Raw genomic sequence first — 72,089 nt, 5'->3', positions numbered from 1 at the left:
CACCTGCTTATCTTGGGAAGCCTCCTGGAGAGGTAGGAGGTAACTGGAGCTCACCCTGGTGACATAGACATTGGTAGCAGCCATTTTTGGGAACTTGTTCTACTACCTGGGCACTGGTGCTGGCAAACACCATTTTGTAATCCTCTGTCTAGCTTATTAGCACTGGAACCTGCCCCACCCACAAATACAGTGATGCCTCAGGCCACACAACTATTTGGTGGGGACACAGTCTCACCCACCAGTAGGCAGGCTGCCTTAAGACTCCCTGAGCTGACACCTTCCTTGTGACATGGCCTGTCCACCAGAGGGTCCAGGAACCTGCCCCCCACACCAGGGCATAGGCAGTAACCCTAGGACCCCCAGAGCCCTGCAGCCAGAAATTCCACGATCTGGCTCTGCCTGCCAGTGGGTTGGTAGGCCAAACGACCAGTAAGACAGAGATACAGCCCCACCCATTAAAAAAAAAAAAAAAGGAACAACAAAAAAATATGTTACAACGAAGGAGCAAGGTAAAAACCTACAAGACCATATAAATGAAGACGAAATAGGCAGCCTACCTGAAAAAGAATTCAGAGTAATGATAGTAAAGATGATCCAAAATCTCAGAAACAGAATGGAGAAAATACAAGAAAGGTTTAACAAGGATCTAGAAGAACTAAGGAGCAAACAAACAGTGATGAACAACACAATAACAGAAATTAAAAATACTCTAGAAGGAATCAATAGCAGAACAACTGAGGCAGAAGAAAGGATAAGTGACCTGGAAGGTAAAATGATGGAAATAACTGCTGTGGAGAAGAATAAAGAAAAAAGAATGAAAGAATTGAGGTCTCAAAGACCTCTGGGACAACATTAAATGCACCAACATTCGAATTATAGGGGGCCAGGAGAAGAACAGGAAGAAAAGGGTCTGAGAAAATATTGGAGGAGATTAGAGTTGAAAAATTCCCTAACATGGGAAAGGAAATAGTCAATCAAGTCCAGGAAACACAGAGTCCCATACAGTATAAACCCAAAGAGAAACACACCGAGACACATATTAATCAAACTTTCAAATATTAAATACAAAGGAAAAAATATTAAAAGCAGCAAGGGAAAGCAACAAATAACATACAAGGGAATCCCCATAAGGTTAACAACTGATCTTTCAGCAGAAACTCTGCGAGCCAGAAAGGAGGGGCAGGACATATTTAAAGTGATGAAAGGGAAAAACCTACAACCAAGATTACTCTACCCAGAAAATATCTCATTAAGATTTGATGAAGAAGTCAAAAGATTTACAGACAAGTGAAAGCTATGAGAATTCAGCACCAACAAACCACCTTTACAACAAATGCTGAAGGAACTTCCCTAACTGGGAAACACAAGAGAAGAAAAAGACTCACAAAAACAAACCCAAATCAATTGAGAAAATAGTAATAGGAACATACATATCGATTATCACGTTGAATGTAAAACGATTAAGTGCTCCTACCAAAAGACACAGGCTAGCTGAATGGATACAAAAACAAGATTCTTATATATGCTGTCTACAAGAGACCCACTTCTGACTTAGAGACATGTACAGACAGAAAGTGAGGGGACAGAAAAGTGGAAATCACAAGAAAGCTGGAGCAGCAATACTCATATCAGATAAAATAGACTTTAAAATAAAGACTGTTACAAGAGATAAGGAAGGACACTACATAATGATCAAGAGATCAATCCAAGAAGAAAACATAACAATTATAAATATTTTTGCACCCAACATAGGAGCACCTCAATACATAAGGCAAATGCTAACAGCCATAAAAGGAGAAATCAGCAGTGACACAATAATAGTGGGGGACTTTAACACCCCACATACACCAATAGACAGATCATCCAGAGAGAAAATAAATAAGGAAACACAGGCTTTAAATAACACAATAGACCAGATAGACTTAATTGGTATTTTTAGGACATTCCGCCCAAAAGCAGAAGAATATACTTTCTTCTCAAGTGCTCACGGAATGTTCTCCAGAATAGATCACATCTTGGGTCACAAATCAAGCCTTGGAAAATTTAAGAAAACTGAAATCATATCAAGTAACTTTTCTGACCACAAAGCTATGAAATTAGAAATCAATTACAGGAAAAAAACAGTAAAAAACACAAATACATGGAGGCTAAACAGTGCACTGCTAAATGACCAAGAGATCACTGAAGAAATCAAAGAAGAAATAAAAAAATACCTAGAAACAAATGACAATGAAAACACGATGATCCAAAACCTATGGGGTGCAGCAAAAGCAGCTCTAAGAGGGAAGTTCATAGCAATTCAAGCTCACCTCAAGAAACAAGAAAAATCTCCAAAAAACAATCTAACTTTACACCTAAAGCAACTAGAAAATGAAGAACAAAGAAAATCCAAAGTTAGTAGAAGGAAAGAAATCATAAAGATCAGAGCAGAGATAAATGAAATAGAAACAAAGAAAACAATAGCAAAGATCAATAAAACTAAAAGTTCATTCTTTGAGAAGATAAACAAAATCGATAAACCTTTAGCCAGACTCATCAAGAAAAAAAGGGAGAGGACTCAACTCAATAAAATTAGAAGTGAAAAAGGAGAGGTTACAATTGACCCTGCAGAAATACAAAAGATCATAAGAGACTACTATAAGCAACTTTATGCCAATAAATTGGACAGCCTGGAAGAAATGGACAAATTCTTGGAAAAGTACAACTTTCCAAGATTGAACCAGGAAGAATTAGAAAATATAAACAGACCAAGCACAAGTAATGAAGTTGAAACTGTAATTAAAAACCTTCCAACAAACAAACGTCCAGTTCCAGATGGTTTCACAGGTGAATTCTACCAAACATTTAGAGAAGAGTTAACACCTATCCTTCTCAAACTCTTCCAAAGAACTGTGGAGGGAGGAACACTCCCAAACTCATTCTACGAGGCTACCATCACGCTGATAGCAAAACCAGACAAAGATATCACAAAAAAAGAAAATTATAGACCAATATCCCTGATGAACATAGACGCAAAAATCCTCAACAAAATATTAGCAAACAGAATCCAACAATGCATTAAAAGGATCATATGCTATGATCAAGTGGGATTTATCCCAGGGATGCAAGGATTTTTCAGTATATGCAAAACAATCAATGTGATACACCATATTAACAATTTGAAGAATAAAACCATATGAGCATCTTAAAAGATGCAGAAAAACTCTTGACAAAATTCAACACCCATTTATGATAAATACTCTCCAGAAAGTGGGCATAGAGGGAACTGACCTCAACAAAATAATAGCCATATATGACAAACCCACAGCAAACATCATTCTTAATGGTGAAAAACTGAAAGCATTTCCTCTAAGATCACAACAAGACAAGGATGTCCACTCTCACCACTGTTATTCAACATAGTATTGGAAGTCTTAGCCACAGCAATCAGAGAATAAAAAGAAAAAAAGGAATACAAATTGGAAAAGAAGAAGTAAAACTGTCACCATTTGCCGATGACATAATACTATACATAGAAAATCCTAAAGATGCTAGGATTCTAGAAACAAATGAAACCAGAAAACTACTAGAACTAATCAATGAATTTGGTAAGGTCGCAGGATACAAAATTAATGCACAGAAATCTCTTGCATTTCTATACACTAACAATGAAAGATCAGAAAGAGAAATTAAGGAAACAATCCCATTTGCCATTCCCAACAAAAAGAATAAAATACCTAGGAATAAATCTACCTAAGGAGGCAAAAGACCTCTACTCAGAAAACTATAAAACACTGATGAAGGAAATCAAAGATAACATAAAAAGATGGAGATATATACCATGCTCCTGGATTGGAAGAATCAATATTGTGAAAATGACTATACTACCCAAAGCAATCTACAGATTCAATTCACTCCGTATCAAATTACCAACGGCATTTTTTCACAGAACTAGAACAAGAAATTTCACAATTTGTATGGAAACACAAAAGACCCCGAATAGCCAAAGCAATCTTATGAAAGAAAAATGGAGCTGGAGGAATAAGGCTCCCTGACTTCAGACTATACTACAAATCTACAGTAATCAAGACAATTTATGGTACTGGCACAAAAACAGGAATATAGATCAATGGAACAGGATAGAAAGCCCAGAGATAAACCTATGCACCTACGGTCAACTAATCTATCACAAAGGAGGCAAGGATATACAATGGAGAAAAGACAGTCTCTTCAATAAGTGGTGCTGGGAAAACTGGACAGCTACATGTAAAAGAATGAAATTAGAACACTCCCTAACACCATACACAAAAATAAACTCAAAATGGATTAAAGACCTAAATGTAAGAATGGACACTATAAACTCTTAGAGGAAAACATAGGAAGAACACTCTATGACATAAATCACAGCAAGATCTCTTTTTTTAAAATTAATTTATTAATTTATTTTATTTTTTGGCTGTGTTTGGTCTTCGTTTCTGTGCAAGGGCTTTCTCTAGTTGTGGCAAGCGGGGGCCACTCTTCTTCACGGTGCACGGGCCTCTCACTATCACGGCCTCTCTTGTTGCAGAGCACAGGCTCCAGACACGCAGGCTCAGTAGTTGTGGCTCATGGGCCTAGTTGCTCCGTGGCTTGAACCCGTGTCCCCTGCATTAGCAGGCAGGTTCTCAACCACTGCACCACCAGGGAAACCCCCAGCAAGATATTTTTTGACCCGCCTCCTAGAGTAATGGAAATAAAACCAAAAATAAACAAATGGGACCTAATGAAACTTAAAAGCATTTGCACAGCAAAGGAAACCATGAACAAGATGAAAAGGCAACCCTCAGAAAATATTTGCAAATGAAGCAACTGTCAAAGGATTAATCTCCAAAACATACAAGCAGCTCTTGCAGCTGAATATCACACTCACACACACACACACACACACAAACCCAGCCCAATCCAAAAATGGGCAGAGGACCTAAATAGACATTTCTCCAAAGAAGACAAACAGATGACCAACAAATACATGAAAAGATCCTCAACATCACTAATCATTAGGGAAATGCAAATCAAAACCACAATGAGGTATCACCTCACGCCAGTCAGAATGGCCATCATCAAAAAGTCTACAAACAAGAAGTGCTGGAGAGGGTGTGGAGAAGAGGGAACCCTCCTGCACTGTTGGTGGGAATGTAAATTGATACAGCCACTATGGAGAACAGTATGGAGGTTCCTTAAAAAAACTAAAAATAGAACTACCATATGACCCAGCAATCCCACTCCTGGGTATATACCCTGAGAAAACCATAATTCAAAAAGATACATGTGCCATAAGGTTCATTGCAGCACTATTTACAATAGCCAGGACATGGAAGCAACCTAGATGTCCATCAACAGATGAATAGATAAAGAAGATGTGGCACATATATACAAGGGAATATTACTTAGCCATAAAAAGGAACGAAACTGAGTTATTTATAATCAGGTGGATGGACTTAGAATCTGTCATACAGAGTGAAGTAAGTCAGAAAGAGAAAAACAAATAGCATATGCTAACGCATATAAGTGGAATTAAAAAAGTGGTACTGATGAACCTAGTGGCAGGGCAAGAATAAAGACGCAGACATAGAGAACGGATTTGAGGGCACGGAGGGGGAAGGGGTGGTTGGGATGAAGTGAGAGAGTAGCACTGACATATATACACTACCAAATATAAAACGGATGGCTACTGGGAAGATTCTGCATAGAACAAGGAGATCAACTCGACGCTTTGTGACGACCTAGAGGGGTGGGATAGGGAGGGTGGGAGGGAGGCTCAAGAGGGAGGGCATATGGGGATATATATATATATATATATATACATATAGCTGATCACTTTGTTGTACAGCAGAAGCTAACACAACATTGTAAAGCAATCATACTCCAATAAAGATGTTAAAAAAAAAGAACAACAACAACAAAAATAACAAAGAGCCTAGAAAAGAGCATAAAAAGGAATAGCCAATGGACTGAAAATGTGCCTGAGAAATCTTTTGGGGGTGATGAAAACGTTCTAAAACCAGTTTGTGGTAATGAAACTGCAAAACTCCATAAATTTACTATAAGCCATTAAATTGTGCACATAAAATGGGTGAATGTAAATTATACCTCAATAAAGTTGGGATGGTTTTTATTTTTATTTTTTTTTAAACAAAACAAAACAAAAGAACAAAAAGAACAGGGCAGGAGGAATCAATGCGTTTAGAAAATAAAAAGGGGCTGGTTGTGAAAGATAAAATGCTATTTTTCAGACTTGAGGAAGTGAATAGGAATAAAATTTCTGGGGTCCAAGACCCAAAAGTTATCCTTTGATACAGACTGAGAAGAATTACTAGAATTAAAACACAAGGCAACAAGAGTCTCTGCCAAGGACTTATAAATCTGAAATGATGCTTTAAAAACCTCTGTTGGAATGAGGCTGATGTACCTTTTGACATTTAATGGTGTGTCTAACACTTGTGCTTGTGCTGGATTGCCCTGGCTGGGATGGAGGACAGAAAAGCAGTATCAGATAAGAGAGTGGAGCAAGGGGAGGTCAAAGTATGTGATCCCCAAGTCTCTTTCCTCACAAGAAGAAAGCACACAGATGTGCTAAGGAACACCAGCAGAGGCAATTAGAACAGTCTGCCAGAAAGACTGAGAGAACTTCACATGAAAGTTATATAAGGAGGTTGGATGGGGGGAGAAAAAGGGGAACTCTTGGTGGATGGGAAATCCGATCTAGGCTCTTCATTTTTTGTGGTTTAATATGTGGGTATGTGGGCATGTGTAACCTGTGTAGTAGATGTAACTGCACATGGAAGCAGGAAACCTGTCAGCACTGATATGGATTATACACGACAGGCAAAGAACAATGTGGAGAAAAGAAAATCCTCCAGAATAGAGCTTGCCATGTCAAGAGAATTTCATTTACAGTTTATTGCAAATGTTCATATCATTATAAAAACAAGATAATTTGGTTTTAAGTTCCTAATTGCAGTATGAAACTTTGATCACATGTGCTTGTTTTCAGAGGTGCCAGTGTACCACAACTTAAAAAATTAAAGGGAACATTGGTTTGCACAAATTGCCTTATCATTCAAACCTCAATTTTGATCTTCTAAATTTATAATTCACAAAGTAGATGTAATTTACAAACTAGGTGGCAGGGCACCTAGAGTCATTATGTTTTCTTTTCCATTTTTGCAAAACACTCTGATATATTAATATGTCAAATGTAACAGTTTGGGGCTTCCCTGGTGGCGCAGTGGTTGAGAATCTGCCTGCCAATGCAGGGGACAGGGGTTCGAGCCGTGGTCTGGGAAGATCCCACATGCCGCGGAGCAACTAGCCCCGTGAGCCACAAATACTGAGCCTGCGCGTCTGGAGCCTGTGCTCCGCAACAAGAGGCTGCGATAGTGAGAGGCCCATGCACCGCGATGAGGAGTGGCCCCCACTTGCTGCAACTAGAGAAAGCCCTCACACAGAAACGAAGAGCCAACACAGCCATAAATAAATGAATAAATAAATAAATAAATAAAAATTAAAAAAAAATGTAACAGTTTAAGTATAAAATTTGATGCTAAATCAGATTCTGATTTATACTATACAGTTGACCCTTGAAAAATGAACAACGTGGAGGTTAGGGGTGCTGAACCCGCCCCTACCAAAGTCTAAAATGTGAGTATAACTTTATAGGTGGCCCTCCATACAGGCGGTTCTGCATCCGTGGCTTCTACCAGTCACAGGTCATGTAGTACAGCAGAACCTATTTAGTGACCAAAAAAAAAAAAAGGTTTACTCTCCCTCAAGTAAGAGAAAATTCTCCTGCCTCATGAACTTCAAACTGAGACATTGGCTCTGCAGATTTTGGATTTGCCAGCCTCCATAATTTCATGAGTCAGTTCTCTATAATAAATCTCTTTATCTCCATCTCCATTTCCATCTCTATCTCTCTATCTATGTCTTTGTATCTCCTATTGGTTCTGTTTCTCTGGAAAGCACTAATACATTGATCTTATGTAGTTGAAAACCTGGGAACTTGGAGAACTGATATTTTAAATCATCGCACATGTAATATAGTTATTGTAAAAGGTTCTGGACAGGAAGTATATGTGGAATAAAAAGTAAAAGTCACTCACTCACCTCTACTCAAAATTCTATTTCTTTATCTAAAAGTTGCCATCATGAATATATATATATATATATTTATTATTATTATTATTTTTTGGCTGTGCTGGGTCTTTGTTGCTGTGCGCAGGCTTTCTTTAGTTGTAGCGAGCGGGGGTTACTCTTTGTTGCTGTGCACGGGCTTCTCATTGCGGTGCCTTCTCTTGTTGTGGAGCACGGGCTCTCTAGGTGTGCAGGCTTCAGTAGTTGTGGCACCCAGGCTCAGTAGTTGTGGCTCATGGGCTTAGTTGCTCCGCGGCATGTGGGATCTTCCTGGACCAGAGCTTGAACCCGTGTCCCCTGTGTTTGGGGATCTTCCTGGACCAGGGCTTGAACCCGTGTCCCCTGTGTTTGCAGGCGGATTCCCAACCACTGCACCACCAGGGAAGTCCCCATCATGAATATTTTTCCCCAGGCATGTTTCTTTGCATTTACAACCATTCAGAGAACATAAATACACACACATTAGTTTGTCCACCTAAACAGAACTATATTATGCAGATGGTTTTGTGAATGTCTTAAGGTTCTTTTCATGTGAGTATGTAGACATTTATTTTACTCTTTTAAAAGCCTTCTTAATATACTGTAGTATAGAATGAATACACCATATTTTTAAAACTGTTCCCCACTGATTAACTTTAGGTTATTTCCGATTTTTTACTTAACAATGCTATAAGGAAGAATCTTGCTTATCTTTGGGCATTTGTGAAAGTATTAGTGAGAGTATTTCTGTGGGTAAATTCAAAGAGGGGTATTGCTAGGTGAAAGGGCATATGTATTTAACATGTTAATGATTACTATTAAATTGCCTTCTAGTAAATTATCAAAATTGAAAGTGGTCTTAGGGACCCCAAATTTAAAATTAGTCTCAGAAGTGGGTGGATTGTTTCAGACATTACATGAAATTTCTAAAAATTTTATATGTTCTGGTATAATGTTTTAAATCATAATTCTAGTTACTACTTTAAAATGTATATCTCAGAAATAACTAAATTTCCTTGTCAATTGCATTATTATGAACTTTCATCAAATCTTTATCATGATCATTTTTAAGTCTTTTGTCATTTACAGACAGTTCTGGATGTACTCTGATGCTTTTGCAAAAATGTTCCTATAAAAGAGTTTCATCTTCAAGGAATCCATGGAAAAGACTCTGACAAGTACAGGTTTCTGGTAACTGACTATACTGCTGAACTGAATGAATAAGCATTTTCAGAACTCTAATGGAAAACTGATGAATTCATAAAAGTGTTTACAAAAGATCAAGATAAAAAAATTAATTACATGGGACTGAGTGAACTGATGAGGATGATTATAATTTTTGTGATTTTCTGTTTGAATAAAAAAAAAATCCCACAAGGACTCAGAGGCAAAAAATATACAAATCAATTTTCACTGCAAAGTAAAGGAGCTGTTACAGTGGAGGATTACTGGACTGAATGTCAATATTATGACGCAGTATGAGTGTGTTTCCTGTTTGGTAATTGCAAACATTGTTGCTTTTGCTGTGGTCATCCAAAAACAACAAAAAAAAGAGGAAGTGGGTGGATTTGGGGACTCATCAGTGTTGTAGCTGGGATATACTAGAATGACCTTGACTCCTTGAAACATGGTGAAAGTGTGATTTGAGAAAAAGAAGGATGAGAGGGTGGGAGTTGATGAAAATTTCATTCTTGGATGGTCACTGACCGTTAAATGTCCAAGACTTACAAAGACCTGGGGAATATGCATGGGAAATGGGAATACAGGAGTTTCTGAGTTTATGTGGACTTTGTAGCATCTTGGGTCTTCATACTAAAGTGGCTGGATTACACAGAAGGTCTCTTTGTACAAGGATCCTGCAGGGGCAAGAAATAAACTCCATGAAGGTAGGGACCATGGTGACTTAGTTTACCAGTGTATCTCAGAGGGGAGGGAAATGCTCTCTCTAGGGAACTCATTCATTCCTTCAGCACTCACAATCTATAACCAACTATTAAGAGCCAGGCACTGGGCCAGGCTCTGGAAACACTAAACTAAGGAGAGAAAAGACTTCATGTAGAAGACCTTAAGGTCAGGCAGGGCAGTGTGTAGAACAAGTAGCAGTTATCATGGGGTAGAGTATGGTAAGGATCACAAGACACAGAGTGGTACATCTGCTTCCAGTTCAGTTTCCAGGGGATGGTAGGTCATCCATGTGACTGGTGGGAAGAGGATGGAGCTGGTGCTGGGGTCAGGAGCGGTGAACCAGATTCCTAATTCATGTTGTCCATCAGTTGCTTGGAACAGATGGACCTTGTCCTCCATCTTTAGCGGGAGGAAATTTACTCTTCCTTATTTTATCATGCCTTGAGCATCACTTCTTAAGGTCAAGGGCATGGCCAGATCAACTCTGAGGAAATTTCCCAAGGCTGGGGGCTGCCCCTTGGGAGGAGAAAAATGAGAGAAGAGCTGATAACCATTAGATTAGCTGGAAAAATCTGTGTCGGTCTATGTTTAAGGAAACAAACAAAACCTTACCGTTGTCCAGAGTTTTTTACACTCATCCTCTCAGGTACAGTTTTTTTTTGCGGTACGCGGGCCTCTCACTGTTGTGGCCTCTCCTGTTGCGGAGCACAGGCTCCGGACATGCAGGCTCAGTGGCCATGGCTCACGGGCCCAGCCGCTCCGCGGCATGTTGGATCTTCCCGGACCGGGGCATGAACCCGCATCCCCTGCATAGGCAGGCAGACTCTCAACCACTGCGCCACAAGGGAAGCCCTCAGGTACAGTTTTTAATTTGATTCTGAAGCTACTTTGTGAGGGATGGAAGCCAAGTATTGTTGAGCCCACAGGTTCAGAAAGTAATTTGGTCAGGATCACACAGGTTGTGTGTTGCTGAACTGGAATTCAAGTCTACATCTTTGACTCCAAATCCAGTGCTCCATCCAGAATATCACTGCTGCCTTTTTTGGCAGGCAAGGCTTTCAGTCTGCCTCCCCTCAGCCCAGCTTCAGACAGGGTGACTGGAAATGGATCAAAAGATGGTAAAGGAGAAGAAAGACTGACCTGAAGTGAACTGAAAGTATTTTCTGCTAAGCGGAAAGCAGAAGAAAGAGAAAGGCATAGAACTCTGGGGTGTGGTCTCAAAGCAATTGCAATCTGGGGAAGGTGGGATGCCTCCACCTCTCCCTGGCAGGGTGAAGAGGATCAGATGCTACCTGGCCTTTCTGGAGGGTGGAGTCAAAGTGCGTGCTGGGGGAAGCAAATATGGGTCTACATCCTGTCTGGGTGAGAGAAGCTGAGAGAAGGACTAAAGAACTATTACGGGAAAGTAGATAAAGAGGAAGGGAGGGAATTTAGAAGTACAGATAGGAAACTAGGGCAAAAGCACATTCTTAAGAAAAAAATTTAATTTGCATATGCTTAAATTTTGGTATCAACTTGCAGAGATTCCCCAGACCTGTTAGATTTTTCTAGTGCCCCCTACTTGTCTTCTTCAACATTTCACCCACTTATCTAGGGTTCCACTTCTCAGTGCACATCCTTCCCAAACCCTCTCCCCTCCACCTTCGCAATGTCTGTTGGGATGGGACAGGCTCTGATGATGGCTGTTTGGTCCCCATGTAGGTTTCTCCATATTGCTAGTAGGATGCAGAGAATTGGAAAATTTCTTGGGCATCTGTCCTTTAAACAAAGCAGCTGGGCTGGGGCAGAGCTTGGGACAAGATTTTGAAGGTGGTTTTGTGAGTAACTGTGAACTCTGAGCACCCGCCCACTTGAGGCAGACTTTGCAAGTTTAGCTTGTAGGAACTATCAGACCAGGTCCAGGGACTGGGGCTTCCTCAACGGCCTTGTTAGCGTTCAGCTAATGAGAACAGCCTCAAGTTGAGTAAACTGTGGCTGGAGCGAGGCCGTTCTGCTCTCCATCAGCCTCCTGTTGATGGGTGGCTGCTGAGCCTGTGCAGGGCAGAGCATCTGGTGGGAGAGGACCTGGCCTGACCCCTCTGTCTTGTGGGGATGTTGGGGCAAGTGCTTACCCTCACACTCTTCCTGCTCATCAAGGGGCATTGGGGCCAAGGTAAGGAGGCTCAGCCTGGCAGGGGTGGGGCTGGCATGGACTAGGGGCCGTGGCCTTCAGGGAGATCAGTGTCCAGAGCCTCTGGGTTGTGCTGCCTACTTGGTGACCTGGAACTCTGACTCTGAACAGTTCCCTGCAGCTCTGGACAGGCTGGGTCAGAGAGCAAAGGCTGGCAGTAGGTTGGGAGGTCCTTGAGAAGTGCCTCTGGCCAAGCAATCCAGGCCACCTCAGTCAAGGTGAGTCTTTTCCACTGGCTTCAGTTTTTCTTTCTGTCTAGTGGGGAGAAAGTATCCTCCCTGCTGGCTGTAAGAAGGACAAAGGAAATATCCTCTAATTTGGTGCGATTACCAGCAGAGAGGAGAAGTGGCCATGAGCTTGGGTTTCTCCAAAGAAGTAGGGGTACTGGAGCTCAGAGACTGACAGATTATTCTCTGAGGCAGGAGAGCTGAGCCCTGGCAAGGGGAAGGGGAGAGGGGAAGGGTGAGGCCAAGGCCAGAACAGAGGCTTTACCCGCATGGCCTGGTCCCTCATCCCTCAGCTCTTCCAGCAGCCCAGAGGCCATGGGAGCCTGAGAATTATTAGGGAAATGTTGTCTGGGGGCAGGGTGCAGGGAAGGGAAGAGAAGGAGACAGTATAAGGAAGCTCCATAGCAAACTGATAACTGTCAGCAGGGCCCCGAGCCAACTAATGATTGTGTGTGTGGGAAGCAGGCTTCCCCTCTTTTTCCAACCCTAAGTCTAGGATGCTCTGAGACTTGGAGGCTGCATTTTAGATCAGCGACTCTTTGAGGGGCATCATGAGCGGGGGTTGCAGTGAGAGGAGGGCACACTTTTGTGCAAAGGGAAGAAAGAGAGGCACAAGGAAGTATTTGTGCAGGGCCTGTTGGAAGCTATTCCTGGGTACTCAGCTCAATCACTGAGCCCCTGAGCACTCTGGTATCCTTCAAGAAGACACATTCTAGGCTCCGGCTTTTGTAACGAGTACAGGCGGAGTAGGGCAGGGTGTAATAATGAACAGGGAACAGAGAGAGAAGTCTGGAGACTGGGGCTCATGCGTGGGCTGGAGGGACCCAAAGATGCAGGATCCTAGGTAAGAGAGCTAGGTTGGAACCTGGGCTAAGCAGCCTTGAAAGCTGAGGTAGGACCGACATGCTTTGATGCCTGGCTTTGGGGGTGGGAGGGACAGAAGGTTGAGGCTGACTCAGATCATGAGCCCAAGTGGCACGAGTGCTCCCTCCATCCCCATTCCCAGGGCTGTGGTGCTCTCTTTGGGTGTGGCTATGACAAGACCCATTGGTGGGAGGTAGGGGGGAGCCTGGCGAGTGATTCTTTGAGCACAGGGAGGGATGGACTTTGGTCTTAGGGAACTTCTCTCTCTTCTTGCTATGCCCTGCGTCTGTGGGGCCGGCCTGATGAAAGCTGACTGAAACTGCTCTGTTTATTTAGTTCAATTTTTAAACTTCTTAATTGAAAATAATTTTGAAGTTTCAGGGAAGTTGCAAGAATAGCACAAAGAATTTTTGTATTTCCTTCACCTAGATTCACAAGTTGTTAACATTTTATCACATTTGCCTTATTTCTCTTTCTCTCCAAATATAGGTATGTGTGTATAACTGTATAATAATAATTATTTTTGTGGAATATTCAAGAGTAAGTTGCAGACATCATGCCCCTTTGCTCTTAACTATTTTAGCACACAACTTCTAAGGACAAGGATGTTCCCATATCATATCATATCATATCAGCACAGTTATCAAATTTAGTAGGTTTAACATAGATACAATCAAACATACAGTCCATATTTAAATATTACCAACTGTCCCCCAAATGTGCTATACGACATCTTTTTCCCCAACCAGAATCCAATCAGGATCATGTATTGCATTCAGCTGTTATGTATTTTTTGTCATCTTCAATCTACAATTATTCCTTTCTTTGTCTTTTATGACTTTGACATTTGTGGAATACAAGTCAGTTGTTTTCTAGAGGGTTCCACAATCTGGGTTTGTCCAATGTTTTGTCATAAGACTCAGGTCATGCACTTTTGGCAGGAATACCACGAAAGGACAAGCATATCTTTTTCAGTGCATCCCATCAGGTGGTACAATGACAGTGAAACATTTTTTCTAAGACTTGGTTTACTGAAGAATGTAATATGCATCACATATGTGTAAGAGGCTCATAGCACTCTTGAGCATTGCAAAAGTCTTCCAAAGGCTTCTCACTTCACGTAGAGTAAAAGCCATACATTTTACAATGGCCCATGTGATCTGGCCTCCCTGACCACTGCCCCTTTCTCTCTGGTCTTCTCACTGCATTTCAGCCATGCTGGCCTGCTGATCCTCACGCATGTTCCCCTTGGGGGCTTTGCACTGTTTTCTCCACTTAGAATGCTGCTTTCCCCTCATTTGCCATGAGGCTTGCTTCCTCATTCTGCTCAAATACCACTTCTGCGATGATATCTTTCCCACTAAAAATGTCAACCCCTTCATCCTGTAACTTCTTATCTCCCTCTTCGTTTTTTTTCTCTGTAGTGCTTGTCTCCATTTTTCGTACTATATGTTTACTTATTTATCTTATTTTCTATCTCCTAGGCTCTTCTTTACCTCATTAGAATGTAAGATCCTTGAGGCCAGGGCTTTCGTTTGTTTTGTTCACTGCTGTATCTTCAGCATCTAGAACAGTATCTGGCACAAGTAGACCCTCAATATGTACTTATTGAATGAATGAGTACTTTAAATAATCCATGGAATAAAGCGAGTTTATCTGCCTACCAGAAAGCTTCATTGGGAAAACTGTTTTAGATTTTAAAACATGTAAATACTAACTACCTCTGTGGCCTTGAGGAAGTTAACTAACTTCTTGTTTCTCAATTTTTCATTCATAACATGAAGTAAACAGTGGTGCCTGCTTCCTGGGAGATGTGTGAGGGTTAGATGAGATATAGTGTATAAAGTATTTAGAGAAATGTTGAGTTATAACAAGTCCTCCAAAATGAATGCTCATGTTATTCAGCTCTTTGGAGGCAGGGCATATATTTCACTTAGTTTTGTAGTCAGAGTAAAGAGGAGAGACTATTCAGTAATCTTTTGTTGACTTTAATTAATTGAATAGAGAGTGAGTTAGAGAATCTTGAGATAAGATGATAAAGTTTTAATGTGTGACCCTTTTCTGAGGGTTTCTCATTATCATAACCAGGATCTTAGGGAGATTTCAACATTTTTAACTTAAAGAAACATGTATTCAAGACATTTAATCACATGATTACATCGTAATGTAAAGTAGTCTGTTTTCACAATAGCATCTCCCTCTCTATTCCCATTCCTTCCCTGGATATGTTTTGAGTAGCTCTACGCCAGGTGCTGGACAAGATATTTAGGATTCAGTAGTGATTAAGTACACGGCCCCTTTGTTCACAGAGCCGACACCATTTATATCCATCAGTACATAATTACAGCTGTGATTAATGCCCAGCGAAGTGCCCAACACAGTAAGTGCTCAAGACATGTTAGTTGAGTGAATAAATGAATTGTTTTCAGGCATCTTTGAGGAAGATTGGGATAATTTTTGGGTCAGATGGCTTGGGGACCAGGGACCTTTAAATCACTGCCCATAAGAGCGGACTTGGGCCCTAAAGTTCATTTTGGACCCTAAATTCAGATTTTGGCTATGCAGTCTGAAGAAACTACAAAGGACACACCAGAGGCTATAAATGCCCAGGGGCCACAAGGTCTGGGGTGAGATGTGCTGGACAAAAAAAAAGGGGCAGGGGCAGCATCTCACAGATTAGCTCTGAAGGCTGCAGGCTGTTCCCATAGGTTGTGTTGAAACTTTCACTTCTCAGGAAGGAGTCACTGATCACAACTGCTCTGGCTGGGATCCAGACAAGTTCTAAAAAGGCTGGATTTAGTTTTGTCCATCTTTTCCTTATCGTACTCCCCCTCAGACAAAGTGTGAATAGTGAAGTATCTGTCCGCAGGAGAGAGATCAGGACTCAGAGAACTCAGGGCTGCAGCACCCCTGGAGAGAACCAGTTCTATAGAAATCACTCCAGAGATAGCTGGGCCATTGTCTTCATGATATGTGTGCAGAAAAGTGTGCAAAATTATAAATGTACATCTCAATGAGTTATTGTTAAGTGAAAATACCTGTGTGTTTACCACATGTTCCCTCCTTTCCTTACCTCTACCTTCTTCCACAAATACAACCACTCTTCGGACTTCTAACATCATTGGTTAGTTTTGCCTGTATATAAATGGAATCATAAAGTATATACTCCTGTATTTGGCTTCTTTTGCTCAACATCTGATGAGATTTATCTCTGCTATCACTTGCAGCTGTTCGTTTTCATGGCTGTATTTCATTGTATGACTATATAATAGTTTATTAATCTATTCTACCATTGATGAACCTTTGGATTGTTTCAAGTTTTTTTCCCTATTATAATCATGCTGCTAAAAGCCTTTAGGCTGAGCTGCTCAGCATGCGGGATCTTAGTTCCCTGACTAGGGATGGAGCTCGTTTCCTCTGCAGTGGAAGCTCAGAATTTAAACCACTGGACCACCAGGGAAGTTTTAGTGCATGCATGTCTGTTGGGTGTATCTCTGGGGGTAGAATCACTGGATATGTAGATATACCTCTAGTAGTTGCTGCCAAACTTTTCCAAAGTGGTTGAACCAAGCAGTGCGTGAGAGTTCCAAGTTGTTTCAGGGCCACCAGCTTTGTGTTCTGAGGAACTGCAAATGGGAAATGAAAGCTCCGGGGTGTGGAGCCTGAAAGGTGAAAGTCAAAGCCAAGAAAACCATGTCTGTTCTGGCTTCCCTGGTATACTGCATGAAATTCCTACATGGGAGTCATTTCTGGGAGCAGAATTTAATTAATTAATTAACTGAACACTTCATTAAACCCTTACTATGTTCCAAGAACTATGCAAGATTTTGTGGAGGAAACAAAGGTGAAACACACATTGGTTCCATCCTTAAGAATCTTTCAGACAATTAGAGGAAAACAGGCCTCTACAATATCAACTCTAAGGGAAGACAGAAAATTCTAAATGCTAAGTGTCTCTGACAGGCAAGATACATTTAGAGCACAAAGGGTGCAAAGAAGATGGAGATTCCTTCTAGGTAGGGACACTGGGGAAGTGGCCTTGAAGGATATATAAGAGTTCAGGAGATAGGGGTAACGTAGAAGGACAAGCTAAGCAGAGGGAACAGCCTAAACAGAAGTAGGGAAAACAGGTTTGAATGAGGAGACATGAGAAGCAAATGCACATGTTATCTTGGAGAAAGACAGTATTACAAATGGGATGATTCAGTTAACTGATACAAAGAGTGGGACATAAGCTAGGTAAGTTGACAGAGGTAAGGGGTTGCATTGTCTGAGAGATGGAGTCAGTATAGTCAGGAGGAAACCCCCCAGGGTGGGGCTAGGTGAAGAAGAAGAGAGGTGATGAATTGGGTTGTGGACCTGGAGGAGATTTTATCTACTTTATAATTTTGCCTTGACTAGGGCCGGCCCTGCCCCAGCACTTTTGGCATCTCACTGAGCTTTATCCACCCAGACCCCATCAGGAACCCCTTCTGTTGCCTTCACTCCAAGCCTGGTGGCATAACCCTGAGCTGAGAAAACCTCAACATCCTTTGTTGGCTAGGGGAAGTTATACTTTTCTGAAAGTTCTATTTTCTCTCCCCTGTCCCCTCTCCCAGACTCTCAGGCCTCAAACTTCTTCCCATCTCACCCTTCCTCCGACCAGCAGGACAAGGTCAGAGGAAGCTGAGCTGATAGTGGACACTGTGGGACTTTGGAGGCTGAAACTCCTGCACCCAACTCTGGGGCTGCACGGGACTCACTACTGGGTCAGATCGTCTCCTTGACCGTCCTCTGTGCAGGCTTCCCTCTTCTTCCTGAGGAGGTGGTGGAATTAATCACTTGACCTCTGCCCTCCTTCTGCAGAGTTGTCTCACCCCTTTCTTTCCTAACCACCGGAAGAGAGGCCCCAAAGCTGTTGAGTGCCAACAACAGAGGTAGCAGCAGCCCTGGGGCCTGCTCTGACCACCGGAATCTGCTGTGGCCTCTCCACTCTGAACAATCTGCCACTTATCGGGGCCTCCCCCACCTCTCACTAAGCAAGTGAGAACTTGTGTTGAAGAATATCTTCCTTTTCCCCACACTGGGCTGTTGAGGGCTGCAGAAGAAAATTCAACAACAAAGAGCAACTGCAGACTGAGAGCCTTCAATTTCAGCTGGGTCCTCCGTGTCTTGGGAATCCTTGTTTCTGATCCACAGCTTTCCTCTTTCTCCAAAGGGGTGATTCCAAACCTTCACCATCTCTTCAAGATCCTGTTCCATCATCATAGCTTTTATCAGCCTACACTCTCCTTCTCCAAGTAAATGGAGGCCCCAATTAGGGATTCTGCCGACCTCACCAACAATCCCTCAACATCAACTGACCTCATCTGCACCCATAAATGACCACATTCACCTCTGCTCTGCGTTAGGGAGCTCTCCTCCTTTCCTTGGTCTGTCCTTCCCCGTGTGCTCTGGACATCACGGCTTCATCTGGTAGGTCATCCAGGACCTGCCCAGTCCATGATATCTCTGATCTTTCTTCAACTGCTCCTTTTCTGTTGGCTTTCCACTCTTAGTTCATTATCCTCCCATTTAAAAATCTGTGTTGGAATACCATCCAGTTTTTCCCTACTCTGTCTTTCTTTCCCATGTGTCTCTTTTACTACTCATACAGAACACTTCGCTTCTGATACCTCTGGTCTCCAAATGTGTGTGTGGTTCTTTCCCCACACCAAGCAACTCTCTGTGACCCCAGCTGGGTGTCTTACAATTTGACTCAATTCTAACACCATCTGCTTGGAGACAGTGCTAGATTTCACAGGTTAAGGGCTCGTTCCCACAAGATTACCTCCCTCTGCCATTTCAGACACCAGTCTCAAGCCCAGGTTGTAGATCAGAGGTTCCAGCGATCCCCTCTTCTGATTCAATTAATTTGTTCGAGTGGCTCACAGAACAGTGGGAAACACTTACTTACATTTGCCAGTTTATTAAAGGATATGATAAAGGTTACAGATGAACAGCCAGATGAAGAGATAAATAGGGCAAGGTCTGGAAGGGAGCTTCTGTTACCTTGGAGTTGGGGTTCACCAAACTGGTTAGCTCCCCTAAACTCGTGCTATTGGGATTTTATAGGGGCTTCCTCATGTAGATGTGATCAGTTATTAACTATTAACTCCATTTCCAGCCTCTACCCCTCCTCCGAAGGGTGGGGAATGGGGCTGAAAATTCCAAGCTTTTAATCATGGCTTGGCCTTTTTTGTGATCAGCCCCTCCCACCCAGGAGTTCATCCAGAGTCATCTTAATAGAATAAAAGATGCTCCTGGTGCTCTTATTACTTAGGAATTTACAAAGGTTTTAGGAGCCCCATGTCAGGGATAAGACTAAATACTAAATACTAAATACTAAGACTAAATACTAAAGCAAGAGATGCTTTTGTCACTGAGAAATTATAAGGATTTCAGGAACTCTGTGCCAGGAACTGGGGGGAGAGAATAATAAATATATTTCCATTATCTCACAAAAACCAAGCCAACAAACCAAAATAATAGCTGGTGTTCTTCCTGCGGTAGCTTCTTTCCTAACTCCTTTTTAGTTGGAGACAAACCCTTCTTAAGTGTATAAACTAATACAATTTACATGAAAATATAATAGAATAGTATAATTAAAAAATGACTACAATGGCAGTATAGCATCAGGAGTGTAGATCACACATTTGATTCCTTAATAATTTTTTTTTTTTTTATTTATTTATTTATTTTATTAGTTTCTGCTTTACAACAAAGTGAATCAGTCATACACATACATCTGCTCCCACATCCCCTCCCCCATGCATCTCCCTCCCTCCCACCCTCCCCATCCCACCCCTCCAGGCGGTCACAAAGCACCGAGCTGATCTCCCTGTGCTCTGCGGCCGCTTCCCACCATCCATCCACCCCACGCTTGGTAGTGTACATATGTCCATGCCTCTCCTTCCCTCTGTCACAGCTCACCCTTCCCCCTCCCCATATCCTCAAGTCCATTCTCAAGTAGGTCTGTGTCTTTATTCCCGTTTTACCCCTAGGTTCTTCATGACATTTTTTTTTTTTTAAATTCCATATATATGTGTTAGCATACGGTATTTGTCTTTCTCTTTCTGACTTACTTCACTCTGTATGACAGACTCTAGGTCTATCCACCTCATTACAAATAGCTCAGTTTCGTTTCTTTTTATGGCTGAGTAATATTCCATTGTATATATGTGCCACATCTTCTTTATCCATTCATCCGATGATGGACACTTAGGTTGTTTCCAGCTCCGGGCTATTGTGAATAGAGCTGCAATGAACATTTTGGTACATGTCTCTTTTTGAATTATGGTTTTCTCAGGGTATATGCCTAGTAGTGGGATTGCTGGGTCATATGGTAGTTCTATTTTTAGTTTTTTAAGGAACCTCCATACTGTTCTCCATAGTGGCTGTACCAATTCACATTCCCACCAGCAGTGCAAGAGTGTTCCCTTTTCTCCACACCCTCTCCAGCATTTATTGTTTCTAGATTTCTTGATGATGGCCATTCTGACTGGTGTGAGATGATATCTCATTGTAGTTTTGATTTGCATTTCTCTAATGATTAATGATGTTGAGCATTCTTTCATGTGTTTGTTGGCAGTCTGTATATCTTCTTTGGAGAAATGCCTATTTAAGTCTTCTGCCCATTTTTGGATTGGGTTGTTTGTTTTTTTGCTATTGAGCTGCATGAGCTGTTTATAAATTTTGGAGATTAATCCTTTGTCAGTTGCTTCATTTGCAAATATTTTCTCCCATTCTGAGGGTTGTCTTTTGGTCTTGTTTATGGTTTCCTTTGCTGTGCAAAAGCTTTGAAGTTTCATTAGGTCCCATTTGTTTATCTTTGTTTTTAGTTCCATTTCTCTAGGAGGTGGGTCCAAAAGGATCTTGCTGTGATTTATGTCATAGAGTGTTCTACCTATGTTTTCCTCTAAGAGTTTGATAGTTTCTGGCCTTACATTTAGGTCTTTAATCCATTTTGAGCTTATTTTTGTGTATGGTGTTAGGGAATGATCTAATCTCATACTTTTACATGTCCCTGTCCAGTTTTCCCAGCACCACTTATTGAAGAGGCTGTCCTTTCTCCACTGTACATTCCTGCCTCCTTTATCAAAGATAAGTTGGCCATATGTGCGTGGGTTTATCTCTGGGCTTTCTATCCTGATCCACTGATCTATCTTTCTGTTTTTATGCCAGTACCACACTGTCTTAATTACTGTAGCTTTGTAGTATAGTCTGAAGTCAGGCAGCCTGATTCCTCCAGCTCCGTTTTTCGTTCTCAAGATTGCTTTGGCTATTCGGGGTCTTTTGTTTTTCCAAACAAATTTTGAAATTTTTTGTTCTAGTTCTGTGAAAAATGCCAGTGGTAGTTTGATAGGGATTGCATTGAATCTGTAGATTGCTTTGGGTAGTAGAGTCATTTTCACAATATTGATTCTTCCAATCCAGGAGCATGGTATATCTCTCCATCTATTTATATCATCTTTAATTTCTTTCATCAGTGTCTTATAATTTTCTGCATACAGGTCTTTTGTCTCCTTAGGTAGGTTTATTCCTAGATATTTTATTCTTTTTGTTGCAATGGTAAATGGGAGTGTTTTCTTGATTTCATTTTCAGATTTTTCATCATTAGTGTACAGGAATGCCAGAGATTTCTGTGCATTAATTTTGTATCCTGCTACTTTACCAAATTCATTGATTAGCTCTAGTAGTTTTTCGGTAGCATCTTTAGGATTCTCTATGTATAGTATCATGTCATCTGCAAACAGTGACAGCTTTACTTCTTCTTTTCCAATTTGGATTCCTTTTATTTCCTTTTCTTCTCTGATTGCTGTGGCTAAAACTTCCAAAACTATGTTGAATAAGAGTGGTGAGAGTGGGCAGCCTTGTCTTGTTCCTGATCTTAGTGGAAATGGTTTCAGTTTTTCACCATTGAGGACAATGTTGGCTGTGGGTTTGTCATATATGGCCTTTATTATGTTGAGGAAAGTTCCCTCTATGCCTACTTTCTGCAGGGTTTTTATCATAAATGGGTGTTGAATTTTGTCAAAAGCTTTCTCTGCATCTATTGAGATGATCATATGGTTTTTCTCCTTCAACTTGTTAATATGGTGTATCACATTGATTGATTTGCGTATATTGAAGAATCCTTGCATTCCTGGAATAAACCCCACTTGATCATGGTGTATGATCCTTTTAATGTGCTGTTGGATTCTGCTTGCTAGTATTTTGTTGAGGATTTTTGCATCTATGTTCATCAGTGATATTGGCCTGTAGTTTTCTTTCTTTGTGACATCCTTGCCTGGTTTTGGTATCAAGGTGATGGTGGCCTCGTAGAATGAGTTTGGGAGTGTTCCTTCCTCTGATATTGTTTGGAAGAGTTTGAGAAGGATGGGTGTTAGCTCTTCTCTAAATGTTTGATAGAATTCACCTGTGAAGCCATCTGGTCCTGGGCTTTTGTTTGATGGAAGATTTTTAATCACAGTTTCAATTTCAGTGCTTGTGATTGGTCTATTCATATTTTCTATTTCTTCCTGAGTCAGTCTTGGTAGGTTGTGCATTTCTAAGAATTTGTCCATTTCTTCCAGGTTGTCCATTTTATTGGCATAGAGTTGCTTATAGTAATCTCTCATGATCTTTTGTATTTCTGCAGTGTCAGTTGTTACTTCTCCTTTTTCATTTCTAATTCTACTGATTTGAGTCTTCTCCCTTCTTTTCTTGATGAGTCTGGCTAATGGTTTGTCAATTTTGTTTATCTTCTCAAAGAACCAGCTTTTAGTTTGGTTGATCTTTGCTATCGTTTCCTTCATTTCTTTTTCATTTATTTCTGATCTGATCTTTATGATTTCTTTCCTTCTGCTAACTTTGGGGGTTTTTTGTTCTTCTTTCTCTAATTGCTTTAGGTGCAGGGTCAGGTTGTTTACTCGAAATGTTTCCTGTTTCTTAAGGTGGGATTGTATTGCTATAAACTTCCCCCTTAGAACTGCTTTTGCTGCGTCCCATAGGTTTTGGGTCGTCGTGTCTCCATTGTCATTTGTTTCTAAGTATTTCTTAAATTCCTCTTTGATTTCTTCAGTGATCACTTCATTATTGAGTAGTGTATTGTTTAGCCTCCATGTGTTTGTATTTTTTACAGCTCTTTTCCTGTAATTGATGTCTAGTCTCATAGCATTGTGGTCGGAAAAGATACTTGATACAATTTCAATTTTCTTAAATTTACCAAGGCTTGATTTGTGACCCAAGATATGATCTATCCTGGAGAATGTTCCATGAGCACTTGAGAAAAATGTGTATTCTGTTGTTTTTGGGTGGAATGTCCTATAAATATCAATTAAGTCCATCTTGTTTAATGTATCATTTAAAGCTTGTGTTTCCTTATTTATTTTCATTTTGGATGATCTGTCCATTGGTGAAAGTGGGGTGTTAAAGTCCCCTACTATGAGTGTGTTACTGTCGATTTCCCCTTTTATGGCTGTTAGTATTTGCCTTATGTATTGAGGTGCTCCTATGTTGGGTGCATAAATATTTACAATTGTTATATCTTCTTCTTGGATCGATCCCTTTATCGTTATGTAGTGTCCTTCTTTGTCTCTTCTAATAGTCTTTATTTTAAAGTCTATTTTGTCTGATATAAGAATTGCTACTCCAGCTTTCTTTTGATTTCCATTTGCATGGAATATCTTTTTCCATCCCCTTACTTTCAATCTGTATGTGTCTCTAGGTCTGAAGTGGGTCTCTTGTAGACAGCATATATATGGGTGTTGTTTTTGTATCCATTCAGCCACTCTGTGTCTTTTGGTGGGAGCATTTAGTCCATTTACATTTAAGGTAATTATTGATATGTATGTTCCTATTCCCATTTCCTTAATGGCTTTGGGTTCGTTATTGTAGGTATAGTCCTTCTGTTGTGTTTCTTGCCTAGAGAAGTTCCTTTAGCATTTGTTGTAAAGCTGGTTTGGTGGTGCTGAACTCTCTCAGCTTTTGCTTGTCTGTAAACGTTTTAATTTCTCCATCAAATCTGAATGAGATCCTTGCTGGGTAGAGTAATCTTGGTTGCAGGTTTCTCTCCTTCATCACTTTAATTATGTCCTGCCACTCCCTTCTGGCTTGTAGAGTTTCTGCTGAGAGATCAGCTGTTAACCTGATGGGGATTCCCTTGTGTGTTATTTGTTGTTTTTGCCTTGCTGCTTTTAATATGATTTCTTTGTGTTTAATTTTTGACAGTTTGATTAATATGTGTCTTGGCGTATTTCTTCTTGGATTTATTCTGTATGGGACTCTCTGTGCCTCCTGGACTTGATTAACTATTTCCTTTCCCATATTAGGGAAGTTTTCAACTATAATCTCTTCAAATATTTTCTCAGTCCCTTTCTTTTTCTCTTCTTCTTCTGGAACCCCTATAATTCGAATGTTGGTGTGTTTAATGTTGTCCCAGAGGTCTCTGAGACTGTCCTCTGTTCTTTTCATTCTTTTTTCTTTATTTTTCTCTGCATCAGTTATTTCCACTATTTTATCTTCCACATCACTTATCCGTTCTTCTGCCTCAGTTATTCTGCTATTGATCCCATCTAGAGTATTTTTCATTTCATTTATTGTGTTTTTAATCGATGCTTGATTCATCTTTAGTTCTTCTAGGTCCTTGTTAACTGTTTCTTGCATATTGTCTATTCTATTTCCAAGATTTTGGATCTGGGAAATAGAATCTTGGATCAGCTTTACTATCATTATTCTGAATTCTTTTTCAGGTAGACTGCCTATTACCTCTTCATTTGTTAGGTCTGGTAGGTTTTTATCTTGCTCCTTCACCTGCTGTGTGTTTTTCTGCTTTCTCATTTTGCTTATGTTACTGTGTTTGGGGTCTCCTTTTTGCAGGCTGCAGATTCGCAGTTCCCGTTGTTTTTGGTGTCTGTCCCCCGTGGCTAAGGTTGTTTCAGTAGGTTGTGTAGGCTTCCTGGTGGGGGGGACTAATGCCTGTGTTCTGGTGGTTGAAGCTCGATCTTGTCTTTCTGGTGGACAGGTCCACGTCTGGTGGTGTGTTTTGGGGTGCCTGTGGCCTTATTATGTTTTTAGGTATCCTCTCTGCTAATGGGTGGGGTTGTGTTCCTGCCTTGCTAGTTGCTTGGCATAGGGTGACCAGCACTGTAGCTTGCTGGTCGTTGACTGAAGCTGGGTGCTGGTGTTGAGATGGAGATCCCTGGGAGATTTTCGCTGCTTGATATTATGTGGAGCTGGGAGGTCTCTTGTGGACCCGTGTCCTGAAGTTGGCTCTCCCACTTCAGAGGCACAGCACTAACTCCTGGCTGCAGCACCAAGAGCCTTTCATCCACCCGGCTCAGAATAACAGTGAGAAAAAGTAGAAAGAAATAATTAGTAGAAGAAAGAAAGAGAGATTGAAAGAAAGGAAGAAGGGAAGTAAGGAAGGAAGGAAGGAAGAAAGAAAGAAAGGAGGGAGGGAGGAAGGATGGAAAGAAAGGAAAGAAAGGAGGGAGGGAGGGAGGAATGAAAGCAAAAGGAAGAGTGAATGGAAGAAGAGAGGGAGGGAGGGAGGAAGGAAAGAAAGAAAGAAAGACAGGAGGGAGGGAGGGAGGGAGGAAGGAAAGAAAAAGAAAGTGGAAAGAAGAAGGGTGGGAGGGAGGGAGGGATGGAGGAAAGAAAAAGAAAGAAGGAAAGGAGGAGCGGAGGGAGGGAGGGAGGAAGGGAAGGGAGGAAAAAAAGAAAGAGCAGGTAAAGTAAAATAGAATAAAGTATGAAATATAGTAGCGTTATTAAAATTAAAAAGTAATTATTGAAAAAAAACACGGACCGAAAGAACCCTGGGACATATGGTGGAAGCAAAGCTATACAGAGAGAATCTTACACAGAAGATTACACATACACATTCACAAAAAGAGAGCAGGGGGAAAAATCAAAAATCTTGCTCTCCAAGTCCACCTCCTCGATTTGGGATAATTCGTTGTAAAAAGAGGAAAAGGGCGAAAAGTCTGAAATCTTGCTAAGTCCACCTCCTTAATTTGAGATAATTCGTTGTAAAAAGAGGAAAAAAAAGGGGGGGAAAGTCTTAAATCTTGTCCTCAAGGTCCACTTCCTCAATTTGGGATGATTCGCTGTCCATTCATGCACTCCACAGACACAGGGCACATCAAATGGACCGTGGAGCTTTAATCCGCTGCCTCGGAGGCTGCACAGAGAGATTTCCCTGTCTCTGCTCTCACAGCTCCCGGGTCTCAGCCTTGGACCTGGCCCCGCCTCTGCGCGTAGGTCGCCGGAGGGCGTCCGTTCTTCGCTCAGACAGGACGGGTTTAAAGGAGCCGCTGATTCGGGGGCTCTGGCTCACTCAGGCAGAGGGAGGGAGGGGAATGCCCTCTCCTCGCGCACCAGGCAACAAAAGGGAAAAAAGTCTCTTGCCTCTCCGGTAGCTCCAGACCCTTTCCCCGGACTCCCTCCGGGCTAGCACTAACCCCTTCAGGGTCTCTTCCTGCCGCCAGCCCCAGACCTCTCCCTGCGCTCCGACTGAAAGCCGATACCCGAGCCTCAGCTCCCAGCCCCGCCCGCCCTGGCGGCCGAGCAGACAAGTCTCTCGGGCTGGTGTGTGCCTGAGGGCACCGATCCTCTGTGCCAAAATCTCTCTGCTTTGCCCTCCACACCCCTGTTGCTGTGCTCTCCTCCGCTACTCCGAAGCTTTCCCCCTCCGCCACCTGCAGTCTCCGCCCTCGAAGGGGCTTGTAGTGTGTAGAAACCTTCCCTCCTTCACGGCTCCCTCCCACTGGTGCAGGTCCCGTCCATATCCTATTGTCTCTGTTTATTCTTTTTTTCTTTTGACCTACCCAGGTATGTGGGGAGTTTCTTGCCTTTTGGGGGGTCTGAGGTCTTCTGTCAGCGTTCAGTAGGTGTTCTGTTGGAGTTGTTCCACGTGTAGATGAATTTCTGATGTATCTGTGGGGAGGAAGGTGATCTCCGCGTCTTACTCTTCCGCCATCTTCCTCCGGCTTCCTTAATAATTTAATAGTTTAGTTAATAACTTAATTATTCCCTGTATACTCTATATTCAGTTTTTAAAAAATTAATGAATGAATTAATTAATGGCTGCGTTGGGTCTTCATTGCTGCTCGCGGGCTTTCTCTAGTTGCGGTGAGTGGTGGCTACTCTTCATTGCGGTGCGTGGGCTTCTCATTGTGGTGGCTTCTCTTGTTGCGGAGCATGGACTCTACGCACGTGGGCTTCAGTAGCTGTGGCACGCAGGCTCAGTAGTTGTGGCGCGCAGGCTCTAGAGTGCAGGCTCAGTAGTTGTGGTGCACGGGCTTAGTTGCTCTGCGGCATGTGGGATCTTCCGTGCTAGGGCTTGAACCTGTGTCCCCTGCATTGGCAGGCCACAATTAACCACTGTGCCACCAGGGAAGTCCTATATTCAGTTTTGTCACAATGAAGGAGAACCAGAATGAAGGCTCTATGTTTTAATCTGATGGTGGTTATTCAGGAGTTTACTTTGTAATTATTCATTGTACTATGCATTTATATTTTAAGCACCCTTTAATATTTGTGCTACCTCTCAATTTTATAAAAGGTAAAAATAAAATAAAACCATCATACCCCCCTAAAAATTAAACTCATGTTCTATCACCCCACTCTCCAGACCTGCTGGAGAGAGCTTTATTACCATCCTTAGCCGACCCATAAGCCAGAAGTATGGGTGTCTGTAACAATGTTGCTCTTCTGTCTGTGATGCCCTCTTCCATACTCCTCTATCAATCTGCCTGGCAGGCCTGGGTGCCCCAGGCAGAGCCTAGCTCACTTCCTCTGGGAAGCCACTCCTAATGCCCCAGGGAAGAATAGAGCATGCTTTCCTTATGCTTGTGTCACACCTTGGGCATACCTCCATAGCACATTTCATATCAAGTCTTAGTTGGCTGTTTTAGGTTTATCTTCCTCTAGACTGTAAGCACAGTAAAACAGAGATTGTAACTTTTCCTTTACGTCTTTGACCAGTGCCCTTAGTAGTCCCCTTCTCCAAAATAGGAGTGATATTACAAATATCTACTTACAGATATGATATGAACAACAGCAATCATAACAGATGCCAACTCTGAGCAACCTGGAAAGCTTTATTTTGTGTATTGGCTGAACTTCTTCCCTGCCTTTGGGCCAGTAAGATGCACCCGTGCATGCACCAGTAAACTTGGCTGTTCACTGCTCCCATATTACACTTATATGCTTCTGTTTTGGTCCTGTTCTCTTCTTATGATTTGGTTGTCATTCCTTATTTAAAATCCTGCCCAGCACTATAGATTTTGGTTTTGTGGCAAGCATTTCTGGCACCCATCCTGGAGCCCTTAAACTTGACATTTCTTGTTGGTCTTGGAGTTGGCTCCTGTGGGATACTCAAGATCCATCTGTAGTCTCAGCCCTTTTGCTGGCCTAGGTGGGGTGGAGTTTTAGATACCCATTACTTATTCCAGTGCCTAGCCAATGAAATATGTATCCATTGGTGTGGCTCCCTCTCTATTGAGACTTACCCTTGACCCTTCATATGACTGACACTGCTGTTGCCAGTTAACCAGTCTTGGGAGTTCCATATCTTCCTTTAGCACTTGCTTGTTATGTATGGGGGGCATTTCTATCTTTCTGTGTACCAGTTTATTTGCAACTCTCCCCAGCTCTACTTGCCTGGGTTAATCTCTTGAATGTAATTTGGTTGTTTTATCATCTCCCATTTCTATAGTCTGTGAAGGTGATGTCCTGTTTCTAGGAAATTAAGACTTATCATATGTATGTATTTCTTTGCAAATGCTGCCAACCACTAAGGCCATCTTGCTTAGTTCTTCTATCTCTAGTATTCTGCCTAAGGGCTGCACTTTCTGCTTGATTCCCTGTCCCCAGAGGAGCTGTGAAGTTGCAGTTCCCCCTACCCAGAATGTTTTTTCTGTAGCTCTTCACCTGGTTGGATCCTTCATATCTATCATTTCTTAGCTCAGATGTCACCTCCTCAGAGAGGTCTTCTCTGGCCATGAATCTACCAGTCACTCTGTTACATCACCTTTTAAAACTACCTTCATGACACTTATGCTTCTCTGAAAGGATCTTGTTTCATTTTTCACTTATTTATGGTGTGTACCCCAACTGGAGTGTAGGCTTCATGAGAGCAGGGACCTTGTCTCTCTTGCTCACCCCTCTAGTCCAATGCCCTTGAGCAGTGGTTCTCAAGTGGGGACAATTTTGCCCCCCAGGGGACATTTGGAAATGTCTAAATCTTTTTTGTTTGTCATGAATAGGGCAGGGGTGCTGGCATCTAGTGGGTAGAGGTCAGGGATGATGTTACACATCTTTACAATGCACAGGACAGCTCCCGCTTCCTCTGCAACAGGGAATTAACAGGCCCTAAATGTCAAGTGTTGAGATTAAGATATCCTCCCTAGAGCAATACCTGACACACAGAGAGTATTCAATAAATAATTGTTGAATATAGGAGTGAATAGTCTTCTCATTGCATCAAAGGGTCTCATTGATTCTTATAGATGTACCTGGAACCTAGGTTTAGGACATCTTTGTCAATATGTAAATTTGCCCAACTTATTTTCTAGTCTATTTTACCTGTGAGAATTTCTGATCCACTGATTTCTGGTTGTCATTTGAGTAAGTAACAGGAAGACTTTTCTAATATTTCGCTAAAAGGTGAGTGCAGAAATCTCTTGTTTTTCCACTCTTGCTATGGTAATGTTTCCACAGTAGCAACGTCTTACTTTACTCTTATCAAAGTACATTTTGCTTAGTTTAATGATCAGAACAGCTTTCTGAGAGGTAGCAATTACTCCTTTTTTACATTTTGTATTTTTATCAAGATATAACTTACAGTAATGTACAAAAAGTTTAAGTGAATAGCTTGATGAACTTTTATATGTGTATGTACATGTAACTACCACCCATCTCAAGATGTAAAACATTTCTAGCACCCCAATAGTCTTCTTTGTGTCCCCTCCTACTTGATAATCTCCTCAGAGTTAACCAATATTCTAACCTCTTACCAAAGATTTTTTTTTGGATTTTGAATTTCGTATAAGTAGAATCATTCACTATATACTTTTTGGTGTCTGGCTCCTTTATTAATAACCACGTCGATAAGATCCATCCACATTTTTGCTTGTAGAAGTAGTCTATTCTTCTTTTTTTAAAAATTAAATTAATTTATTTTTGGCTGCATTGGGTCTTCGTTGCTGAGTACGGGCTTTCCCTAGTTGGGCGAGTGGGGGCTGCTCTTCATTGCGGTACATGGGCTTCTCATTGTGGTGGCTTCTCTTGTTGCGGAGTACCGAATCTAGGTGTGCGGGCTTCAGTAGCTGTGGCATGCGGGCTCTAGAGCGCAGACTCCATAGTTGTGGCACATGGACTTAGTTACTCTGTGGCATGTGGGATCTTCACAGACCACGGATCAAACCCATGTCCCCCGCATTGGCAGGCAGATTCTTTTTTTTTTTTTTTTTTTTTTTTTTCGGTACGCGGGCCTCTCACGGTTGTGGCCTCTCCCGTTGCGGAGCACAGGCTCCGGACGCGCAGGCTCAGTGGCCATGGCTCACGGGCCCAGCCGCTCCGCGGCATGTGGGATCTTCCCGGACCGGGGCACGAAGCCGTGTCCTCTGCATCGGCAGGCGGACTCTCAACCACTGCACCACCAGGGAAGCCCGGCAGGCAGATTCTTAACCACTGCGCCATCAGGGAAGTCCCAGTTTATTCTTTTTCATTTCTATGTAACATTCAATTATATGAATATAACATGATTTATTTATTCATGTAATGATGACTGATATTTGGGTTGTTTCCCATTTTGAATTATTATGAATAAAGCCAATATGAACGTTCTTGTATATGTTATCTTGAGTATGTACAAATTCTCCTGGGTCATAGGGCATGTGTAACTTTAGTTTTAAAAAATATTGTCAGTTCTCCAAAGTGGCTGTACCAATTTACACTCCCATTAGCAATGAATCAGAGTCTCAGTTGTGCCTCATCCCTGTCAACACTTGGAATTTTTTTTTTTTTTTTTTTTTTTTTGCGGTACGCGGGCCTCTCACTGTTGTGGCCTCTCCCGTTGCGGAGCACAGGCTCCGGATGCGCAGGCTCAGCGGCCATGGCTCACGGGCCCAGCCGCTCCGCGGCATATGGGATCCTCCCAGACCGGGGCACGAACCCGTATCCCCTGCATCGGCAGGCGGACTCCCAACCACTGCGCCACCAGGGAGGCCCAACACTTGGAATTTTCAGTCTTTTAAATGTTAGCCATTTTGGTGGGGATATAGTAGAGTCTTATTGTTTTCTGATATCCAACAATGTTGGGGACATTTTTGCTGCTTGTTGGTTAACTGGGTATCATTTATTTGCCAAGTGCCTGTCCCAGTCTTCTGCCTTTTTTTTTTGGGTTGTCAGTTTATTTCTTACTGATTTTTAGGAATTCTTTATAGACAGGCATACCTCATTTTACTGAGCCACACTTTATTGCACTTTGCAGATACTGAGTTTCTTTACAAATTGAAGTTTTGTGGCAACCCTGTGTCACACAAATCTATTAGCTCCATTGTTCCAACAGCATTTGCTTACTTTGTGTCTCTTTGTCACATTTTGGTAATTCTCTCAATATTTCAAACTTTTTCATTATTATTATATTTGTTATGATGATCTGTGATCAGTGATCTTTGATGTCATTATTGCAATTGTTTTGGGGTGCCACAAACTGCAGCCATATAAGATGGTGAACTTAATCAATTGCTAAAATGACAACAAAGGATTCAGAATATTACATAAACTTAGTTGATGAAGCAGGAGCAGGGCTTGAAAGGATTAACTCCAATTTTGAAAGAAGTTCTACTGTGGTTAAAATGCTATTAAACGCCATTGCCTGTTACAGAGAAATCGTTTGTTAAAGGAAGAGTCAATCTATGTGGCAGAGGAGGCTCAAGTAAAGGGCAGAGCCTGACTTTCCTTTTCCAACCCACTACTCCCCATCTGGGCAGAGACTACTCCAATGTGTATGGTGTGAGGGTGTGCTCTAACTTCATTGATTTACATGTAGTTGTCCAACTTTCCCAGCACCACTTGCTGAAGAGACTGTCTTTTTCCCATTTTATATTCTTGCTTCCTTTGCTGATGATTAATTGACTGTAGGTGTGTGGGTTTATTTCTGGGCTCTCTATTCTGTTCCATTGATCTGTATGTCTGTTTTTGTGCCAATATCACACTGTTTTGACTATTGTAGCTTTGTAGTATTATCAGAAGTGTGGGAGGGTTATGCCTCCTGCTTTGTTCTTTTTCCTTTGTATTGCTTTGGCAATTCTGGGTCTTTTATGATTCCATACAAAATTTAGGATTATTTGTTCTAGTCCTGTGAAAAATATCATAGGTATTTTGATACAGATTGCATTAAATCTGTAGGTTGTTTTGAGTAGTATTGCCATTTTAACAATATTAATTCCTCCAATCCAAGAGTATGGGATATCTTTCCATTTCTTTGAATCATCTTTAATTTCCTTTATTAATGTATTATAGTTCTCAGCATATAAGTCTTTCACCTCCTTGGTCAGGTTTAATCCTAAATATTTTATTTATTTTTTTGGTGTGGTTTTAAAGGGTATGATTTTGTTACATTCCCTTTTTTATATTTCATTATTAATGTAAAGAAATGTAACTGATTTCTGTATGTTAATCCTGTATCCTTCTACCTTGCTGAATTCATCTATCAGTTCTAGTTGTTTTTGTGTGGAGTCTTTAGGGCTTTCTATATACAGTATTGTGTCACCTGCATATAATGACGATTTTACCTCGTCCCTTCCAATTTGGATAACTTTTATTTCTTTTTCTGATTGCTGTGGCTAGGATTTCCAATGCTATGTTGAATAGAAATGGTGAGAGTGGGCATCCTTGTCCTGTTCCAGATTTTAGCAGGAAGGATTTCAGCTTTTCACAATTGAGTATTATATTGGTTGTGGGTTTGTCATAAATGGCTTTAATTATGTTGAGATATGTTCCCTCTATACCCACTTTCGTAAGAGCTTTTTTAAAAATCATGAATGGATGTTGAATTTTGTCAAATGCTTTTCCTGTGTCTGTTGAGATAATCACGTGGTTTTGTCTTTCTCTTATGAATGTGGTGTATCACATTGATTGATTTATGTATGTTGAACCATCCTTGTGACCCTGGAATGAAATCAGCTTGACCATGGTGTATGACCCCTTTTATGTAATGTTGGACTCAGTTTGTTAATATTTTGTTAAGGATTTTTGCATCTATGTTCATTAAAGATATTCGCCTGTAATTTTCTTTTTTTGTGGTGTCTTTGTCTGGTTTCAGTGTCAGGATGATGATGGTTTCATAGAATGAATTTGGGAGGGTTCCCTCCTCTTAAATTTTTTTGGAATAGTTTGAGAAGGATAGGTATAAGTTCTTCTTGGTATGTTTGGTAGAATTCCTCAGTGAAGCTGTTCAGTCCTGGATTTTTGTTTGCAGAGAGTTTTGTTTTGTTTCATTTTAAAATTACAGATTCTATTTCACTCCCAGTGATCAGTCTGTTTAAATGATCTGTTTCTTCTTGACTCAGTTTTGGCAGGCTGTATGTTTCTACACACTTGTCCATTTCTTCCAGGTTGTCCAATTTGTTTGCATATAACTAAGTATTCTCATAATTTTTTTGTATTTTTTGTGGTATCCATGGTTAAAATTTCCCTCTTTCTTTTCTTATTTTGTTTATTTGGGTCCTCTCTCTTTTCTTCTTGGTGACTTGGCTAGAGTTTTGTTGATTTTGTTTACCTTTTCAAAAAATTAGCTCTTGGACTTATTGATCTTTTCTATTGTTTTTTTGATCTCTATTTTATTTATTTCCTCTCTGATTTTCATTATTTTCTTCCTTATGTTGACTTCAGGTTTTGTTTTTTCTTCTATAATTCTTTTAGGTGGTAGTTTAAGATTTTTCTTGTTTTTTGAAGCAGGCCTGTATTGCTATGAACTTCTCTCTTAGAACTGCTTTTGCTGCATCTCATAGATTTTGTAAGGTTGTGCTTTCATTTTTCTTTGTCTACAGGTATTTTCTCATTTCTTCTTTGATTTCACTTTTGACCCAGTGTTTTTTTTTTTTTTTTTTTTTTTTTTTTTTTTGCGGTACGCGGGCCTCTCACTGTTGTGGCCTCTCCCGTTGTGGACTCTCCTGTTGTGGAGCATGGACTCCGGACGCGCAGGCTCAGTGGCCATGGCTCACGGGCCCAGCTGCTCCGTGGCATGTGGGATCTTCCCAGACTGGGGCACGAACCCATGTCCCCTGCATCAGCAGGCGGACTCTCAACCACTGTGCCACCAGGGAAGCCCTGACCCAGTGGTTTTTTAAGAGCATGTTTTTTAGTCTCCATATGTTTGTTCTTTTCCCGTTTTTCTTTCTGTGGTTGATTTCTAGTTTCATATTGTTGTGGTCAGAAAAGTTCTCAGTTGAGTTCATTTTTCAGTTATTTTATATTTTATTCCTACAATTTTCATTTGGTTCTCAAAAAATTCATTTTTTCAGGTAACTATTGCTGCATAATGAAGCACCTCCAAACTTAGTAGTTTAAAACAACAACCACTTATTTAGTCAATGATTCTGCTAGTTGGCAATTTGGGCGGGGCTTAGCTGGGTCATTATTTTCATTTCAGCTTGCACCATTTATGCATATATGGTCAGCTGCCAGATTGACTGGGGATGGCTGATCTAAGAAGGCCTCAGTTTGCTGCATGTGATCTCTCATCCTCCAGGAGGCTATCTGAGTCTTGTTTATATGTCAGCTAGACAACATGCCAAGAGAACACGTAGAGGCACATTCCAAGAGGCATGTGCAAGGCCTCTTCAGATCTAGACTTAGAACTGGCACAACATCATTTTTACTGCATTCTGTTCAGAAAGTCAGCCCAGTTTCAAGAGGTGGGAAAGTGAACTCTATCTCTTAATGATGGAAGGAGCTGCAAAGTCACATTTCAGGGAGCATGGCCATTTTGCTTTCTATCACACTAGTTCTCTGCTGTAATTCTCAAACCTATTTTATTTCCTTGAACATGTTAAACAAAATTACTTTAAAGTTTATGGCTGATAACACTATTAACTAGATGTCCCTTGGATTTATTTCTATTTTTTCTTTTGGTTTTTGGACATGTTTCCTCTTCTTATGCCTGTTTATTTCTCTATTTCATTTTGGACACTGTTGTATGAAAAATTTTAGAAATAGTTTAGTGTGCTGGTTTTTGTTATTTTCCTCCAGGAATAATTTATATTTGCCTCTAGTCAGATTAGAAATACTAGAGATATTAGATAATGTTAATCCAATTCAGGGTTGGAATTGTTCAAAACTGGGCTTCAATCTCTGTGAGAGCTGGCCTATTTCTTTTCTTTTCTTTTTTATTAACTTTTTGGCTGCGTTGGGTCTTTGTCGCGGTACATGGGCTTTCTCTAATTAAGGAGAGCTGGGGGCTACTCTTCATTGGGGTGCATGGGCTTCTCATTGCGGTGGCTTCTCTCCTTGTGGAGCATGGGCTCTAGGTGCGCAGGCTTCAGTAGTTGTGATGCACAGGCTCACTAGTTGTGGCTTGCGGGCTCTTGAGTGCAGGCTCAGTAGTTATGACACATAGGCTTAGTTGCTCCATGACATGTGGGATCTTCATGGACCAGGGATTGAGCCGGTGTCCCCTGCATTGGCAGGCAGATTCTTTTTTTAAAAAAAAAATAATTAATTAATTTTTGGCTGTGTTGGATCTTTGTTGCTGCGTGTGGGCTTTCTCTAGTTGTGGCGAGGGGGGGCTGCTCTTCGTTGCGGTGTGCGGGCTTCTCATTGCGATGGCTTCTCTTGTTGTGGAGCATAGGCTCTAGGGTGAGCAGGCTTTAGTAGTTGTGGCACGCAGGCTCAGTAGTTGTGGCACGTGGGCTCTAGAGTGCAGGCTCAGTAATTGTGGCGCACAGGCTTAGTTGCTCTGCAGCATGTGGGATCTTCCAGGACGAGGGCTTGAACTCGTGTCCCCTGCATTGGCAGGCAGATTCTTAACCACTGTGCCACCAGGGAAGTCCTTGGCCTATTTCTTGTTCACCCTTACTCTTAGTGTGTAGACCTTTATGGTACCAACCCCAAATCTGCTGGATATTAGGTATACCCACTTCCTATCAAGAGGTTCCTGAACTCCATGTTCTCTTAGTTCCTTGAGCTTATTGTAAGCTCTGCTTAGCTTCTCAGCATTTCAGCTGCTTTTTATGGACTCAGAAGATGCCTCCAAGGAGCAGTAGTCAAAAATTCTGGTTTCACCTCTCTGAGTTTCCTTCTTCCAGATCTTGGCCCTATAACTTTATACTGCTTTATTAGCTCTCTGATGCCATTAACAACATGCTTTTATACTTTGCCAGTTTTTTCTAGTTATTCTCAGTGGGAGCATTGGTTAGCATGTCTTAATCTGGCCTTCCATGATCAGAATTAGAATTCTTTAGATGATTATGTATCTCAACCTTAAATGTATGCTGTGGAATGAAAGCATGTTCTATTTCCAGATCACAAATTCTCTGGAGTCAGGAACCATATCTTATACATGAAGATGCCCTGCCTTTTCAGGGCCCTCATTACAGGGGGGACTCAGTAAAGACTGAATAATTGGTGATGACAGTTCATGTCCTTTTTTTAGGTTTAGTAATTATTTTTCTGTTCACCTTTGTTCTCAACATCTTTAGGTAGTGCTAGGACCTCAAGAGACAAAGTCACAGAGATGTATATCACAGTCTCTGCTTTTGGCTTGGTAATAAGCAGAGCCAGTCCAAATCGTGGGAATATGAATAGGAACCTCATGTGTTTTACTCTTAGGAGTGTCAAATCAGAGGAACATATTATATTAACCAGATAGTAATTACGAGTCCTTTAATTATTTACTTAGTCTCTTGAGAAAATGCTGAAATGAAGGTATGGTTAGGAGTGAGTGTATTTATAATGCATGTGGACATCTAAAGATCTCTCTCCATCGTTCTCTTCTCAATGTCCTCCATTTTAACAGATCTGTTTGTATAACTATCTCCTTCTTCTACTCTCTCCTCCAAATTCTCCCTGACCCTTTTCAACCCGCCCAGACAGACCTTTTTATTTCCAGCATCCACTGGGCCATGCCACATAGCTTCCCTGCCAAAAATGGCCACAGATATTTCCACTTGTTTTCATTGATTGCACTGGGGTACTCTAGGGTAGACAATGACAAGCAGCTCTATGTCACATTCTCACGGTCATTAGCCCCCATTAGAGGGACGTGCTAGGATATGCCTTGGTAATATAGTTTTATTTTTCTCTATTTGTTTTCTATGGAGCGATCCTGTGGATACTTTCTAGTAACTAAAAAATTGACAAACACTAATGAATAAAGACCACAATCCTATGTGCAAAGTGCTACAAGAAAGGATTATGAATCCAGTTCTATGAGTATGGAGGACAGAGGAGGGAGCCATTAGTTCAACTTGGAGGGTTAGTCTTATTAGGTCTGGCCATTAAGAATTTCCAGCAGTCACTGATGGCCACTGTTGGTTGCCTCAGCACTGCAGGGTAGGAGTGACATCATATATGATATTTATAACATTGTGGTTAAGAATTCGTCCTCTAATGCCAAATTGACTGGATTTTAAGCTCATCTTTCTCACTGTGTAACTTGGGCCAGTTACTTTTAAGTTCTTTCTAACTCAGTTTCCTAACCTGTAAAATGGGGATAAGACTCTTTTAGGATCATTGTAAAGTGAAATAGTAAAAATATGTAAAGTGTTTAAAACCTGTTTGTCCCATAATAAGAACTCAGGAGACTTTAGCTATTATTACTGGTTTGTGGGCCCTTCAGACTCAGGCACAGAGCATGGAGGTAGGGGAGGCAGATAAGGGAGATACACTTTCAGGTTCTCTTAGACTTTGGGCTCCTCATATGCATTTCCATCTTCTTGGTTTAAGGGAGGTCACATCCAACAACCCACAATGCTCAGGCTTGAAACTCTTCTTTCCACCTCCAGCTTGTGTTCTCTTTCCTATAATCCCTAGGTTCTGCTGATACTGTGGTTGGAATCTCCGGAGAGTCTGTCTGGTTACGGCCCCCCAGCATACAGATAAGGACATACTCTGTTATATGGAAGATGCAGCCATACTCAAATTCAAGATGTTATTTGATACACTCTTGGAAGAATGTTTCCAGCCAGAGCGATGTAGGGAAGAGTTTGAATTGGACTTCAAATCATTTCAAAAATAGACTGAGCTTTATAAGCGAAAACTTAACTCTTCTCATCATGGCAGTTCGGCAGCAGGACAGTGGCCTCTACCTCCTGGAGGTCACTGAAGACACTGGGAAGGTTTGGAGACATAAGTTCCAGGTTTCTGTATTTGGTGAGTCCTCAGGACAGCTCATGTTACACCTCTGACTCCTGCAGGGCTTGTATTTCCAGCAGCTTTCTGATCAGAATCTCTGCTTCCAGATCGTGTTGAGAAGCCCCAGCTGGTGGAGAGATGGAAGTTCCTGGACAGGGGGATATGCCAAGTGACTCTGTCCTGCTCAGTCTCCAGAGGTGGTGATGTGAGCTATGCTTGGTATAAAGGGACTGAGCTGATTCAGACACCCAGGAACCTCACCAAACTGGAGGAGCAGATTGATGTCAGTGGTTTGCACACATACACCTGCAATGTCAGCAACCCTGTCAGCTGGGCAAACCACAGCCTCCAACTCACACAGGGCTGTCTGAATGCCCACCCGAGTAAGTGGAACACTTTGCGCTGTAACAGGGGCTGAAGGTGTGGGACCCCACAGCCTGGCTCATGTGCAAAGGAGACTTGACTCTGAGATCCCTTGGCTGCCTCCCCCAGGGCTTTGCAGTCCTTCCCCAGGGAGGTCCTGGCCTCTAGGCACACAGTTTCCATAAAGTCAGGGCTGTCTTTGTCTGGGAAGAATTTTGTCCCAATAAAGAATCTCCTTCTGGGAGATGCGCATTTCTGCTTTATGTAGGGAATGCTAGTTGTTTGGTGAGTCGCAGCCCTGCCATGATGCTGATCATTACTTTCTTTCTCTGAGAGACTGATGGAGATCTACTTTCTCCTCCTGAGTGATAACTCCCCCAAACCATATAGCTCCCCAAGAGGTAACTATGCTGTACACAGTATTCTGGGTCATAGGGTCATCAGGATGACCTTGGGGGTAGCTAGAAGAGTTCTTGGGGTTTTTTTTTGCTTATGCTCATCCTAAGAGTTACCCCGAGTTAAGTTTACACCACTATTGATTAGATAAACAAAGAATTACTGTGCCATCAGCATGGGCATGACAGGAAAATACAACCCACAGTTCCCATACTTAAGGAACTTATAATCAAATGGGGCAATAAACTAAGCATTCATGGGCAAAAAAGAAACAAACAAGCTGAAGTAATGTGGAGTGACAAGGACACTGGAGTTTGGGTCATGCCAGCCATGGCTTCATCATTCACTACATCTGTGAACTCAGGCTGACGCATTACCTCTCTGAGCCTCAATTTTTCTTTTGGGTAAAATGGGAATGATAATAATAAGTACCTCACAGGATTGTTGTTAAGGTTAAATGATATAATGTTTGTAAAGAGCCTAGTCAGCTGGCATCTGGAACTTTAATTCATTACCCTTCTCCCCATGTTGGCTGGGTTATATAAGAGGCTACACGTGTGACACAAATGTTAAAGTTTGAATGAAGAAGAGCAGTGAAAGCAAGAATAGCAGAAGGTGAAATGGAAGACTTGCCTGGCACATAGTACGTGTGCAACAAATGTTTGTTGAGTTAAAAACAAACGAGTGAATGGATTAACATTTGCTGTGCCAGATGTTTTACATATATTAGACTCCATAATTAACCCCCATGTGTAGATAACGTTATCTCCTTTCTGTAAGTGACAAAACAGAGGCTCAGAGAGTTTAATTAAGGAAGTTGCCCAAGGGCACAGAGGTTATAGAATTAGAATTGAGCCTGGCCTCTGAGACACTAATACCCAGGCTCTTAACATCACTCAGGGGAGGTCAGCCAATTGAGAAGAGAGATGACTTTGATGGTGAATTCACAGGGTGCGAGGAGACCAGCCATTTGAGAGAGGAGTGTGGATTTTGAGACAGTCCCTGCAGCAGACAGGTGGGAAGGGAGAACAGAGAGGGCTTAGCACTCAGGCCTGGTGCCTTCCATATCCCTCAGATTTCATCTTTCTGACCACTTTGATGAGCATCATGATTCTCCTAACGGCATTGTTCCTGGGCACCCTCACCTGCTTCTATGTGTGGAGGCGGAAGAGGAAGCAGTCACGTAAGTGGAGGGTCCCTAGGAGGAATGTTGCCTGATTTGACATCCCCAGTGGCATGTACCTGGGAGCACAGTACCTGCTTTTTCCTTGGGGGCATTGAGGTATGTGTGTGTGTGCTTGGGGGCGGGGAAGCAGTGGCTGCTGGGCCCTCTCTCCCAGGTCACGCCTTTTGGAGTGGCTGCTGGATGTTTACAGTCTGATCCCCAATGTGCAGATTTACCTGCACTCTGCCTGGCCTGACGGAATAGGTATGTCAGGGCAGGTTGCTGCCACTGCATTTCGGGTATCCTAGGAAGAGCACTAATCTGCCTCCTTTCTAGAACTTTTCTCAAGGTCTTGGTCATCTGGGATGGAGGGAGGACTGCCAGAAGCAGAAGCCTGGACAGGATGCCCTCTGGAGGTCTCTGCAGCTCTTTTCTTTGCTTCTTTGCTTTCCTCTCACAGAGACCAGACCAGAGGAATTTCTGACGATCTATGAAGATGTCAACAACGTGCAAACCAGGAGAAATCAAGTATGGCACCCTAGGGGCTGTGGTTTCTCTCAGCTAGTCTGGGAGATGCACTTGGGAGGATGACCATCCAGAGCAGGGGGAAAGAGGACCAGACAATTGTCCTCAGTCCTCCCCATCTATCTTTTCTCCAACAGCCTCCTAGCTCTGGCCATGGAGGAAAAGAGGAAAACAAGGGGGCCGGGGTGCAGAAAAAATGAAGGAGGCAGAAGGGGCATCTTGGTGCAGCATTGCACCTGTTGGGGAGGGATGACCCCCTGGTGTCCTCATTTCTGTCCTGTCTTACCAGCCAGGCTCAGCCCCATGAAGAGTCCAACCTTCTTGTATTTTGTGTCTGACCACAAATTCTCGTGTCCCTGCAAGTCCGAGTTTACTTTTGCGGGTCCCTTGATCGTTGCCCAGGCTGAGAAGGAGGCCAGCCTGAGCAGCCAAAGCACAGCAGTTTCACAGCTGGCTCAGTGGTCTGTGCTCACAATGCTTTGGGAGGAAGAGGCCCGAGTCTGGCTGAGGTGCTAGAGAGAGTAACCAGGTTAGCACAAAGGTTAGTTCCTCTGCGAACCTCTCTGGCCAGTCAGTCTCTGCAGGTAGTGGCCAAGTCTGCCTGTCATCCAGGGGTGTCGAAGAGGAGGAAACTGCAGGGGGCTGCAGGGGCCCTCCTGCTGTTCTGCCCCTGAGCAGGGCAGGATGTGTGACAGGCCTCGGGGAAAGGCAGTGCCCAGCTGAACTGCCAGGTGGGAAGGGAGATGGGTGGGGGGAGGAAGGGCCCTCTTCCCACCCCCATTCTTGGTGCTTCACCTGCAGGGGCGAGGCAGGAAGTCACAGCAGTGGGACTCTTCCTTGTCACAGGTGTGAGGCCCTGTGAGACCTCATAGAACAGAGAAGCAGCTTCCCAAAGGTCTGGGCTCAGTGGGAATTAGGAATCAGTGTGGCTCCCCTGGCCTGTTTCCTTGCCCCACCCATGGAATATTGGGGCATGAAAAACAAAAGGAGACTTTGTTTCTCCCATCATTACTGGATGCTGGTACAAATTCCTGAGAGCAAGTGCATCTTCCTACAGCCACGGATGCCCAAATGCTCAGTAAAAATAACCTTTCTTCCCCAACAAAATGAAGGTGACTTTAGATTAAGTAGATGGAGGAGAAGACAAAGGAAAATAACTACTCAGAGTAAAAGAGACCTCTTGGAGATTCAGGTCTGTTACTCTGCATCTGACTCAGGGCTTCCTCCCTCCGTGGCCACATCTCTCCACGGCCTGTCCCTACTGTCCCCAAGGTTCTGCTTGAAGGCCTAAATCTCAAACTTCACGTGGTCTCGCTTTGGGCCCCAGCTTTGACCTTTCTGGAGACACTTCACTCAGGTCTGGGCAGAAGAGAAAAGCACAAACTCCTGTTTCTTGCCAGATGCCAGCGACTCCAGCCTCCACGGACGGCTGATGTTTCTCTGCTCCTCTTAGCGTCTTCCTGCTTCTGGGGAATTCAGCTTCTTCCTTGTCTAATGGACTCTAATGGTCTCCATGGGCTCTCCCCCAGAGCCCAGCCTGGCAGTCTGTGTTTGGGGTCGAGCAGCATGAAATGCCTCCAGCCCCAGTCTCCCGTGGGGCAGGACTGAAGAGAGAAGCAGGAGGGGTGTGTGCTCCCTGCCTTTGGCCTTGCTCCAGGGCTCCACCCAGTACCACAGCTGCTCAGAGGCTGGCTTGAGGCCAAAGGCAAGCTGGCCACCAAAGCTGGATCTAGAGAGGGGGCTTTAGAACATTTAGAGTCCCTGAATTTGTGTCCTTATAGGTAAAGCTCAGATTAGAGCCCCACCCAAAGCTCTGCCCATTATCAGTAGTTATGTGGCAAATTTTGTCAGAAAGTCAGCAAAGGCAAGTTTCTAAGTTACCAAAGTAAAGCAAGTGACAGGAGACCCTCGATGCAATTCTTTCACACTTGGGAGGTTCCTCACTTCTGACACTAACTGCTGCACGGTGAGTCGCTCCTATGGTCTCTCCCTATCCTGAGATGCTCAAAGAACACCTCCCTCCCAGATTCCTGGGAGTGCCTCTTCTTATGCTGTTTCTCCCCTACTCGATCCAAATTCAGACAGACACAGCTGTCTGCTCACGTTACCATATGTCCTTTTACTATCTCTTGTGCAGGAGCAGAATTCCCCTGGAGAACGGAGCACCATCTACGCCATCGTCCAGCCCCAGGTACCACTCTGGTTTCTCGAATCCATTCTGTACCTGTCCATGGGGTTTCCTAATGCCCCCTAGACACTCACACCCTTGAATGGCAGAGTAAGACCTTGGTGCTCCTGGAGTCCGGAAGACAGCTTGGCCTCAGCTGCATTAAGTTGTTTGTAAAGATGAGTGTGATTCTGGAATGTCTCGACAGCTGAACAGAGCTGGAAAGTCTGATGCAGACATTCTTTTCTCTTCCATGCCTGGTAGCAAGTGTGGTCCAGATAAAGTCAGTGGGAGGAGGAAACTTGTCAGGGGACTCAACTTGTTTTCCCTGCCTGTTGCTTCCAATACTTGGGGACCTTGTACTTTTTATTCCTGCCCTTGATTATACCTGCTTTCAGGAGAGAATGCGTCTGTGTTGTTCTCTTTTATCTAATTATGACTTAACAATAGCATTTATTAAGCACTTAACATGTCTATTTTCTTATTGAATGTCACAAAACAACCTCATGAAGTAGGTCTAATAAAAACCCCATTTCGGGGACTTCCCTGGTGGAGTAGTGGTTACGAATCCACCTGCCAATGCAGGGGACACGGGTTCGAGCCCTGGTCCAGGAAGATCCCACATGCCGCGGAGCAACTAAGCCCGTGCACCACAACTATTGAGCCTGCATGCCACAACTACTGAAGCCAGTGCACCTAGAACCCATGCTCCACAACAAGAGAAGCCACTGCAACGAGAAGTCCGTGCACCACAACGAAGAGTAGCTCCCGCTCGCCACAACTAGAGAAAGGCTGTGCGCAGCAACAAAGACCCAAAAAGCCAAAAATAAATAAATTGAAAAAAAACCCATTTCTTGGATGAAGAAACAAACTCAGAGGTTAGCTAACGTGCTCAAGGCCACATAGCTGTGTTGCGGCAAAGCTGAGCCAAATGGTTTCCGAGTCTTCACTCCACCTCTACCTACTTCATCTCTAACATTCTGGGACTGTGGAAATTCACCCGTAAACTGGAGAAGGAGCCTGTAATATTGACTGCTAAAATGACTGTATTGATAACCCAGATTGCTGAGGCATCTCTCTCAAAGGAAACACTGCCCCCTGGTGGCCAGTAATGTTAATTTCTGATAAAAATGACATTATTTTACCTATTTATTTTTTAAAGAATTAAAGACTTGAAGCAGCAACCTCTTCAGCTCGGTGGCTAGGCTGCAGGGCAAAGAAAACTCTTGGGGAATGGTGATAAGCTTCAGAGGAAGATCAAGAAAAGAGGGAAGAGGAGAAAGGGAAGGGGAAGAGGAGAAGGGAAGGCAATGGAGGGGAGAGGAAGAGAGGAGAGAAATGGAAGAGAGGGAGGAAAGGAGGAAGGAAGGTGCCCGACCCCTCAGAGCCACTCTGGAATTCCCAAGCTGAGTGTTGCCTACTTCTACTCCCCTTAAGATAATGTGATTCACTGATAATGGGTCAAAGTCAAAGAGAGATGTAAGGGCCATTGATATCTGGCAGTTTTCTGGCTTTAGTCACATTGAATTCCAACAAGAGGAATTTAAATAAATGCAAGGAAGAAATCCTCTTAGACTGAGATGATGGTGAGAATGAGATTTCTCCTCTGGAGCATCTTAAAAAGAGGATGGTTACCTGCCTTTGAGGACACCTGGCTCAGGTCCAGAGACAGAAGGCATGATGTCAAAGGGAGGCACCGAGGTGTTGAGGAAAGAACCTTGGAGAGTCTGAGGTTTAGATCCTTCTTCTACTGTGAGCACACTCTCTGACTTGGGCTATTTACCCTTTTGGAGTCTCATCTGTAGAATGGGGCAAATTATGATTATTCCTATTTTGTAGGAGTGTTATAAGGGTTAGGGGAGAATGCGTATACAGAGTAAGCACTCAAAAAATAGCAGCTATCTTTAATAACAGAGCAGGACTAGCTTTCACGTTGTCTGACCTCCCAACTAGTCCAGGATTCTTTTCACTAACACTTAAACCTGCTGTCTGGGCAAGGTTGAAGGGGAGGAATGGAAGAGAGAGATGCCTGCCTCGCCAGGGTTGTGTTGGATCTCTGCTTCTGAAATGGTTTTATTTCTCTTTTCTTTAGTCTTCTGCTTCCACATCACAAGATAATGCACATTCATTGTATTCATTAGTACAGTCTTCCTGGAAGGTAAGTCTCCTCCACAGGGTGCTTTTTATGCAGATATGTATTTTGCCTGTGCATATGCAGGCATGTGTTTGCAGAGGGTGTGTGTGTGTGTGTGTGTGTGTGTGTGTGTACTTCTGAGTGAGTTGTCTTCCACTGTGTGTATCTGAGTAGTTTGTGTTAAATGACTGTGTTTAAATGTAAATGGGTCATCTAGAAATGCCTTTCTGGTTCTGTCTGGAGAAAAAGAACAGCTCTGAGATTAGGAGAAGAGTGCGTTCTATAGGAGTTTCTGTGGGAGGCGGAGGACTGTCAAGGACAGAAAGGAGGTGCTTTGTGCAGAAGGACCACAGCGTCCTAATTAGACCAACTGAGGCTATGGTGGGAGATAATGGAGTCATTTCCAAGGCAGGGGCATATAACCTGGAACTGGAGGAGTAGACTGGACCTAGAGAGAACCAGTGTTGACTTTCAGAGAATCAGACAAAGGCTCTGGCCACTCACCTGCTGGTGGAGGTCTCCAGACCGAGGCAGCCCATCACGGTCTCCTTGAATCCTGCTCCAAGCTGAGCTCACAGTTGTTACATGTGCCTGGGACCACAAAGTGGGACAACCTAGTGCCCATGGTCATATTTCCACCTTGGGGGGTGGGGGGGTGGGTGGGAAGAATGTTAATTCCAAGGCTGGAGCCACAGTATGAAGCCAAAACCTTACCATGATAGCATGGGAAGTTTGGAGCCTGCCAAACTGTGGGAGTGTTGAGTTCATGTGTGTCAGGGATCCTGTGTTTGTGTCAAATGGGGGAGAGGTTTGGGAAGATTTTTAGACTTTTCACTCACTCTCCTTCTAATAAGTCATTAAATCAACTTGGATTCTACCATGAGAGGTATTTATATTTAAATTATACACTAGAGTTTATGGACATATAGATGGTCCCAGGCACCATGATCACATACTTTTGTATTAGGTTATGAAGGCTCTGTATACTACTGAAAGTGCTTCTGAGTTCCTGCACTGTCTCCAGTGTTTCACCATGTTCAGGGTATGTGCTAGGATTGGTATTTATGTATGTACCAGAATTGTTTACACTAAGGTGTGTATGTATGCTATGTGTTGAAAAGATACACAGTTTGAGGCAGTATTTGTATTAGGTTTGTCTGAAGGGGGTATGTGTGTGTGCTGGGGATGTGTGTATGTGTAGATTTTAGGGGTATGTGGGTGTGGGATGCTAAAGTCTTTTGGTTCAGAAATGTCATATCATAGGCAAGTATGTACTGTGCCTTCTTTGGAAACCGTAAACACCATTGTTTACTCCTGGGGTAGGAAATTCTATTCATTTCTGGCTGGGGATACTTCAGGGACTTTCTGGACCCTGAGTCTCCTTTGGGACCTCTCACATCAGTTAGGAGTGGGACATTTCTTAACTTGAAGTTAAGCACTCTTTACCCTCTGAATTTCTAGTCTGGATCCAAGAAGACGAACCGCAACACTTCCTTCAATAAAACTATCTATGAAGAGGTAAGGAACTCCTCTGAATGGGTTTAGTGCTCATAGCATAGCCCTGAAGTCATACACGTGTGAAAAGTCATCCATAGAGTCTCAGGGTTGTAGGGATTTTAGGGATCTTCTAATCCAAATCTTCATTTTAGAGATGAAGAAACTGAGGTTCAAGGAGAGTGATGGTCTAACCCAAGATCATATCCTATTTTGGAGTTTGACTCCTGTTGGGGAGATAGAGTTTTAAATTAAGGCTATCCCCAGGCTAGCTTCCCAGCTGTGTGCCACACACTGGACATCTCTCCTTTCCACGGGTACCTGTGTGTTGGGGAATGGGGAGCAGAGAAGGGAGGATACATGAATTTAAATGATTTTCCCATTAGTAAGTAATTGGGAATCATTCCAGGACATAGGTGATCTTCAGCTGCTGCTGGGATGGACACTGCACAAAAGAGACCAGCGAGCCCGGTGGCCGAAATGATTCCCATCAGGCCATTTAGGGAATGGAAAGTAGGGACTCAACGTTTATTGGAGGTTTATTGCACATATATATTAGCCTGCCAGTGACGTCATGTGAACTAACTTATTTAATCCTCACAGAATACTATGAGGTAGTATAATTATACTTCCCATTTATACCCAGAGAATTTAGAGCATGGAGAGCACCCCACCCATCAGCCTCATTTAACACCTGAGCTTCCACCTGTGGCCTGATAAAGATGTTGCCCCTGGTCACAAGGGAGAGGGTAGATGGGTGCCTGCTGGAATTTCTGGCACTTGAGCTGCGGCCCTACATTAAAGCCAGCTGGACAGGCCAGGCTTGTAAAGGACACCATGTGGGCCAAGGCAATCTAGGTGGGTCACGAAGAGGGGTGGTGTGGTTAAAAAGCACTAGAAATGGAGCCAGAAGAACTGGATTCAAGCCCCTCCTTTACTTCTTACTAGTAGTTGACCCTGAATTATTTGTCTTACCCATCTGAGCTTCCTTTTCTTATGAATTATGAATTGGGATAATAATTCATAGCCCACAGGGTTGTTATAAGGATCTCTTAGTGGGAGGGTCTGAAGTTCTCCTTTTCTTCTGCAGGTGGGAAAGAGAGCATCCAAAGCTGAGAACCCTGCTCGGCTGAGCCGCAAGGAGCTGGAGAACTTCTGTATACATTCCTAGTTGCCTGTTCTCACCTTTCTAACAGTCCAGCTTCTGTCACAATGGATGACACCACATGACTCTCTGCAGAGCGGTTCCTAGTCTGGAGAGGATATGAGAGTTTGTGCATGGTCTATATTTTGTTTTGAAAATGATTGCTAACAACCATTATAGGAGCAAGGCTGTTAAATACTATCTCAACTCACAGACTGGACAAGAATGAGTAGAGATATTGGGTAGTTTCCAAAAACGGACTCAGCAATCCAAGTACTGGTAATCTTTCAAGTGCTATGTAAATGTATGGTGGTGTTATTATTAGCATTGATTCCCTTCCTCTGGTTTTCTAATCTATGACTTGTCTTCCCTCCTCCCTAATCAGGGATGACCACGTTTTTAGACCCTTCCCTTGCCCAGGCCCATCTTCCAAAGAAGAAGGAAAGATAATGGGGATACAGAGGAAAAGAAACAGCCCCCTCTGTGGGGGTGGAATAACTAGCTGTAAGCCAGCTGGCAGGTTATCCAAGGAGGCCATGCCTGGGCTTTGGTCACAAAAGGGTGTAGGCAGGAGCGAGGGTAGATGGTGCAAAGCAAGCCCATCTCTGAGTGGAAAAATCACCCAGAGCCCATGCCATCCTGATAACCTGGCAGTGGGACCAGCTTTGTCTACAGAACGAGGTTTGACTTACAAAAACACATTATTAGACATCTATTTTGGCCTCTTCACAGTTAGAAACAATATTGTATTTAAGTTCTGAGTCCTGATGTTCCCCATGGCACATGCTGGAGGGAGGGCTCAGACAGCTGAGCAGTTGGGAATCAGGCACCTTGCTGGGCGCCCCCTGAGTCTTCAGGCCAGACCCTTCCACAAGGCTGTGGAGAGCAGGCTGAGACTCTGGCCGAGCCCAGGAAAGGGTAAGCTGGAAGAGGGCCTATTCAGGGACCCCCAACAGGTGACATTGCATGGAGCCTTGTTCATCAGTTGCCCCACTCTGTATTTAAGGTATGAATTTAATATAGAACTGTGTTGTTATTTAGAGGCAGTCTAAATTTCTTTCCTGAATTAAATGTCTGGTCTCCTCTCTATTCTGTACTTTTCTTCTCTATAGCAGCCAAAGGGCACTCGTGGGCCATCACTAAACACGTCTGTTCAACTCCTGCTGGAGAGGAGTCTGGTTTCCTGGTAAGCTGTCAGTGTCTCCCAGCCTGTGTTCACACTGGAACCACAGATTCCAGGGTCCCCAGATCCCAGGGCCACTTAGTCTTGGGGGATAAGCCACTTGCTTATGCCCCACCTGATCTCTCTCCCCTGCAGGTGTGTGGTTGGCCAGGCTAGCTTCTTCCTGGAGACAAGTGTGGACAGACCACATCCTGGAGAAAGTGTCAAGGGTAAAACTTGGAAAATATATGCAAAAGGAAGGTGGGGAGGAGCCGAGGCACCTATTAGGAGCTGAGCTGCTCAGTCAAGGAGTTTGATGAGAAGAGGGAGTGGGAAATGATAGGGGTCACAGCAGGTCAGATGAACACCAGAGGTGTGGACCGTTGCCTGCTGCTGGCCTTTCACATGTCCTGAGTTGCATAGCTATTGAACTGGCCAGATTTGTTTAAGGAGCAGAAGAGATCCTATGGGTCCAAGACCTTTTGGGATGCTCTATTCTGGAGTGTAATAATGTACATCATTTATCATCTTACATGTCTTTGTTGAGCTTCTGTGATAAAGCCTTACAAAGATAATTATCCATGCAATGACCAGCCAATGAGCAAAGCAGTAATTAAGCTCCTGCTGTGTAGGAAGCACTGCCTGGCTCCCTGGGAGTACTCACTTCAGGCCACAGAAGTCATACTGACCCCATGGACCATGTGCAGGGGCGCATGACAGCACAAGCACAGTATTCAAAAACATAAACAGGATGCAAAGCACATGTAACGCAAGTGGACACGAGAGTATCATGAATGTAAGTCAAGGGCAGTGTAACTTACAGACAGGGGGACAGGGCTGAGGCCACAGTTTGGGGGAGAAGAGAGATATTATGGCTGTTTTGCATCCAGACCTGACAATAAGGAGGGAAATTCTTTTGGGTAAATACGGGAGGCTTATACAGAAGAGGCATTTTAAGCACTTAAAAAATATATCAAAAGAGTAGTACACACAAATGGTTTAAAAAATATCTGGCAGTACAAAAAGTATACATTAAAAAAATCCCCAAGCCAATCCAGTTCCCTCCACAGAGGCAGCCACTGATAAGATTTTTGTATTTCCTTTCAGAACTTATCTTTATCTACATAAACATACAGTTATTTTTTATCCAACTGGTAGCATATGATACACACTGTCCAAGACTTTGTTCTTTCCATTAACAATATATCTTAGAGCTCATTCTATATATACATAGAGAGAGAGAGCCTGTTGCAGAGCACAGGCTCCAGACGCACAGGCTCAGCGGCCATGGCTCACAGGCCCAGCCGCTCCGCGGCATGTGGGATCTTCCCGGACTGGGGCACGAACCCGTGTCCCCTGCATCGGCAGGCGGACTCTCAACCACTGCGCCACCGGGAAGCCCAGAGCTCATTCTATAGTAGTCTTTCCTTTCTTTACAGAAGCGGCAGGTTTTGCCATTGCATGGGTATACTTTCATGTGCTTAACCAGATTCCTACTAAATGGACACTTAGGTTATTTGTAGCCTTTTATTTAAAAAAATACTACTGTGGTCATGATTTCATCTAGATCTTTGTGTCTGTAAGTGAGAATATCTGTTGGATTTATCTTAGCAGCTGTTTAGAGGAACATGTGAAGGTCCAGGTCCCCTTCAACAACATGACAAGCCTTGGCAGAGTTTTGAGGTGTGCATCTGAGCTGAGAGGCAGAACCAGTATGAGCATGCAAGGAGACAAACGGAGCCCAGAAGTTGTCTGACCTGTTAATGGGTTTGGGAAGTCATGGGGGTGAGAGGAAGGGGGAGGCACAAATCCAGGCATCGCTGAGACACTGAAGGAAATTCTGAAGTGCTTCTGCCTGCAGGAGCCCCAGACCCTATTAGGTCCAGTACTCCAACCTCATGGAGGGAGGCAGCTGCTTTTCAGGGGACATTTTCATAGGTAGATATTTCAGGAGACTCAAGATCATTCTGTTGCGGTGCTGGCACCACCTGTGAGCCAAAAGACACACAATAATATGGTTAATAAAGCAATTATCCAAGCTGATGCCAAGCATTTACGGAGAATCTCCTAATGGTGAGGGCCATGCGCTAGGCTCTTTGGAAGGGAGATATAAGACAGTTTAGTGCAGCAAATTGAGGGTGTTCAAAAATGACAATAAAAGGCCTTGCTCTCATGAAGCTACAGTCTAATGATCCCAGTCTCTACCCTAACAAGAGAAACAATACAGACATTTATATAAAGATAATTCAGGTGATAGAGGCTAAGTTCCAAAGTAATAGTCCAAACCATTAGACCTTCATATTCCAAGGGTTCTGAGGATCCCTTGTCTGAGAGTGTTCAGGAAAAGCTCTAAAGTGAAGATGAGACTTGAGCTGATGCAGAAAGGAGGTTAGGTACCATCAATAGCTTGGAAATAGCACAAACCTTCTTTGAGATATCATGCAAAGACAAGTGTCAGAAAATAACTGAAGTAGGTTTGAGAATTTCCTGATCAAGTGGGAAATAATGGTCTTAGGAGACCCAGAACCAGAATTCCTGGTCCTGAAAATTCTGAGGGCAAGGAATAAATTCTTTCTAGAATTTGGCTGAGAAAATGCACTGATTTCCACTTATATTTTGGGTGAGGGTGGTTTTAGGGGTCTTGAGTTCCTGGAGTGGTGTTGGGAGTCATGCAGGACTGACCAGACAAGGTGAGGGGTGTCACATGACCATTCTGAAACTCAGAGCAGGGACTGCTGTCCATGACTTTAAGATTGACCAGTATTGACCCAAACACAATGGGCCAGGCCCAAGCAGCTTTAGTGAACATAGTGAGCAGTACAGATTTGGCCTTGAGGCCAAAGATAAAGTTTCTAGCTAGCTAGGCATTAGGCCATGCTCTAGAAATCAGGACATGAGGCAGATGATGGTTGAACCAAACTGTGTATTTGCACAAGTGTTTTACTGAGCAAATTCTATCCATCTTTTAAGGCCTTATCCAAATTATTCTTTTCATGAAGCCTTTCCTGGCTACCTCCATGCAGTGCTGTCTACCATTTCCAATGTCCGAAAAACCCTTGGGAACTGCACACATAATAAGTAGTCATGTAGAGTATTTTCTCTCCCCTTTCAGGTGACTAAATCAATCCAACTCTCCTACATCAAAGATAGATAACAAGTCTTCAAAGTCAAAAGTGGTGCCTTATGGGCTTCCCTGGTGGCGCAGTTGTTGGGAGTCTGCCTGCCAATGCAGGGGACACGGGTTCGTGGCCCGGTCCGGGAAGATCCTACATGCCGCAGAGCGGCTGGGCCTGTGAGCCATGGCCGTTGAGCCTGCGTGTCCGGAGCCTGTGCTCCACAACGGGAGAGGCCACAACAGTGAGAGGCCCGCGTACCGCAAAAAAAAAAAAAAGTGGTGTCTTAAACGTATTTGAATCCCCATAGCACTCAGCCCAGTTCTGGGCAAACAAAAGGTATTCAATAAATATCTACTGATTGATTCATCAATCACAGAGAAGTAGCATAATTGAAAAACTTTGAGAGTTAAAAAAAAATCTTGTTCAAACATATTACAGGGAGGAAATTCTGGGGGAGACTTGAAAGCAAAAGTATGAATGGACCCAATATTTTCAGGAAAGTGAAAGTAGAGTGGACAGCCAGATTCAGATCAAGGTTAATTGTTTAAGACTTTTCAGGATTATTTAAAAACTCCTTGTGGTTTTTAATATTGAAATTTCAACCACTATCTGTGTGAACTTAAGCAAATTTAATTTTCTGAATCTCAGCTTCTCTGGCTATAAAGTTGGGATGACAGCACACTTGTAGAGTTGTTTTAAGGATCAGATGAGAATATGTTTGCTAATGTTTTGTAAACTGTAAAACTTTATATAAACTTATTATTAATGGGAAATTCTATGTTTAAGGGATGTTTTAACACTCTAATGACACCAATGTGCTGTAGTTAATAGCACATATTCCAAAAAATCTTGGCATTAGACTGTTGGCTAATTTCCAATTGTTTTGAGAAGTTGCAATTTTGATGGATTAGAGATAGATTTAGAAACATACATGGACCATACAGTGTTTGGGTTTACAGACTCTTATTCTGGTAGTGTTAAGATTAATCAATAGAAGATATCATTAAATTAATTAGAAATGTTCAGCTTTTGTCCACACAGATGCAAATCAGGAATATTTGTTTCAGTATCTCTATGCACCATGGAGTGTGTCGGGGGGCCCACAGTGAGTGGAACTTGAGCTCCTCTGCTTTCAGTTAACATGGTCTGGGCAATATTTCCTCACTTTATGGGCCTTAGGATACAGAGAAAATTGTTCTCACCTTCTGAGATTTCTGTATAGAGCAGTAGATTGTGGCTGACCTCTCTTCCTTCTGAGGAACTGGGGTCTGTCTCTGTAACAGACCAACACCAGGATATCCATAATCACCAGACAAGAGCTTTCCAGAGATTTGCCCTCAACTCTTGAGGAAAAGGGGCATCCCACCAGGTTCTGATTACATAAAGAGGGTGGGAACTGCCTTAGTGCAGTGGAAACACCGCCTCTGGTTTCCCAACACCTCCCTTATTTACGGCCCAAGAATGGGAGAGAAGTTCCTTCATTTCAAGGGACCCCAAGGTTGGTAAACATGGATAGAATCACAATTCTCTGCCCTTGCACCACTGGTCCTGTCACCCAGTTTGGAGAGATTATCTTTCAGGTTACTGGATTGTCCTTGAAGGGGGAGGGGGAGGGAAGGTGTACTGATCAAAAGAGCTCACCTGAAAGTCAAGGAACACCTGTGTATACACAGTTTCCCCTTCAATCGCAAGCACCGGTATCGTGTCATCTGGAGTGACGAGATAATACTCTGCTTGCCCCTCAGAGTCTGAGTCATGTCCAGCATCCTCCTGAGTGACCAAATCACACACCTGGTCTCTTCCATTGACGGGTTGGTGCATCTCTGTCCTCTCCTCATCCTCCTCAGTTGTTCCATTGCTGTCAGAGCTGCTGTCGGAGATGTGCCTGGCAGTCTTAGGGAAAGTGTCCAGCTTCTCATACTCTTGGGAGAGCATGGAGTATGCTGTGTGGTCAGCAGTGAGCTCTGGAACACATTGTGCAGGGTTGGTAAAACGTGTGCCAGCCCCCTTCTCTCTCTTGCTTTGTGCAAGGATCCAAGCTGCTCTGACTCCTACCCCAGACGAGGCCTAGAGAACTGGAGAAGAAGGTGTTTTCCTGTCTTCCCTCACAGGACTCCATTCCATTACCCCTTCCTTCTTCCTTTCAAGCATTCACTTATTGATTCATTTGATAAGCATTCATCAAGTGTGGTATGTGATGGACTTAGGAGTCCTCAGTGAGCAGGACTGGCCCCGTCCTAACGGGGATAAACCATCCTAACTGCCATGACAGGTACTCTGGGGAAACACAAAGGTGAATTAGACCTGGTCCTGAAGGAGTACACTGTCTACCTGGGGGTCAGATCTATACATAAATCAACTAATGTAAGGCCAACTGTGACAAGTGTCATAGGAAAAGTATGAGGAAAGTGCAGAGGTGAGAGGAGGTGGTCTCTGGTTAGGAAGCAGAGAAGAACTTGTGAAGTGGCAGAATTAAGGTAGGCCTTGACATTGGGGCAGGACTTTGATGTATTCTTGGTAGAGAGAACAGCATGATTAAAGGCAGTTATGAAACCTGAGGTACCCTCTCTTTTGGGAAAGGATGATACTTAAAATATTTAACAACCACAATGGTTTGGGCATAGGACAATCAGAATGGGTGCCTGTTATGAACAACTGGGTGGATGTCTACTGCCTTTGGGACATATCAAGCAACCCATTTGATCTAAGTGTAGAATAATAATGGCTCAAATTTATTAAGTGCTTACTATGTGTCAGTCACTGTTCTAAATGTTTTTCATGAATAAATTCATTTAACCTGCATAAAACCCCATGAAGCCTAGACAATAACTATTCTTATTTATGTTTCACAGATGAGGAAATTGGAGCACATAAAGGTTGAATATTTGCCTAAGTAAGTGGGAGGGCCAGGATCTGAATGCAGGTAGTCTGGTCCCTGGTGTTCTTAACTGCTACTCAATACTGCCCCCTATGCACTTTGTGTAGAAAAAAGTAGACAAAAGTTGGCCTGGCCCAATACTGAGCGATAATCATGGTTATCACCTATTGAGTGCACACTGTGGGTGCTGCCCCATGCAGTCCTCACAGCAACTGAGAGGTTGGTGCCTTCATTTTGCAAAGTAAGGAAACTAAGGCTTAGAGGCTGAATTGCCCAAGATCACTAAAAAGGAGGAGAGCTAGGATAAAAACACAGGATTATCTGACCTCAGGACTCATACACATGACTACTAGATTATCTTGCCTTTTGAGTAACAGAAAAAGCCATGAGGAGCCATTGATGGTTTTAGAGCAGTCAGAATTAAGTTTTGCAAAGGGGGAGCAGAAGGGATAGAAAGGAAAAGTTCTGGAGAGGGAATGGCCAGTTAGGAAACTATTACAATATTTCAGGGAAGAAGTTACAAGGAATGGGAATGCCTGTTAATAAGGACTTGTTAAATAAATTAAGGTACATCTGTAGAATAGAATAAATGGGAGTCAGTCTTAATCTACGTACGCTAATATTGCTAGGATCTACTGTTAAGTTAAAAAAGCAGATTCAGAAAAATGTTATAGATGGCTCCCATATGTGTAATCAAATGAAGAATATATGGCTTGTAAATGCATTAAAATGCTCTGAAAGGATTTAAACATACATATATCTTAACAATGGAGGTTTCTTCAGGGAGAGCTGGAGATTGGGATTTAGAAGGAGATTATTTTTAATTTATACCATGTGAATATGTGACTTTTCAATTAAAAAAAGAACCTGTTTAATAAAACAAAAAATTGATGACAGCATGAACTCAGGCAGTGGCAGAGTCTCCAAAGAGGAAACTCTGGAGAGATAGTGGAGAAATAAAAGTAGCAGACCTTGGGCACTGAGGAGAGGTGCCAGGGGAGGGAGGAGGGACAGGGATGACAGTGGTGTCCCCAAAACTTTTTTATTCCTCCTCCTGTGCCCAGGGTGCCAAGGAAGGAGGGTTCAGGCTAAGGGAGACCAGGGTCTGTTCTGCCAGCTCTAAGGAGGAAGCTGGTAGGAATCTCTAAAGTCTAGCCTCATTTCCATTGATGCTCCCTTTTTCTTGGTTACACTTTCCCATCAGAAAAGGCTGCAATGTTGGATTTCTGAGCCCCTGGCTCCCCCCCACATTCCCTCCACCTATTCCATCTCCTTGGGGCATCCCCTCCATGAGAGGTGACATAGGGTTTTTTAAAGCAGGGTTTGACTGAGTGGCCAGAGTTTGGGGATTCCTTAGAACTCCAGAGCTTCAGAGTTCAAGGTGGTAATTTAGGACACTGAGATTTGGGATGGGAAAATAAGGTGCAGGCATCTCAGCTCTCCACCCCAACACTCATCAGAACAGCTCCACTTTTACGTGCATTGTGATTTGGGGGTGTTGCATAATATTTTGTTTGAAGAAAGCATTCCTTAGCTTTTTCAAAAATTGGAAAACCACTGCCTCAGTAATACTTATGGGTAATAGGTATCTAAACATTCTTATGAGTTTTAATTTCAACTAAGTTTTAATTTTGCTTCTGTCACAGATTTATTACTTCATCTGGTCTTTGTTTCTCCATTCTTGGAGTGGAGACAGTAAATTCATCCTCATCATGGGGCACACTCCAGTGATGGCAGTCAATGCCTGAAGAATCCTAGAGACCCTGGAGGAAGGACTAGTTCTCCTAGCTCTGGTTACCATCTTTCAGGAGTTCAGCCTGGTCGTGGCTTTTGTTCTCCAAACCACCTTCTTTTAGCACGTTGCTTCTCAGACTTTAACAGGCATATGATTCACCTACAGATCTTGTTAAAATACAGATTCGTGTTCAGTATTCTGGGGTGGTGCCCAAGAGTTGCATTTCTAACAAGCCCTTGGGTGTACCCACGTTGCTGGTCACACATTGAGTAGCCACACTCTGGAGCTTCCATCTGGCCTGGGAACCCCATAGTCTGTGTCACTGGTGATATATTACCTGGTGTGTCAGCTGGAGCCTCAACTTGACTGGAACTGAAGGCTGGGGCTGAACCTGAGAAATCAAGTTAGAGAAGGGTTATCATTAGGGCTGTGAGGGAAGAGAGTCTCTGATTCTGTGAGAGTCAAAGGAGAGGGAGAGAGATTTCTGAGGACATAGGGAAAAGGCTTTAGGGAGGAGAGTGAACCCTGATGAGAGTAAAAGCCCGTGGGAAAGGATGGCCAGAGTCTAGGGTTATCTTCAGCTGAGGAGAATTCTCTCGAGTTTCCTGCCATCTCTCTGGAAGGGAGAGCTCTAACCCCTCTGTGGTAGCCACTCATCAGTTTGGTTTGCTGGCTCACAGTAATTCTTCCAGGGACCCTATATATTCTAACCAATCTGTTCTTTCTGGGAACTACTCCATTCCCACTTCAATACTGACATTCCAGAAGGAGCTACCAATCACAAACACTCATTCCATTGCCCACAGTGATTAGTCCAAGCAATAGTCACATGACCTAAAGCTGAGCCAATCAGAGAGATTTCTGAGGTTCTTCAAATTGGAGTTGGAGGGGGAACATCTTTTTCCCCTTCTTGGTGTCAGAACTACTAGTAGGTGTGAGTCTGGAGCTACCAGTTGCTGTGTTTTGGTACATTCCACCCCCACCCCTTCCCTTCAGCTGGCTGTATTAAGAGAGTTAAGCTGGCTTATAGGGAAAAATAGGGATGAGAGATGGAGAGCTCTGGTGGCTTTTGAGTCTCTGGTGACATTTGTCTCTAGGCCAGCTCTTCTCTTCCTTGCCCATAGACTGATTATGTGAGTCTCCAAATAATAAACCACTCCCCTTGCACCTCTCCCCACCCTTTCTTGTCTAAGCTAGTTTGAGTTGGGTTTCAATTATTTGCAACTAAAGAGTCCCAGCTGACACTCCTCCCCTATCATTCTGAGAAGAAATGAGGTCTTGGGAGAGAAGGGGCAGGAGGGAATTATGAGAGGACAAAGATGTCTCCAGAGGTCCTAGGGAAATGGCCTAGTACTTGCAGATATCATTGATCTCAGAAACTCACATCGTCCTTTTTTCTTCCAAAAACACCAGCCAGAGATCCCAAAGCACAGAAGGGTGAAAAGAGCCACCAGGGAGAGCCCAGACCAAAGTGCTGTCCTTCTCTCAGGTCCTGTGAAGAGGAACTGAGTGATATCAATATAAATAACAACAAGGGAGTTGGGGCAAGCAATGGACAAAACTTAAAGGCCATCCTATCTGCTTCTTAAAATCCCATACTATTGCAGGAAATATTCCTTTTTATTCATTCATTCATTCTACAGCTATTTATTGAGCAGTCATATTCCAGGCAAGAAATTATAGCAATAAGGCAGACACTGTCCCTGGGTAGAGAGGTTTATTGCTTGCCCAGTGTCACAGAGTTTTAAGTACCTGAGCTGGGATTTGAATGCAGGCTGTCAGATCCTAAAACACCCTTATCCATCACACTAAACTGCCCCTCTCTATATATGGCATAAGGAGAGTTCTAGACAGTGAATCCAGATTACTATTGATCGGGCCTCTAAAACCATTTGCCAGACACAGCCTGACACAACATTTTCACATCCTGGGTAGACTTTCCTTTTAAATTTTAATTAATTAAAATTTAAATTAAAAATCAGCTACTCTATTCCTTATTGAAAAACTGATAAGTATATTTGGAACAACTCGAATATAAATATATTTTTTCAGCTGCAAATTTTATGAAATCTGAATACAGATCAACTACTGGTCATGAGAATTTAGCATCTGAATTAAGATGTGCTGTAAGTGTAAAACATACTGGATTTCAAAGACTTAGTACAAACTGAAATGCAAATTATGTCGTGAATAATTCTTTATATTGACTACATGCTGAATTGATGATATTTTGGATATATTGGGTTAACTAAAATATATGACTAAAATTAATTTTACCTGTTTCTTTTTGCTTTTTCTAATATGACTATTAAAAATTTAAATTACCTATGTGGTTTCCATTATATTTCTATTGGAATGTGCTGCTCTAAAGACTCTCACTTACACTCCCTCACTGCACTTTATAAAGAACCACTCAGAATGAAAACTCTTGGGTCCACGGACTTAAGGCTCTGAGGTCTGGCTGAACAGGAGAGCAACCTGGACAGAGGTCCCTAGAAGGAAACTGCTGGGAGCTGTTGCTGACAGGATTGCTGGCTCTGCATGTGAAGCTGGGGTGTTTTTCTCCACTTCTCCAGGAGACGCTGAGGTGAGCTCCCCCTTGGGACACGACAGCTCCTTTCTGTAGGGGGTTCCATCTGTATGTCACGTTGTGTCCACTGTCCTCCACTGAGCATGTCAGGCTGACCCTGCAGACACCGTCCTCTGTGAGCCCGAGGCTCCCAGTGACTTTTGGCTTCTTCAGCCTCCCTATGTGAGGAGAAAGGCAGACCAGATGTGGAGTCAGGGCTGCACCCTGGGCAGTTACCATTCAAAATATATTCATGAAGTTGTGGGTTGACACTGCCTTAGGGCTGGGAAGGTGTCTCCAGTCGTGCACCTGGACTTTTCTTTGATAGCTCTAAAATCTCAGACTCATCACTTTACTCATCTTTGGTCCTTGGAAATAGAGGGGTTAATGAAAAGTGAAAAAAGATACCCCATCATTCTATACATTATACTGTGAAGAACAAGCAAACCAATCAACACAAATAAGCACAACACTTCCAAGTGCCCTGAGGCCCTTCAAGGCTTACATTTTGAGGTCCCATCATCTAATTTGTTTACTTACATGAGATAGGGAATATGGAGAGGTGAGCACAGCACTGTCACAGAGTAAGCACTTAATAAATGTTAACAATTTTAAAAGAAACGTAAGACTGGCACTCTTTGTTCCCAATTTCTTATTCTTTTTGCTTGATCTTCTTCCTGGTTCTTTGATATTTGAGTCACAGTAGGCAATAGACGTGAACTAGCTGACTTGCATATTTTAACAGGACCATGGACAGTGACTCTTTTCTCATGTACTGAGACACCAACATGCCCAGGCAGGGGATAGGTTGACCATGCCTGAATGGTACAGGTGAAGGAGCTGGCAAATATAAATTATAAAAACCGTCCAGCTAAGCTCCTGTGAAGCACAGGGCTGAGGAGGAAGACTCTGAGTTCTTTCCCTCATACTTAAGGAAGCCAAGTAGCCTTCCAAGCTCTTGGGGGTTACAGGACAATAAAGATTTTCTCCTCACTCTTCTATGATTTTACCCAGCCAGCTCTGCCTTTATGCAAAATGATAATGTTCTATAAAAATACAGGTTGGAGAGTTCCTTGTCCCACCCAGTAATCAATGCAGGAGGACAGGGCAAGTACCAGAAGTTGGTGGATTGAGGCTTAACTGGAAGCCTAGAAGAAGGGGGCCTGGGCCAGGGGAATTTGCCCAGCTGCTGATTGTATTGTCCTCCTGTGAACTTACTGGTGTGAACTGAGTAGCTGTCCTGTGAGTCTGAGGCATTTTGTAGGAGGAGGGATGTGGGATAGGCAGCAAAGGGGAGAAACTTTTCAGGGAATGAATCTAATGATGGGCGGTCTACTCAGAAACTCACGGTAGATGCTCAGGTTGATATGTTTTGTGCTGGCAACTCTGGCGTTTGAGCACACATAGGCGTGGTAGGGGCCGGCGTCCTCCATCTTCAACTGGCCAATATTCAGGGAGTAGTCCTGACTGGAGACCCACGCCGTGTTCTGATTTGGATCCTTGAACTTAATGAGTTGATTGGCTGTTGCTTCTTTTCCCCGCTCTTTGCTGATAATAGAGGTGTTAAACATCCAGACAACGTTGTCTATGTGCTGACTGTCCGGAAGCATCAGGGACAGGGTGATGGACTCTCCCAGGATCCCCGCCACTGTCTCTCCCATTGGTCTTCCTCTGGAAGCTCCTAGATCTGTAGCCAGAAGTGAGACATTGCAGTTTCAGCCACTGGTCTCGATCCCTTGACCCTCAGCCTGCCTGAAGGGGACCATAGCCCGATACACCCTCCTGCCCAGGCCTTCTTCCCCCTTTCTCTGATGAGGCATCCCTGCTGCTTTCCCATGACCACTTGTCGTGCACAGGTATGCACCTGGCTCTCCCTGTTGTATACACAGGCCTCTTCTTCCCTCTCTGCCCTTCTAAGGACACCCTAGGAGACACCCCTACCCAAGCAAAGAGCAATCTGGATTTCTGCATCCATACTCTCTTTCCCTCTCTTGTGTTATAGACCCTTGGAGTTTCAGAGTTCCCTGGGAGTTCCCAAGTCCCCTACCAGTCTCTCTCAGGTTCCTGAGGGTAGAGAAAGAGGGATTTTCGGGCCTGTTCTCTTACCTCCCTACCTCATCTGTGTCCTGCCAGCATCCTGGGGTTTAGACTCTATAGCTGCTTAGACTGTTTCTGGAATGCCCTGGAGGGCCTCAGCGGAGCCAGTTACCTGTACAGAACTGCCAGGCATGGACAGGGCGGGAGCTGCTCTGGCTGACTGGGTTCTTGGCTCTGCAGATGTATGGCAGGTTTGGGTCACAGGGCAACCAAGAGATGGTGAGACTAGGCCCCGCCCAGGATTCAGAAGCATGGGGATCCCTCGAAGTCCAGTAGTACTGAACATCTTCCCCTGTCTCCTTCACGGAGCATACAAGGGTGATGTTACAGGAGGCGTTCTCAGACATGTTCACAGACTTCATGGTGACTCGGGGCTCCTGCAGCTGTTCTGCAGGAACAAGGGCAATAGGAAGACTACTCAGACTGCTTCCCCAGCTGGAAAGAGCTAAGGGAAAAAGGTGGTGTTGGTAGAGGAGCTGGGGGCCAAAGGAAGAGGCCAGCATTATCTGTTCCTGTGGGAAGTCTTTTTTTTTCTCTTTGTATACCATGCAAGCTAGGTTGATTGCCTTTCCTCTGTGCTTCCGTAGTATCATCTACAGCTGTTATCACCAAGACTCAACATGACAATAGTCTGATTATTCTCTCTCTCCCCCACCAGTTAGTGAATTCCTTGAGGACAGAGCCAGTGTCTGTGTCTGAACATCTAACATCTGCCTGGTCCATGAAAGACACTCATGAATGTTTGGTAAGTAAATGGATGAATGAGCCAGCCTCAAAGACTGGGGATTTGGAAGCTCTGCCTCTATAATTTGAGTTGACCTTGCCTTTTGGTCTAGATTTGGGACCCACTGTGCTCCCAGACTTTCTTCCTGGTCCTCTCCTTTTCTTTTGTTCCATCTCCTCTGTTCACAGCCTCTGTGTGTGTGTGTGTAAGTTCATTTTCTTTTTCTTTTTTGAATAGGCAATACATACATAAAATTGAAATTGCAAAGATACAAAAAGGTACACGTGTGCACACACAAAGAAACACGCTTTCTTGCCCCAGCCACCTAGTTCCTCTCCCCAGAAATTATTGTTCTTGGAGGCAATTACAGTTATGAGATTCTTGTTGATCTTTCCAGAGATATTCTAGCTGTAGACACATATATATAATAGCATGCTGTACATATTGACCTTAAGCTTTTAAAAATTTTAATAATATATCTTGGAAATTGTTGTATGTTAGTACATATTAAGTTGATTCATTCTATTTCTGTTAACTGCATAGAATTCCATTTCCATAATATATCCAGAGCACCCTAAAAAACCAATCAGAAAGGTCAAACAATCCAATAGAAACTCAGTGTTATAGGCTAAATTCTGTCCCCACAAAGTTCATATGTTGAAATTCTAACCCCAAGTACCTCAGAGTGTGATTGTATTTGGATATAAGACTGTATTTGGAAACGGAGGTAATTATTTTAAAATGGGGTCATTAGGATGGTCCCTAATCCAACATGTCTGGTGTCCTTATAAGAAGAGGAGATTAGGACAGAGACAACACAGACAGAGAGACAACCATATGAGGACATAGGGAAAGAAGGTGGCTATACACAAGCCAGGGAAAGAGGCCTCAGAAGAAACAAAACCTGCTGACCTCATGACCAGCCCCAGATTTGTGAGAAATTAAATCTCTGTTGTTTAAGTTACTCAGTCTGTGCTATTTTGTTATCGCAACCCTAGCAAAGCAACACAGATTTTGGCACCAGAACTGGGATGCTGCTATAATGAATACCCAAAAATATTGAAGTGGCTTTGGAACTGGTTAATGGATAGAGGCTGGAAGAGTTTTAAGGTGCATGTTAGAAAAAGCCTAGATTGTCTTCAAGAGACAGTTCATAGAAATATGGATGTTAAATGTGATTCTGGTAAGAGCTCAGAAAGAAAAGAAGAGAGCTGTAGAGAAAATTTCTATTATCTCAGAGATAGACATATTATTGTCAATATAACATTGGTAGAAAGATAAACATTAAACGTGTGGCTGGTAAGGTAATAGTTGAAAATGAAGAGCATGTTACTGGAGGAAAGGTGATACCTATACAGTGGCAAAGAACTTAGACAAATTATGTTCTATTGTTCTGTAGAAAGTAGAACATTTAAGTGATGAACTGGGTATTTAGTTAAGGAGATCTCCAAGCAAAGCGTTGAGGGCACTGCCTGTTTTCTCCATTTGCTTGTAGTAAAATGTGAGAGAAGAAAGATAAATTGAGGAAGGAATTGTTAAACAAGAAGAAACCAGAATTTAAAGATTTGGAAAATTCTCAGCCTATCTATATAGCAAAAAATGAGAATTTGTGTCTGGAGGAAACACTGAGAGTATGGATAGACAATGGTGTAATTCAAGGATCCAGTCAACCATTTCAGTAGAAATTCTGCCACCTTGGACTGAAGGGACACAGGTGGGACAAAATGAAGGAAGGCTGTCAGATTTGGGGGATTTTATAGGCTAAGCCAATGGAGATGTCCAGCTGAGACCATGCTTTATCCTTCAAGAAAAGGGAAGAATGACCCCAAGGGCAGTTCAGGTCGACAGGTCTGCCACTGGCACCACAGGCCTAAAGGTCATAGGCCCAGGGTCCATTGGTGGTGTGGTTTCCTCCTTGGTTCCAGGGGGCAGGGCTGCTGGCCAGGGCCCAGGACCAAGGAGGTGTGGCTGCCACCCAGTGGACAAAGAGGATAAATCATAGTGCCAAGGGGGATTATTCTCAGACCTAAGAAGATGTGGAGACTTCCTTAGTGGTGCAATTGTTGAGAATCCGCCTGCCAATGCAGGGGATATGGGTTTAAGCCCTGGTCCGGGAAGATCCCACATGCCGTGGAGCAACTAAGCCCGTGCGCCACAACTACTGAGCCTGCGTGCCTAGAGCCCACGCTCTGCAACAAGAGAAGCCACCACAATGAGAAGCCCATGCACCGCAACGAAGAGTGGCCCCTGCTCACTGCAACTAGAGAAAGCTCGCATGCAGCAACAAAAAACCCAATGCAGCCAAAAATAAATATATAAATAAATAAAATTTATTAAAAAAAAAAGAAAATACATCATCAAAAAAAAAGATGTGGTATATATATGTACAATGGAATATTACTCTGCCATAAAAAAAGAATGAAATAATGCCATTTATAGCAACATGGATGGACCTAGAGATTGTCATACTGAGTGAAGTAAGTCAGACAGAGAAAGACAAATATCATATGACATCACTCATATGTGGAATCTAAAAAAAGGGTACAAATGAACTTATCTACAAAATAGAAATAGAGTTACAGATGCAGAAAATAAACTTATGGTTACCAGGTGGTAAGGGGGGGAATAAATTGGATTGACATATACACACTACTATATATAAAATAGATAACTCAATAAAAATTTTAAAAAAGTCTAATAGAATTTGCCCTAATAGGTTTTAGACTTGTTTGGGACCTGTGACCCATTTCTTCTTTCAGATTTCTCCCTTTTGGAATGCAAATGTCTATGTTGTGCCTGTCCCATCATGAAAGCAGGTAACTTGTCTGGTTTCAAAGGTTCACAACTGGAGAGGAATTTTGCCTATGATGACTTATACCTTAAGTCTCACTTATACATGATTTAGATGATATCTAGATAAGATTTTGGACTTGAAGTTGGAATGGGTTAAGACTTTGGGAGCTGTTGAGATGGAGTGAATGTATTTTGTGAGAAAGACATGAGTTCTGGGGTGCCAGAGGGCAGAGTGTTATGGGCTGAATCAAAATTCATATGTTGAATTCATAATCCCTGTTACCTCAGAATGTGACTGTGTCTGGAGATAGAGATTTTAAAGAGATAATTAAGCTAAAATGGGGTTGTAATGTGGGTCTTAATCCAGTATGACTGGAGTCCTTGTAAAAGGAGGAGACTAAGACACAGACAACACAGATAGACGGACGACCATGTGAGGACACATCAAGAAGGTGGCCATCTGCAAGCCAAGGCATGAGTCTCAGAAGAAATCAAACTTGTTGACACCTTGACCTTGGACTTCTACCCTCTAGAATTGTGAGAAAATAAATTTTTGTTATTTAAACCACCCAGTCTGATATTTTGTTATGGCAGCTCTAGCAAGCTAATACAGATGGGTAAAGGATATTAACAGAGAGAGAGAATCCAAATGGCAGAAAACAGAATCCAAATAGCTCTTAAACACATTTTGGCTGTTCTTCACTCTTGACATCTGTATTTATGGAATTGGGGGAAAAGGACCAATGTGATAGTTCTCTTTGTCCTAGAGAGATTAATTCCTGGAGAGGAAAAAACCCTGCTTTTAAAAATAAAAGGTCAAAACCCACAGACGCTCTCTGGAACTCACCATAGATAGACAGGGTGAATTTCTCACTTGTGGTGACTTCACAATTCTTTTGGTTTATCTGGGCTTTGTAGGATCCTGCATCTTTCAGAGTGAGCTTGTTGATAGACAAGGAGTTGTTCTGGGTGACGTTTATTCGCCCCTGGTAGCTTTTGTCTATAAAGGTAATCTTTCCTCTTGCATCTACTAAAGCCAAAGCTTCTTGGGGACCACTCCAGGTGATGTGCTCAATTTCTGTGTCTACTGAAATGTTCACGGAGAGAATCACCGAACCTCCTAGAATCCCTTTCACCACTGTTGGGGCTGAGTCCTTTTCAGAGGCTCCTAGCTCTGAAGAGACAAAAGAGGGACTTGGAGGAGGAGCTGGAGTCCTCACGCCAGCATTCATTTGTTTGTTCATTTATTCATGCGTGCATGCATTCATTCATTCAATAAACACATATTGGTAATAAATGCCAGATGTTGAGAAATGAAATGATATTTTGGCTGTCCTCCCTCTAGGTCCATTGCTTAGCAAATGGACCTCATTCATCCATTCATTCACTTCCCAAACATTCTCTCCCAGGAATGTAGCTACAATAATCAGTAAAGCAGACTTTATAGGTTTCTATTCCTACAGGGAAATTAGCATTGTGGCTTTCGATGAATTTCTGAATTTCTCTGAGAATCAGTCTACTCATCTGTAAGACAGAAATGTTCACACCTGTACCGTCTTCCTCCAGGAATGTGGTAGAGATGAAATAAAATCAGGTTGCTGTAAATCGTAAAGAACTAATGCAGTAAAATATGGAGCATCTTTAAAAAAAACAAGATGGATTGATGGATGGCTAAAAGGGTGGATAGATGAATAGGTGTGTGATAAAGGAAGTAAAGTAAAACACCAGTGATAGAACTGAGCTGGGAGGTATCTGAGTGTTCACTGAAAAATTCCTTCAAGTTTTCTGTACATTTGAGAATTTTCGTAATAAAATATTGGGAATAAAAGGAGAACCTCTCACCTCTATTATCACCTTACCTTTCCATCATTGTCCACGGATCTCAGCCTGACTTTGGCTTGGCCAGGGAAATCTGGTCTGTGCTTGGGAACAAGGTTTGGGGTTGGGAATAGGTAGGTAGCATTGATTCAATACCTGATTTCCTCATCTCAGGAAAGACTCAGATCTCTGATAACCATTGTTACCAAGGGTTCCAGAGGCCTGACAGCTTATTTCCTTGTAGAGGTCCTGTGAGTATCTGCTGGGTGACCCCAGCCTGGATTTCCAGATTCCAGGGCTTCTGAGGCTCTAGGGAGCACTCTGTAAACCCTAGACCAACTCAGATGGGTTCAGGACCCAGACTACACCAGGAATTCTGGGTGGAAAAATATGTAGAAAATATGTAGAAAAATATGTAGAAAATGTTAGAGAGAGAGGAGTGTCCAAAGTACAGCCTGGACAGATGGGAAAAGGTTGAAGTGTTTTGAAAGCCTAAAGGTTACAGGTTCCGTAGACACAGAGAAGAGATTGGTGCAGGCCAAGGGGGTCTCTGCCCAGACCCCCATCAGCAGAGCACTTGGACCTTGTGGCATGGTAGCTAGGGAGGACAAAGGACTAGGAACCCTGGGCATGAAAGTGTCAGTTCAGGTAGACTCTGGGGGCAGATTCAGAAGACAGAAGCTTAGCTGATGTGATGTTGGTTTGAGGTTGCCTAAAAGAGAGCTCTTCTCATCCGGAAGACACTGCTTAAGATTACTATGTGTGTATTAGGCACTTTGTAGAAATCACTTCATTTAATCCTCAAAATTATTGGATAAGTAGCCCTGTTTTTCTGATAAGGAACTGAAATTTAGAGAGTTTAAGCCACTTGCCTGAAATCACAGGTTTGGTCAGTTGCAGAGCCCAGATTCTATGTATGTGATGCCCCAGAGTATAGAGGCCAAAAGCACTGACCACCCCATCCTGGAAACCCAGAGGTGCTTGGTCTTGGCTGGGCTCATATGAACTTGTTTTGACATCATCTTTCCTCACATCAACGATAAACAAAGCCTCTCATACTGTCAGTGGGAGGAGCAGGATGTGGTCCTGATCATATTGTAGCAGAGTGCTACACAGATCCCTGCAGAGTGACAGGAGTCCCAGCTATCAGCCATCTTATTTTTGAACTACATCATTTGACAAATAATTAAAGGGGGGTTCAAAGATTGTGATAACTGAATTTGACTTGCCCATCCTTGAATAGTGTCTGAGAATAATGTACTTAACAGTGATTATCATAATAACAAACATAGCTTCCACCAACTGTGTGCCAAGCACTGTACACATACCATCTCTATCTATAAAACAGTCTTGCATAATACATCTTATTATTTGTTTTCTACACTTAAGAAATAGAGGCTCACACACCTAAGACATGATGGAGCAAGGACTTAATTTCAAATATTCCTGGTACTAACGCTGGGGGCGAGGGGTCAAAACTTTTCACCTTACTGCCTCCCAAGTTCCTGAAACAACTCCTTGGAAACACAAAATCCTCAGGGAAACTCCCTTCTAGACCCAAACAGTGAGGTTTGAGGTAACCCTAATTGGTGGAGCCAGACAGAGGGAGATGTCTCTTTGCCGTGAACTGTTTGAAATTCCCTGCATTGACCATCTGAGGCTTGGAGGTCGTTGGATGTGGCTAATTCCAGGTTTATCCAACATAGCCAAGAAGCACCTCGAGAGCTGGGTGTGGATATAAACAGCCCTGCTGCCACCTGTGTTTTTATGGTGAGCAAAGATGAAATAGAAAGTGAAGAGGGGGGGCTTCCCTGGTGGCACACTGGTTAAGAATCCACCTGCCAATGCAGGGGACACAGGTTCGATCCCTGGTCTGGGAAGATCCCACATGCCACAGAGCAACTAAGCCCTTGTGCCACAACTACTGAAACCCATGCGCCCCAGAGTCCGTGCTCTGCAGCAAGAGAAGCCACAGCAATGAGAAGCCCACGCACAGCAACGAAGACCCAACACAGCCAAGAAAAGTGAAGGGATGTCAAAATAAAATTCAGCCTTGAGGTCTAAGCTCCTTCTACCCCTATACATGCTTCTAAGAGTTTTCTAGAGTTTTCCTCACTGCCCATCCCCACCTCCATCCTCACTGCTGTCAGGTACTTAGTACTACCTTCATTATCCTCCCTGAATCCCTGGTGAGGAAGAAGGATTCCAGACTGACAGTAACTGCCACAGTCCCAGGTGGTTGAGATCCTCCCTGGGGTACTGGGTTAGCTCTGCCCACTGGAGAGTGGTGAGCAAAGATGAAATAGAAAGTGCTCTTGAGAAATGTTTCTCAGAAACTAGCCGGACTTGGGCCTTGAGGGGGAGGTAGGATGGTGGGGAGAAAGGATATTCACATAGAAGCCACCTAGCCGAGGGCAACCAGACCATCTCCAGATCCCCAATGAAGTCTCCATACATGTGATAAACAAGGCAGGATGTAGAAAGAAGCTCCAGCAGTTCCATCCTTCCCTAGGAAATTGACAGGTGGCTTATCCTCAGGACAAGTTCCCTGTATCTCTCTGTGTGTTTTACCCACAGTGTACAGGGAACAAACTCATCACCCAGTATTTCTCAGCAGGAAAATGTGAGGGTGAGAGGAATAGAATCTGAGTCCAGAGTTATTTGTGACCGGGGCTAGAATGTCACCTATTCATGGTGTGTAACTATGCATACTCACACACACACATACAGAGCTCAGAGTAAGGTGGAACTTGCAGAATAATTACCAAAAGGTGAAGAGTTCCTTGCTTTTAACAATTAGAATCCCCAGCAGAAATGTGACCAGCCTCAGAGGAATACCAGTAGCAAGCAGCGGTGGCCATAGTGTGGACTTACCCATGAGCAGGAAGAGGAGAGGGGTCCACAGAAAGGGAGAGGATATGTGTGGCTGATTCTTTGGTGGCTTATTGGAGAAAGTTTGTAGAGCCCAGCCATCTGTTTTTCTCCCTGGGCTCGCCATGATGATCTACATTCAGATAACATGCTGAAGGAGGAAACACTTACCACAGCTTCCGCAATTGCATGTGAGTGTGTGTGTGTGTGTGTGTGTGTGTGTGTGTGTGTGTGTGTGTGTGTGTGTGTGTGTGTCCCAGGGAGGGTTGTTTATACACAGCACCACGGACTCCTCCCACATGCTCAGGCTGGGGTAGAGGTCCGAAGTCGATTAATAACCTTCATGGGATTTGCAAACCAAGAGCGGGTATCACTTGCTTCAGCCTCAGGAGACTTAGGTTCTAAACTTGGCTCTGAAGATGCCGCTTAAAGATCTCTACCTCCTGGTATTCATGCCCTAGTGTAATCACCTCTTCTTGAGTGTGGGATAGATATTGTGACTTGCTTCTAGTGAGCAGAATGTGGCAGAAGGGATGGAATGTGGCTTCCATCTTGTGCTCTCTTTCTCCACCCCCATCCCTCCCTGAGCTCATGCGAGGAGCCAGGTATTATGCCGTGAACTGCAGGGCCCCAAGATAAGGAAGGCCTCCAGCCAGCATCCAGCATGGAACTAATGTTTCTGGCCAATGGTCGATGAGAACCTGAGGCCTTCCAAGAGCCACAGGAATGAAATTGGAAGTGGATCCTCCCCTAGGTGGGCCTTGAGATGATGGCAGCCCTGGCTGACACCTTGACTGTAGCTTAGTGAGGGACTCTGAGCCAGAGGCATCCAGCTAAGCTGTGCCTGGATTCCTGATCCACAGAAGCTGTGAGATAATAAATGTTTATTGTTTTAAGCTGCTAAGTTTTGCAGTTTGTTACACAGCAATGGATAACTAATACAATGGTCTAATAAATTCCCTATTTTGCTTAAGCCAGTTTGTGTTGGCTTCCTGTCAATGCAACTGAAAGACTTTGAATTAATCCTGATAAAACACCAGGGAAACTGTGCTGAGGATGGATGTTGCAGGTGACAGTTGTAGAACTAGCTGAGTTGAGAAGGTAAGTTGTGGGGGGGGGGTGTAGCATAATTCCCTTTATTTGCCTTGGGAAGCTGACTTCTTCTTTTAAGTGATAGTGTAATAGCTGGTTAAGCTGTAGCTTGTTGTATCTTGAGATTTATATGTTTACTTAGGCTATAACATTAGAGGACTTAGAAAACTTCAGGATGGTGGAGGGTGTGGTTTTAGTTAACATTCAGTGAGTGCTTCTCTGGTGCTAGGCCCTCTTCTAAAACTTGACACAAATTAACTCATTAGTCCTCACAACAGCTTTATGAGATAGGTATTTTTTTTATCATCCCCATTCTATAGGTGAGAAAACTAAGGTATAAGGAGAGTAAGTAGCTTGCTCTGAGTTTTGTAGTTACTGAGAATGTGAACTCAGGAAGTCTGGGAGGAAGGAGGGAGAGAGCAGGACAATTAGGATAACAGGCCTCTGCCCGTGGAGAGCTTCTTCAGAGGCTGGTCATGAGCTGATGTTGTACAATCCTGAGAGGGAAGGCTTCCTTAAATTTGTGCTTTAGACACTTCTCTCACCTCACTCTAGTACTGGCCCTGTGGTTAGAATATGGTTGCCTAGAGAGAACTGCAGGACACGGGGCCAGGAATGGTTGCCGCAGCTCAGATAAAGGGTCTTACAACCTAGGAGCTATGGACTAAATGTTTGTGTCTCCCCAACATTCACATGTTGAGGTCTAATCCCAAATGCAATGGTTTTAGGAAGTGGAACATTTGGGAGATGATGAGGTCTTGAGGGTGGAGCCCTCAAGAATGGGATTAGTGTCCTTGTACAAGAGACCCCAGAGAGCTCCCTCACCCCTTGTGCTATGTGAAGACACAGTGAGAAGATGGCTGTCTATGAACCAGGAAGCAGGCTCTCACCAGACGCCAAACCCGCTGGTGCCTTGATCCTCGACTTCCCAGCCTCCAGAACTGAATTTCTTGTTTATAAGGCACACAGCCTATGGTATTTTTGTTATAGTGGCCCAAATGGACTAAGACATAAGACTACAGGCAGTGATAGTCCAGCAAGTGTTTTTAAGCGGAGGCATGGCATGACTCAAGGACTCGAAGAAACATTACTCCAGCAGCAGAGTGGAAGGTGGATGGAAGGAATGAGACTGAGATATGAGAAGACAGGTCACTAGGGAGCCCAGGTAAGAGCATGAGAGCAGGG

At 43.1% G+C, this 72,089-nt stretch overlaps 2 protein-coding genes across 2 annotated transcripts; one reads left to right on the top strand and one right to left on the bottom strand.

The window, feature by feature from the left end:
- Positions 1 to 12,126: 12,126 nt before the first annotated feature.
- Positions 12,127 to 48,076, top strand: CD244 (CD244 molecule; the record flags this gene model as incomplete). Its single annotated transcript, XM_079698088.1, has 9 exons — positions 12,127 to 12,187; positions 38,341 to 38,679; positions 38,769 to 39,044; positions 40,496 to 40,603; positions 41,046 to 41,113; positions 43,248 to 43,301; positions 45,370 to 45,435; positions 46,873 to 46,929; positions 47,996 to 48,076. 9 exons carry the CDS (start codon positions 12,127 to 12,129, stop codon positions 48,074 to 48,076), a joined length of 1,110 nt encoding a protein of 369 aa, XP_079554214.1.
- Positions 48,077 to 51,130: 3,054 nt separating this feature from the next.
- Positions 51,131 to 69,939, bottom strand: LY9 (lymphocyte antigen 9; the record flags this gene model as incomplete). Its single annotated transcript, XM_079697673.1, has 10 exons — positions 51,131 to 51,199; positions 53,530 to 53,601; positions 53,969 to 54,249; positions 57,278 to 57,331; positions 58,325 to 58,432; positions 59,383 to 59,688; positions 60,858 to 61,196; positions 61,719 to 61,994; positions 65,971 to 66,297; positions 69,816 to 69,939. 10 exons carry the CDS (start codon positions 69,937 to 69,939, stop codon positions 51,131 to 51,133), a joined length of 1,956 nt encoding a protein of 651 aa, XP_079553799.1.
- Positions 69,940 to 72,089: the final 2,150 nt, after the last annotated feature.

This window comes from Hyperoodon ampullatus (assembly GCF_949752795.1).
Source record: "Hyperoodon ampullatus genome assembly, chromosome: 2".
Classification (NCBI taxonomy): Eukaryota; Metazoa; Chordata; class Mammalia; order Artiodactyla; family Ziphiidae; genus Hyperoodon; species Hyperoodon ampullatus.
This window is presented reverse-complemented; position numbering and strand designations above follow the sequence as displayed.